This window comes from Pelophylax lessonae (assembly GCF_965119305.1).
Source record: "Pelophylax lessonae genome assembly, chromosome: 13".
Taxonomy (NCBI): domain Eukaryota; kingdom Metazoa; phylum Chordata; class Amphibia; order Anura; family Ranidae; genus Pelophylax; species Pelophylax lessonae.
This window is the reverse complement of record NC_138780.1, coordinates 14444326-14500464: the sequence shown is the minus strand read 5'-3', so window position 1 is coordinate 14500464 and position 56139 is coordinate 14444326. Positions and strand designations below refer to the sequence as shown.

General features: G+C 44.9%; 2 protein-coding genes and 1 pseudogene across 3 annotated transcripts; 2 read left to right on the top strand and 1 right to left on the bottom strand.

Moving 5' to 3' along the window:
- Positions 1-3227: 3227 nt before the first annotated feature.
- Positions 3228-10031, bottom strand: LOC309569797 (uncharacterized protein; the record flags this gene model as incomplete). Its single annotated transcript, XM_082275801.1, has 3 exons — positions 9963-10031; positions 6282-6602; positions 3228-3292 (listed from the first exon to the last, which is right to left on the bottom strand). Coding segments are annotated over exons 1-3 (435 nt in total), but the record flags the coding sequence as incomplete, so codon positions are not given.
- LOC309569581 (ferritin heavy chain, oocyte isoform-like) lies at positions 6842-7572 on the top strand (annotated as a pseudogene). The gene has a single exon. The product of its transcript is annotated as a ferritin heavy chain, oocyte isoform-like (transcript).
- Positions 10032-23994: 13963 nt separating the features above from the next.
- LOC309569294 (uncharacterized protein) lies at positions 23995-53335 on the top strand. Its single transcript, XM_082275076.1, has 7 exons — positions 23995-24082; positions 33193-33510; positions 40641-40721; positions 45350-45487; positions 47488-47553; positions 49512-49537; positions 53131-53335. The coding sequence occupies exons 1-7, from the start codon at positions 24034-24036 to the stop codon at positions 53194-53196; spliced, it is 744 nt and encodes a 247-aa protein (XP_082131202.1). The 5' UTR covers positions 23995-24033; the 3' UTR covers positions 53197-53335.
- The last annotated feature ends 2804 nt before the right edge of the window (positions 53336-56139 follow it).

The following is a 56139-nucleotide window of genomic DNA, read 5'->3' as shown; positions in this document are numbered from 1 at the left end:
TCCAGAAGTGGTTAAAGCATACACAGTCTAGTCTCAGTCTCCTAAGTGTGCATCTGGCCATCCCTGCTGCTGATTCTTGACAATTAGAGCCTTCAGCATGAAGCATTCCCTACATCTAATGGTATATTTACTGTAAGTTTAGGGGGACGATTTCGAATCCCTATAGTTTTCTGGCAAGAGCCAACGAGTCTGTGGCCGACCATGGGTGTCCGGATTTTCTTTCTGCTGGGTGTCCTTGCTTTCGCCATGAGGATACTTTTTAGTGACTACACTCTGGCCTGAGTTTACAGCAAAGAAAGATTCTAATTTTTTCTCCTGAAAAAGCAGAGCTTACACCTGAGAAACGCGTTGAGAAAGAACTTAATTCCAACGTCTCATTAGCCAGCTCATAATTTATACAGCACAAAACAATCACTTCCAGCGCTAAGAGGTCCTCCACTGTTGGAAAGGACTAAGTAACAAATCCAAATGCTTAGCAGATGCAGCCCTCCATGGATAGGGGAATCCAAAATGGAACTACAAAAGTAAAGCTACAAAGCTCCGAATTTATTATATAATGTGTCAACTGACTGGAGAAAAAAAATGTATAGTTTTATAGCTAGCTAATGGGTGTTGGATGGGAAATGACAATTATATGATATTCATACTTGTCCAAGGTCGATGGCTCTAAAAATACTTGAGCCAGTGGGTCAGTATAACAGCCAGAGAACTAGCATTTTCTGAAAGTAGAAATAACAGCCATATATTTCTCCCAAGACAGGCTCAAGTGAAGCATATCAGAAGAACATATCATATTACATGTCCAGTAGAACTCGGTAATACATTTTAGGATAAGAGCATTGCAAGCGGCCTGTCACAGGTTCCAGTGAGGACAAGGTCCAAATTGTCGTTGTCCCTGCATGCTCAGAATCTTCAGTGTGACCTACAGATAATAAAATGTAATATTTAAATATAAAGCAGAAAAAGAGGAAACATTAAAAATACAAAATTAGACACAAGGATTTTGTAGCGCCCCCTGGCGGCAGGTTGTTCAGTCATTTTTTGCGCTTACAGTAGAGTTTGTTGGAAATCTCTCCCATTGCTCTGCTTTAGTCTTTAGGCCTTATTGGAAAGTCACACTTACTTTGTTTCATGAGGCCCCCATATTCTGTGGCTGTAGGCCAGGTCTGTTGGGGGTCACACCAGACATTGGGCCCAAATGACACAAGAGTTGTTAGCTACAAGATATGTGGTCCAGACTAGGAAGTCGTCACCACTGCCAAGTTTGCTGACCATACTTCTCTTGCTAACCACCAATTTCCTAACCCAACCAGCTTCTTTGCTTACTCACCAGGTTATTGGCCACCCTACGAGCCACAGAACTTAAGAGTTTCAGTCCAACTCCTGCTTGAACTTCTCTTCACTAAACCAGTCCATTTTCAATATGGTTCGTTTCCTCATCACTGGTCAGGCCCACCAAAAGGGTACTACTTCTCCAATTTTCCTGGTGGGCCCACTAAGGAAAGGTATACACGGCACTCCCTTGAAAGTCACAGAAGGTCAAATTTTCTCTGCCAAGTTCTCCTACGAAGGCCCAGGTCCCGCGTCTCTTCTCTATTCTTTTTCTCCCTGACACCACCTCTCCTTGCTATTTTCAACACCTAACTGAAAGGGCAGTGGGGACCCCTAGAGGGACCTAAAAAGATTACACCCCAGATTTCAAATATGGGGCTTTTACATGGATCTGTATTTTGGTATTAGAACATTTTCAAAGTAGATCTTCACTCTCCAGGCAATCTTCACTGCTATCCAAATCTCCTCCCCTCTGGAAATAGTGTTTATTTTTAGTGCACTGTGCTCCCTTTGCCTCCTGAGATATGGACATCACATATCCCTGGAGGCATTGTCCTTAATTCAGTAAAGGAGTAGGAGGGCGGGCCTTGCAGCGTGAAATCAGTAGGCCCACCAGTGGAACCTGGAAAAGTCGGCGCATACTGATAACATCACGGAAGACATTACAGGGCGGGACCATGCAGTGGTAACACAGAAGAAGATCTTAGCAGAACAACACTGGATCCACTAGGTGGTCGCATATCTGAATTGTGCAGAAGACAACTCCTGGTAAGCAGGGTTTAAAAGAAAATGGGGAGGGTGAAGATCCGCTTTTAATAAAGGTGTCCTGCAGGAGAAGAGGTGTTATGTCCATCTCCTGGGGGACCTGCGTCTTCCTACTCCCCCTCCATTCCAATACTGAGGCTTCTTCTGTATTTGACTTTTCCAATGCTTTATTTAGTGCAGTTACTACAGACCACTGGGATCCAAGTGCAAAACAATTGAGTCCCATCGGTGTGGATATAGTATGGTGCAAAAGTGAAGATGGAGATAGAGTGCCCCCCCCCCCAACTTCCGGTGTTCACTCACCAAAAGGTCCGGTTTGACATGTTCATCTCCTAAACAGCAGATTTTGAACATGACATAGGCATCCCAAACGCACCACCGGGGCTTTTTTTTCTCTGAGAATAGGTGCGGGTACTCCTCCCTTCTGAGTCACCCCTGTCTCCGCCCCCTACCCACATCCAAGCACCATCCCTTTGTTTTACCCTCTAACCACCTCCCAGTACTTCCTTTTTTAGAGAATACCAAACCTGCAACAAAATACCCCCCATAACAATATCTCTACCATAGTAACAAAAGACCCCCTCAGTATCAACAGTAAGACCCTCCCTCAATAGTAGATCCCTCCCAGGAACATAAGACCCCCAGCAACATAAGACTGTCCTAGCAACAGTAGACCCCCCAGCAACAATAGTGACATTAGATCCCCCAGCAGCCAGCAACAATAGACCCTCCAGCACACCCCAGTACCCCATGCCATTACATACATTGAGTGCTGGAGGTGCCAGAACTGAAAATAAGCCCTGCACACCACAATCCATATTTAGTGGGGGGGGGGGGGGGGAGGAGGAGGAAAGAACCCTTTCTAAGTAAATAATATGAGGAACAGAGTGCTAAGTGTGGAAGCCCATAGTGACCAAAGTTCACTTTCACTTTGGGCGGGTTGGATTCCGGTTAATAGCTAGCGGTAAATCCCTTTGTTTCTGGTACTAGCCTAGTTCCAGTTTGACATACTGGATCTACATTTAGCCACCAAGACACTTTACATTTTCCAAAGCAATTATTATAGTATGGTGATACGTACATTTTTTTGGTTACCATATGACGGCATGTGTGGTGACTACCATCATTAGGAACATCGATGGTAAGATGTATTGGGAACTGTGTCTTGAAGATGCTCCATTAGATGGTTTCGATTCTGCAAGAACAAATATACTGTATATATATATCTACAGATTCTCAATGTTTAAGTCATGCAAATCTTGTCGACTTCCCGATGACGCGTTCTGGTGAAATGCATTGAGGTCTGACTAGTGGCAGAAATTCCGGGTTCTTTACTGACGTCACATCCGGCTCAGGTGGAACACACACTGGCTCGGAGAGACGAGGGGCGGCGAGGATCGTGTATCGATCAGGCTTGGGTGCCACTTCATGGTGTATCGACTTATATTTTTTAAATGTTAAATGTAAAATATTTTTTATCAACAACATTGCTCAGCCTCTGAAACGGCAAGATAAAAAGAAACATCTTTTCTTTTTATAGCTTTCTGTTTATTCATCTACAGATCAAAGGGTTGAACTTCAATCTGCAGATGAAGTAATTTTAAAGCGGTGTTCCAGCTGTGGAAAAAAAAACAAATCCTGTAGCTGCTGACTTTTAATATATAGACACTTACCTGTCCAGGGAGCCCACGATGTCCGCACCCCAGCCTATTTTCGGATCAACTGCCGGATGCTGCTGCCGCCATTCACTCTAAGGGAAACCGGCAAGGAAGCCTTTCGGCTTCACAGCCGGTTCCCTGCTGCACATTCTTATTGGCTCCGCGGCAGAGGAAGGAGAAAGGGGACGGAACTTTTGAGGGACGGCGCCACGGCGCTGTCTCCTGGAAGTGGGGAAGGGTCCCTGTCAAAAACAAGTACCCGTTCCCTTTTTAAATGTTCCTCTTTTTAACCCCTTATTAACCCTTAATTTACTCTAATCAGCCTTAATTAACTCCTTATTCTCCTTTTCCATTTATTTATAATTTTCCTGCTGATTTTTTTTTTTCACTTCTATTTTATAAACTATTAACTACTATTAATAGGTGGAACACAGGACCTCTGTATTGATTCCTGTGAGAACAACAGTCTGCTGTGTTTACGGACCGCTGTCTCTCTTTACGGGAACAATCGCGGCCGCCGTCCCCATGGATCGACTTTTTTCCCGCCGGAAAGTAGGCGCGCGCGCACCTCCAGCTGCACGGGCCTGCCCCCCAGGATCGTTCCCGCAGACCGCCGTACAGGTACGGGGATTCGCTGGCACCTGCCGCCATATAACTGCAGCCGCTGGTAGGCAAGTGGTTAAGAATGGGTGGTATAGAGTGTCACTTGAGTGACAACCCTGAGTCTGCTGGGGTTGCAGACATCACATCCAAGATGGCGGTGCTCATAGATAAATAACGTGCCTAAGATATGATGAATGATTATCTTATGTGAATATTTTTGTTGAAATTAATGTACTGGAGACAGGGTCATACCTAGGTGTGGCAGTAATGAGTGCATTACTGCAATGCTCAGTACTAAAGAATGCAAATGTTAGGACCTTTGTAGTACTATTCATTTGTGTTGCACCGCACCAGATGGTAACACATTCCCGTGGATTGTGGTGCATTACTAAAGAAGGGTCTGGTGCAGTTTCTAGTGCACTAGGGTGCAATGGAAGCCCATTCTAAATTAATGGGCTGTCTTAACACAATGGTTATTGGTGTGAACCAGGACCAAAAGTGGAACTCAACTTTTTTATTTTGGACAGAATGAGGAAAGGATGGAACCTCTGCTATCTGGGTCCCTATTGGGGGAAATTTCTTTCGCTTCCCTTCTTACCAGGATAAAAAAAAAAAAAGTCCCAAAAGTTGACAATGGTCACCAGACAAGGGTCTCCTATTTCAATGACAAGTGTTGTGCCAGGAAATGTTGGAAAATTCTTACCAACTGGCACTATAACAGTGAATATTACCTGATTGAGGTTCTAACCCAGGGGTAGGCAACCTTGGCTCTCCAGCTGTTGTAGAACTGCAAGTCCCATGAGGCACTAAAAGTCTCTGACAGCCACAGGCATGCCTCCCCAAGAAAGAGGCATGATGGGATTTGTAGTTTCAGCACAGCTGGAGAGCCAAGGTTGCCTACCTCTGTTCTAACCCATCCCTGTTCAAAAAACAGAATTGGGGAGATGTACTAAAACTGGTACACGCAGAATCTGGTGCAGCTGTGCATGGTAGTCAATCAGCTTCTAACTTAAGTTTGTTCAATTAAGCTTTGACAATAAAACCTGGAAGCTGATTGGTTTCTATTCGGAGCTAAACCAGATTTTGCACTCTCCAGTTTTGCTAAATAACCCCCAATATGTACATATTTTAACTGTTATGGAGATGTGATACTTGCACCCTGCTAAGACTCTGCCCTGCAGGGTCATGCAGAGACCTTTGGAGGGGCAGGTGCTCAAAGTATAAAAGGGTCACAAGAAACAGGGCTTTATATAGGGCAGGTGCGGGGGGGTTATCAGTGGCTGCGAACATGGTGCGAGGGGTGATCAGTGGCTTCGAGCATGGTTCGGGGGATGATCAGTGGCTGCGGGCATGGTGCAGGTGGTGGTCAGCGGCTGTGGACATAGTGCAGGTGGTGGCCTGGTCAGAGGCAATGGACATGATGCAGGGGGTGGTCAGAGGCTGCGGACATGTTGCAGGGAGTGGTAAGAGGCAGTGGACATGGTGCAGGTGGTGGTCTGGTCAGAGGCTGCTGACATGGTGCAGGGGGTGGTCAGAGGCTGCGGACATGGTGCAGGTGGTGGTCTGGTCAGAGGCTGCGGACATGGTGCGGGGGGGGGTTGTCAGAGGCTGTGGAGTGGTCCGGGGTCTGGTCTCACCTGCTGATGTGACAAACAAGGCGCTGTTGCTGCGCCGAGACATTATGTCACTGCGCCCGCTCTGCCGAAAATGTATTAGCTTTCCCGAGCCTGGCAGGCTTCGGGAATGGCGCATGCTCAGCTGTACTTTCGGCCCCCAGCCATACTGTTTATGGGCACAGCGGCAGAAGTATTACCTTGACAAAAGGGCACTTTGGGCATCAAGGGGCATAGAGGCAGGTGCTCAACTCCCCCCTGCCCCCCCCCCCCCCCCCCTGCACGTACCTGCTGCCCTGTAATAACTCACCAGTAACAGAGAGATTAAAATTCTGACCACCAGTGCTTCCATCCACTAGGCGTATGTTTGCTCGATACATGCCTTGGTCTTCCATCGTTAGGTTAATTATTGACAATGAGCCATCTTTTAATGCACTAAGTCTTCCTGTATATCGTGTATCTCGTATTAGAATAGCTTCATTCGGTTTAGTTGTAGCAAAGTGATTTCCACCAGCTGTGATCCAAGTTATGTCCCGTTTCTGTCCCTCTTCCTCCAATTGCAGAGTCACATTACGTCCTTTTGTAGCAGTGATAACAGTGATCCCAGCATTGGATACGTCAGAGAATATACCTAACAAACAGTTCAAAATATTCAGTTCAAAGTTCAAAATATACAAGACCTATTTACTGTATCTACAGCTGTTTATTGTACATTTAGATGAGCTATATAATGTAGTCCTTTTTTAACTCAGAGATTATGATACAGTATCTCACAAAAGTGAGTGCACCCCTCACATTTTTGTAAATATTTTATTATATCTTTTCACGTGACAACACTAAAGAAATGACACTTTGCTACAATGTAAAGTAGTGAGTGTAGACTGCTCGTTCACTATAGAGATTATTGGGTTGGCGCTTCAACAGTGATTGAACGGAACCCGCCATTGGTGACCATGAACTCCCAGGTTCGCCAGAATTTCCACCAGGACTGCGAGGCCGCCCTCAACCGGCAGGTCAACCCGGAGCTGTACGCCTCCTACGTGTACCTGTCTATGTCTTATTACTTTGATCGTGACGATGTGGCATTGAGGAACTTTGCAAAATATTTTCTGCACCAATCCCATGAAGAAGGTGAGCATGCGGAGAAACTTATGAAGATGCAGAACCAACGCGGAGGGAGGATATTTTTGCAGGATGTGAAGAAGCCAGACCGTGATGAGTGGGGCAGTGGTTTGGAGGCTCTTGAAAGTGCTCTGCAGCTGGAGAAAAATGTCAACCAGTCCCTTTTAGATCTGCACAAATTGGCTACAGATCGCAATGACCCTCATCTTTGTGACTTCTTGGAAACCCATTACTGTACTTGGATGAGCAAGTGAAATCCATAAAGGAGCTTGGTGATCATGTGACCAACCTGCGCAAGATGGGAGCCCCACAAAATGGCATGGCTGAATACCTCTTTGACAAACACACACTAGGGGAGTCCCATGACTGAGCTTTGTCCTGCTTCCTGCCCTCTTTATCTGTTATGTTTTATTTGTGAAATCTATATTCCCATTTCTCTGCTATATTTTTGACACTAATAAAATTGTACAAGGTGTAAAGTAGTGAGTGTACAGCTTGTATAACAGTGTAAATTTGCTGTCCCCTCAAAATAACTCAACACACAGCCATTAATGTCTAAACCGCTGGCAACAAAAGTGAGTACACCTCTAAGTGAAAATGTCCAAATTGGGCCCAGATAGCTATTTTCCCACCCTGGTGTCATGTGACTCTTTAGTGTTACAAGGTCTCAGGTGTGAATGGGGAACCGGTGTGTTAACTTTGGTGTTATCGCTCTCACTCTGTCATACTGGTCACTGGAAGTTTGACATGGCACCTCATGGCAAAGAACTCTCTGAAGATCTGAAAAAAAGAATTGTTGTTCTACATAAAGAAGGCCTAGGCCAGTGATGGCGAACCTTGGCACCCCAGATGCTATGGAACTTCATTTTCCATGATGCTCAACTACGCTGCAGAGTGCATGAGCATCATGGGAAATATAGTTCCAAAACATCTGGGGTGCCAAGGTTCTCCATCACTGGCCTAGGCTATAAGAAGATTGCCAAGACCCTGAAAATGAGCTGCAGCATGATGGCCAAGACCATACAGCGGTTTAACAGGACAGGTTCCACTCAGAACAGGCCTCGCCATGGTGGACCAAAGAAGTTGAGTGCACGTGCTCAGGTTGTCTTTAGTAAATAGAGGTATGAGTGCTGCCAGCATTTCTGCAGAGGTTGAAGGGGTGGGGGGTCAGCCTGTCAGTGCTCAGACCATACGCCGCACACTGCATCAAATTGGTCGTCCCAGAAGGAAGCCTCTTCTAAAGATGATGCACAAGAAAGCCCGCAAACAGTTTGCTGAACACAAGTGACAGATTCACTTTATTCAATGCATATACTGGACTTTGGGGTTCCTAGAAATTCCCTTTAAATGACCACCAATCTACATTTGATTAGTCAAGTACCACCTACTGATTTCCCAAGATTGTACAACTCTCTTATGTATTGATGACATCATCAAATGTTTCATAGTGATGTCATCATGATTATACGAGACACCACATTTCCTTGATTGGGAGAGGTATCGGAGTCTCCTGCTCAACCTCAGTCAGTTTTCGCATGCAGGGCTATTCACTTTGCTAGCAGCCAACGAGAGTTGATGTTTGACCTCTATCCAGTTAGGGGGCCCAGGATGGGTTCCCGTGTACCCCCTTGCAAATTCTCAAATATAAAAACACTAAGGTTGGCCATATAATATGGGCTATACAATATACTATACAGATTCTACAACCCACCAAAACTATGTAATATCAAGACAAACCTGTTTCCAGTCAGGCAGACCCTTGCACTACATCAGGGGTCTCCAAACTTTGTGAAGAAAGGACCAGTTTACTGTCCTTCAGACTTTAGTGGGGCCAGACTAAGCCCAGTGGGAGTAAACAAAGCCTGATCTTTGGTATTAGGGGGGAGATACAGTTGGTGTCAGTGGTAGTAATAGTGCCCCATTGTTGGTGTCACTGGAAATAATAGTGGCCCATTGTTGGTGTCAGTGAATTATTCTCAATTGTTGATGTCAGGAGCAGAAATATTGTTTTAAGGGCCAGATAAAGGCAAGTAAAGGGCCGCATCTGACCCAGGGCCACAGTTTGGACTCCATTGCACTACATAGAAAAGGAGATTGTACAGTCAGATTGCATAGTTCAGCCTTTCTCAACTTTTCCAACCCCAGAGAAACCCTTGGAAAGGTCCCAGAGAGTCCTTGCTAAAATAAGTTTATCAGGGGATCTGTGGGAAGAATGCCTTCTACGTTGGTGGTCAGGGGGAAGAATTGGTGGTCATTGAACATGAAACCAGATAGGCAGAGGCGTCACAAGGGGGGTGCGGGGGGGGGGGGGGGGGCGGACCGCACCAGGGTGTCCACCAGGGGGAGGGTGACATAGGACAGGGGTCTTCAAACTATGGCCCTCCAGTTGTTCAGGAACTACAATACCCATCATGTCTAGTCATGTCTGTGAATGTCAGAGTTTTACAATGCCTCATGGGATGTGTAGTTCCGCAGCAGCTGGAGGGCCATAGTTTGAGGATCCCTGAGATAGGAGGTCAATCAAGCACAGCTCAAGGGACCTGTAGCAACCTCTGGAGGAACAGATAGAAACAAAAAAGACATGGCACGCCAACAGCTTATCTTATGAAGAGAGATGTGAATGGCCTCAGCCTGTAATTCCTCGTAAGCCATGACCAACGTGTTTCGCCGGGGCTTGATTGTAGAGGTCTGGAGGAACTCTAGAGTTCCATGGAACCTTGGTTGAGATTTTATGGTATAGGGTACAGCCAGCTTAACATGGCTGCAACACAACCACTAGTACAAAGATGAAACGGCAAAGTCCTGCAATGCTCCCTACTAGTGTCAGCAACCAAAGGCATTATAGTAATGACCTTAGAAAAATACTTACTGATTTGGAAATAAGGAAGGAACATCAACCAGCAGCAAAAGCCTTTCATGTTTTTCTAAAAATATTTTCGCTTTCATGGGAAAAAAAAAAGAAGAAAAACAAAAGATTTGTAAGATGAGTAAGAAGTCACAGGCCAAACAGGACATGTAATCTCTATGTCACTTCTACAGTAAAGTCATTCATCACCAACCCATCTGTACTGTATGATGGATGCTGGAAGAGTAATATACCCCAGAAGGATTGCCGCGACCAACTGGACTGGGGGCCCACACAGCAGCAGTACCACTAATGGGCTTGCATCTACCACTGGGTTCTTGCGTGCATCTCTACCCCTACAAGCTTGGCCTGATAGCCTTTAACCACTTGCCGACCACTCACTGAGCTGGTACTGCGGCAAAGTGGCTCGTTCCCGTCCAGTGACGTAGTCCCCATGTATTTTGACCATATGCTGCCACTATAATATATAAAGTAGCCACTCAGGCCTGTATCTTTCAAGATAGCAGGAGTCCTACTATGGATGTGAATATGTATAGATACATGTCTCCCTATTGAAACCCACAGAATTATTTTTGCCAGTTTGGCCATATACTAAGTACTACATCATCACTGGTCCTGGACAATTTGGTTGTTTACCCCATTTTTATCTGCCTTGCCTGCCTTGATTTGAGTCGCATAGGAAATATCGGTCTGTCCTGGTCTCTCTGGCCCTGAGGAAGCCTCGTGCGAAACGCGTCGGCTTGCTGGGGACCCATAGACCGTGCTCCATCTGAGACCTTAACATCATCTCCTCATATTAAGTTATAGGCACTCCCTTTTGGGAAGTATTTCTACATTGCGATTCAATTAGGTTTGTTGATTTTATTTATGTTAGACATGGGTAACCATTCCTATGTATTGTACCAATTTTAAATATGTACAATAAAGTTTTATTTTAGACAATTTGTGTTATATATGATCCTCCTCCTCCCATTGGCCCGTAAAGCCCCATCTTCTCTATAAATTGGTTGTATACATTAGTCAGGGGTATGGGCCCCCCTAAACACGGTAATCTGTCGTTTCATTTAATTGGGGATGTTGGCACCTTCTTCAGGTTAAAGTCATCCCTTGGCTTTTTACATAGGGAGGGGGTATTGTGTACAGGGAGGGGGCAGTCTGTCATAGGAGGAAGTTGTGTATACAGGGGATAGTCTGTACAGGGAGGGGGCAATGTATACAGGGAAGGGGGCAGTCTGTACAGGGAGGGGGTAGTGTATACAGAGAGGGGTAGTGTTTACAGGTAGGGGGACAGTCTGTACAGGTAGAGGGATAGTCTATACAGGGAGGGGGCAGTCTGTACAGGGAGGGGGATAGTCCATACAGGGAGGGGGGCAGTCTGTACAGGGAGGGGGATAGTCCATACAGGGAAGGGGATAGTCCATACAGGGAGGGGGACCGTCAGTACAGGGAGGGGGACAATCCATACAGGGAGGGGGACCGTCTGCACAGGGTGAGGGCAGTCTGTACATGGAAGGGGGCAGTTTGTACAGGGAGGGGGACAATGTATGCAGGGAGGGGGGCAGTCTGTACAGTGAGGAAGCTATGTATACAGGGAGGGGGGGGGCAGCCTGTAAAGGGAGAGGGGAAGTCTGTACAGGGAGGGGGTAGTGTATACAGGGAGGGGGACAGCCTGTAAAGAGGAGGGGGGCAGTTTGTACAGGTAGGGGGTAGTGTAAACAGGGAGGGGGGCAGTATTGAGGTGAACAATGTATACAGGGAGGGGGCAGTCTGTACTGAGATGGAGTAGTGTATATAGGGGATAGTCTGTATGGGGAGGGGGGGGAGTGAATACAGGGAGGGGGAACAGCCTGTAAAGGGGAGGGGGTAATGTATACAAGGAGGGGGACAGCCTGTAAAGGGAGAGGGGCAGTCTGTACAAGGAGGGTGTAGTGTATACAGGGAGGGGGACAGCCTGTAAAGGGGAGGGGGTAATGTATACAGGGAGGGGGACAGCCTGTAAAGGGAGAGGGGCAGTCTGTACAGGGAGGGGGTAGTGTAAACAGGGAGGGGACCAGTATTGGGGGGGGGGGAATGTATACAGGGAGGGGGCAGTCTGTACTGGGATGGAGTAGTGTATACAGGGGATAGTCTGTACGGGGAGGGGGGAGTGAATACAGGGAGGGGGAAAGTCTGTACAGGGAGGAGGGCAATGTATACAGGGAGGGGGGCAGTTTGTACAGGGAGGGGCAGTTTGTACAGGGATGGGGTAGTCAGTACAGGGTGGGGGCAGTGTATACAGGGAGGGAGGCAGTTTGTACAGGGTGGGGGCAGTGTATACAGGGAAGGAGGCAGTTTGTACAGGGTGGGGGCACTGTATACAGGGAGGGGCAGTTTGCACAGGGAGGGGGGGGGCAGTTTACACAGGGAGAAGACGGTTTGTTCAGGGAGAGGGCTGTCTGTACATAGAGGGGGGCAGTCTGTACAGGGAGGGAGACAGTGTATACAGGAAGGGGGGGCAGTGTATACAGGGAGGGAGGCAGTGTATACAGGGAGGGAGACAGTGTATACAGGGAGGGGGGACAGTGTATACAGGGAGGGGGGGCAGTGTATACAGGGAGGGGGGCAGTGTATACAGGGAGGGAGACAGTGTATACAGGGAGGGGGGCAGTGTATACAGGGAGGGAGACAGTGTATACAGGGAGGGGGGCAGTGTATACAGGGAGGGGGCAGTGTATACAGGGAGGGAGACAGTGTATACAGGGAGGGAGACAGTGTATACAGGGAGGGGGCAGTGTATACAGGGAGGGAGACAGTGTATACAGGGAGGGGGGGGCAGTGTATACAGGGAGGGAGACAGTGTATACAGGGAGGGGGGGGCAGTGTATACAGGGAGGGAGGCAGTGTATAAAGGGAGGGGGGCAGTGTATACAGGGAGGGGGGGCAGTGTATGCAGGGAGGGGGGCAGTCTGTACAGGGAGGGGGGCAGTCTGTACAGGGAGGAGGGCTGTCTGTACATAGAGGGGGGCAGTCTGTACAGGGAGGGGGGCAGTCTGTACAGGGAGAGGGACAGTCTGTACAGGGAGGGGGCAGTCTGTACAGGGAGGGGGGGCTGTCTGTACAGGGAGGGGGGCAGTCTGTACAGGGAGAGGGACAGTCTGTACAGGGAGGGGGGCAGTCTGTACATAGAGGGGGGCAGTCTATACAGGGAGGGGGGCAGTCTGTACAGGGAGAGGGCAGTGTATACAGGGAGGGGGCAGTCTGTACAGGGAGGGGGGCAGTCTGTACAGACAATGTGTATCTATTTTAGACTCTCTACAGACACAGATACATGATCAGTATATGGAATGCGTGGGTTTCCCCTCCCTCCATGGATCTCTGATTTGAATGTATTTAATAAGAAGGTCTCATGTTCCCACCCCCCTCCTTTACCTCCTCCATTCCTCCTCTATGATATAAATATGGCCTCAAAGATCTCTATATAAAAGGGATCTGACCTTCCTTTGTTTCTTGGTTGACTTACATTTAGCTATTGGGCGGTCTTCTCTTATAGCGCCAATGCTGGAGACGGAAGACGGAAGAGGGGTGTTAACCCTTTTGGTCCCAGAGTCTTTCCTTATCCCCTCCTTTTTCCTCTCTCTATCCCATTGAATTCATGATTGTGGTGCATTTTTTTACAGAGGGGAGAGGAAATCCCCCCCAAAGTGGGGGAATCCCTGGTTGTCGCTATCCCCATTGAAAGATTTTCCCTCTCTTCCTGTTCTGGTGACAACTCAGAATTTGGGTTTTTCTTTTACTCTCTGTGATAATGGTCACCAGGATAAATAAAGAGGGTGGTTCTCCCTAACTGGGGCACAGATAGCAATAAAAACATGACAGGGGTACCCTCTCCACTTTAACCAAAACTAAATTAATAAAAAAAATCCCGTTAGTTCTACTTTAATGTTGGCTATGGGAGTGACAGGAAATACATAATACATGGCACTTCCTTTTTTTAAAAAAAAAAATGTAAGAGCGCTCCGTACCACAATAACATGACCTATCATCAGCAGTAAATGATGATCCAGCACTGACTGCGGCGGTCAGTCAGGAGTTGCTGACACTTCCTGCTACTAAATCTATGATGACTGGAGGCTAAACCAGAGCGGTTATACAGCGACACCTAAAACTGGAGGGGTTTAAGGAGAATTGTACTGTAAAAATAATTAGGCTGAGATATCTGAATAATTATTCTGTAAGATGGGAAAATACAAGATCACCAACCTGCTACAATAAAAGGAAATTGGTTTATGAAATAGCAGATAGATAGATAGATAGATAGATAGATAGATAGATAGATAGATAGATAGATAGATAGATAGATAGATAGATAGATAGATAGATAGATAGATAGATAGATAGATATGGAATAGATTGTTAGATCATTTTATAAATCTGATTTTTTTTTTTAGTAAATTTACAATTTTTTTTTTTAAATATTTAAAAGAAATAATAATTTGGCATCAGTGGGGGGAATAGTGCCCCATCATTGGTATCGGTTGGGGGAATAGTGTCCCATCATTGGTATCAGTGGTAGGAATAGTGTCCCATCATTGGTATCAGTGGTAGGAATAGTGCCCCATCATTGGTATCAGTGGGAGGAATAGTGTCCCATCATTGGTATCAGTGGGAGGAATAGTGTCCCATCATTGGTATCAGTGGGAGGAATAGTGCCCCATCATTGGAGTCAGTGGGAGGAATAGTGCCCCATCATTGGTGTCAGTGGGAGGAATAGTGCCCCATCATTGGTGTCAGTGGGAGGAATAGTGCCCCATCATTGGTGTCAGTGGGAGGAATAGTGCCCCATTATTGGTATCAGTGGGAGGAATAGTGCCCCATTATTGGTATTAGTGGGAGGAATATTGCGCCATTATTTGGTGTCATGGGAAGGAATAGTGTCCCAGCATTGGTATCAGTGGGAGGAATAGTATCCCATCATTGGTATCAGTGGGAGCAATAGTATACCATCATTGGTATCAGTGGGAGGAATAGTGCCCCATCATTGCTACCAGTGGGAGGAATAGTGCCCCATCATTGGTGTCAGTGGGAGAAATAGTGTCCCATCATTGGTGTCAGTGGTAGGAATAGTATCCCATCATTCAGCTTCGGGTGTGGCTGCAGGGAGGATCTCTTGCTGAGTGTCTGGAGCTGCTCCAGGTGATTTGTGTGAGAGGGGAGTGTGGTGAAATCCCTCCCAGCCCTGCTGGCTCCTTCCTGGGGAGGCCATGGAGGCCAGTGGGGCCTCTCCTGCTGGAAGCTCTCAGCCATCCCCTGGGCAGATGGAGGACATGCCTACTCCTGGAAAAGCCATGGCTGGGGATCTCTCTGCCCCTGGTGAGGATGAAGATGCCGAGTCCATTGGGGGGCGAGTGGTGGCTGGGATCAAGGTCCTGAATAGGGAGAGAGACCAGCTCTACAAACTCAGAGCGGAGTTGAAGCCCCTGCGAAAGCAGCGGGAACATTTGTATAGCCGCAACCGTGGATCTATGGATTCGGAAATCCAATTGGCTAAGGTTCGGGTTCAACACCAGGAAATCATTGTGGCCATGATGGAAGGCAGAGATGGGCCCTTCAAGGAGAAGTTTTGTAATGACTGGAGATTTGCAAGAATGGCAAAGATGCAGGTGGAGGAGGAGACCCCCAGTTCTGCCCCCCTGCCCCCCAAGGTGAGATAAGCAGCCCATTGCCTTCTCAGGGCTCAGTAGGCATGCTGAAAGGGATCCAGGCAGTGGAGTCTCCAATACGGGGGGATCAGCTGGTGTTTGGTGAGGAGAACTTACCTGATAATGTGCCTGATAAGGTAAAACCTATCAAGCCACAAGTGACTGATAAAACTATTTTTGTGCCATTTAGCACCTTGACTATTACTGATGGTTTGCCCAATGACACCCAGTCTGGTAATATCATATTCAGCAATACTTTGTCTGCTGATGTTTCCTCGCAGGAAAAATTTAATTTGAAAAGTGACATTTCAGCAGAGGAACTACAAGAGCCAGAGCAACCCATTAACCCCCCTTTTGCTGAGTCAAAGGCTGTTTGTCCAGTCACAGCTGCTGTCTCTATACTGCAGCATCAGGCCACCTGTGGTACTACAGCAGACACTGTGATAATGAACAATCCTTGTGGCATTTCTTCTATTTCAGGTGTTCTGAATAATCCTGCCAATATGTGTGTAATGGACAATCCTGCTGGCTCAGTACAAGCAATTAATAATAATAATAATAATAATAATAATGTACTGGCTAAAGTCACATCAGTGTGGGGCCTTGGCCCTGATAAGCCTTCTTTTGCTCAGGTGGTACGCTCTGCTCCTGGTAATATTATTAAGCCAGGGCTGCAGCCAATGAGGAACCCTGCTTCCAGGCAGAGATTTACACCACAAACTGCCACTTTGAGCACCCCTGGTTCCGGTCTTGGGTGTCTGGCTTCTGCTGGGGGTCCAAAACGTAATGTCGTTATTCTTAAATGGGAAGGTGGTGCAATCCCTCCAGCACGGCGTGTGGTGGTGGATATGATTTTGGAGATGGGCTTTGGGGCGAATGACCTTTATGCCCTAATACATGTAGCTGGGAGCCGGGAGTACACAATCAGCTTCACCAGGCCAGAGGGTCTTGACCTGTTCTGGGAACGATATGAGGCTTGGTGCAGGTCAAGACCCGAATGGGAAGGTCTGGCACCAGTTTCTGTTTCACAAAGATCCACTGTTAAAAAAATAACCATCATCCTCAATAACGAGAGTGTTCCTGCTCGGGACCTAGAGGTCTGGTTAAAGCGGAGTTCCACCCTGGTTATACTTTTTTTAATAAAAATACCCCCCGGACAGTCAGGGCTAGTGCATTCCACAATGGCTAGCATCTGATCTGTCCCGGGTTGCACTTACCTTTTAGGAGAAATACTTACCTTGAAATGTCTTGTCCAGCGCTGCCATCTCAGGTGTGGGCAGCTTGAAGCCAGCGCGATCCTCTTCTGCGTCCTCTTCCTTCTTCTTCGGTCCCACGATGCACTGCACTGGCCCCGCCGTCACTTCCCAGAAGCTGTTTAGAAGGGAATGATGCGCGCGCACCGGAACTGACGTCGGGGCGCAATGATTCCTGGGAGCGATGACATTCAGCTCCCAGGAATCATTGCAAAAGCCAGGAAGTGACGAATCGCCGTGGTCGCCGAGGGGAGGAAGAAGGAAGTAAGGTAAGTATATTTTCTCTACAAGGTAAGTAAAAAAAAAAAAAATTGCGATTATCCATTTGTTTTTCAGGTGACCCGGAGCGAGAAGATGGAGGTAAGTATAAATTTAGGGTGGAACTCCACTTTAAGGAACTATGGTGAGGTTTTGACAAGGCTAGAAAAAATCCTTGATGAACGTGACATCTGGACTGGGTGTTGGTCAGTAACGGTCAGGTTGGCCAGGGATGGGAATGTTGTCCGTCACCTGCCCTCCTCGGCTTTCATAGGGAGGGATAGGATGACTATTTTTTATCCTGGTCAGCCAAAGCTGTGTCACCGCTGTGGAGAAAAGGGGCATTTTAGCTCCTCCTGTTCAGCTTTAATATGCTCAGTATGTCGGGGACAGGGTCATGTGGCCAGGGACTGTACCCAGGCGATAAGGTGCAACCTGTGCCTGCGCCTTGGCCACCCCTACAGCCGATGTCCGGAGGCCTGGCACAATATGGAGAAGGAGGTAGTAGATGAACTGTTGAGGCTGGACAGGATGGAGGATGAGGCCCCTGGTGTACCATCCTCCTCTGCGGTGACTGACCCCCCTGGTCCTGTTCAGGATCCCTCCCCAGTTTCTGCGGCCAACCCTCCTGTGTCTGTAGGTATTCCTCTGTGTCCCCCCAGCCTACTGTACCCTCTCCTCTTGTGTCAGAACCTTCTAAGTCTGTGCCCCCCGAGTCAGTCTTGCCCCATGAGTCTTCCCCTCCTAGGTCTGACTTAAGGGAAGGTCCCCCCCCCCACCAGGAGTGGTGGGATGTGACAAAAAGGGTGCTGCTGCTTCTTCTGTAAAGAAGTCTTCTGCGAAGACTTTGAAAAAAAAAACAAGAGATGAAAACATCTTGGAGTCTGACCAGCAGTACCTGGAGGAGAGAAGGAGGGTTGTGAGGCGGAAGAGACAGGCGGTGAGGACGGAACAGGGACAGGAAGCCCCAGTGTCTGTCCCCAACCATTTTAGGGCTTCTGCATGGGATATTTCCTCATCTGGAGCTTCTTCTGAACAAAATTCAGACTCAGAAATGGAATTGGAAGAGGCCTCAAGAAAGAGAGAGGCTTTTGGTGATGAGCAGAAGAGGGGAGCTAAGAAGCAATCCACCCAATAACCCAAATGGCGGTTCCCCCTCCCTTAAAAGTGGTGACAATAAATGTCGCCAGTATTAAGTCAGTAAGAGCTCGTTCTATGGCCTTCTTTTTGTTCAGCCAATTAGATGCTGAAATTTTATTTTTGCAGGAGACTAGGCTCACCTCCTTGGCAGATATTCATATGGCCAAGAGAGAGTGGAGGTATGGTCCATCTTACTGGTCTTTTGCGGCCGAGCCTTACGGCGGGGTGGCGGTGTTGTTTAAAACCGGCATGGTAACTGTCCGGCGGGTTATTGAGGTGGAAATTGGGAGATGTATGGTCTTAGACGTTCTTGTGGGAGGGCAGGACCTGCGCCTAATTAATATTTATGGGCCACACACAAAGTGGGACAGGAAATGCCTTTTTACAAGGATCAAGCCATTTCTTTTTACATCCCGGCAAGTGGTTTTTGGAGGTGACTTTAATACTGTGACTAGGCCCAAGGACAGGAAGGACTTCAAAGACAGGCTGGGATATGATAGCGTTTTTTTTAAATAGTATGGTTAAGGATGCTGGTCTTGTGGATGTGCACATTAAGCACCTTCCGGATGACACAGGGTTCACCTTTCATCGAGGTAATAGTCAGAGTAGGATAGATAGGTTTTTTTTGAAGGAGGCCTCTGCTTTCTCACCCCCAGTGGTGCAGACAGTGGAGTTCTCTGATCACTATATGCTATCTGTGGTCTTGAATGCTTCAGACTTCCCTCAGAGGGGCAAAGGCATCTGGAGATTAAATTCGACTCTCCTTGAGGAAGAACATGTTAGACAATCCTTTTGAGGAATTCTTTCAGGCACAGGTGACCATCCTGGACTTTTGTAGCAGCAAGGCTGAGTGGTGGGAGCTGACCAAAAAGAGGATTGCTGGATTCTTCAGGGGCCTAGCCAATAAAAAACAGTTTAATAGATACATGACCTACCAACATTTGCGGAGGAAGCTGGATATTCTTGTCTCGAGAGGAGGAGATCCTGGGGCAATCTCTGAAGTGAAAATCCTAATCAGGAAGTGTCAATATGACCGGCATACCTCTTTGGTTCTGGAGCGGGACTATGGGAAATACCACTCGCCTGACCCTTATCAGAACTGCAAACAGGGTGTAGCTGTTAAGATGGTCGTTGGCCTTAAGGATACTACAGGTTCCTTGACAAAGTCCAGGTCAGGGATCCTGGAGGTCGTGAGGTCTTTTTATGCTGAGCTTCTTGGGAGGAAAGAGCTTGACCGAGACAAGACGGAAAGCTTTTTGGACTCTACTCCAGGTCTAAATGGTGGAGATGTCCCTTTGATGAATTTGACAGAAGAGATCACAGTTGAAGAGGTGACGAGGGCAATTGAACAGCTTGCCATTAAAAAGTCACCTGGACCGGATGGTCTGACGGCTGAGTTTTACAAAGCCTTTAAGTCTATTCTGGCCCCACATTTGGTAGAGGTTTTTAACAGTTGTCTTGCTGAGGGGATGCTTCCCCCTTCCATGAGACACTCAGCTGTGATTCTTCTTTCAAAAGGTAAAGATCCTTCGATGATTGAGAATTGGCGCCCCATCAGCCTTCTCAATGTCGATATAAAGGTGCTGGCGAAGATACTTTTCTGGCGCCTATCGGCAGTAGCAGAGTCTTTGCTTTCTCGCCATCAGCACTGTTCGATCCAGGGTAGGAGCACCTTCACAGCAGTTTTAGCTGTCCAGGAGGCCTTGGAGCAGTGCAGGTCTGCAGGTTGGGGGAAAGTATCTACTGGCATTGGATCAGGCAAAGGCTTTCGATCGTGTCAACTGTGGTTGCTCTTTAGTAAGTACGGTCTGCCAGGTGGTTTTGTCGATTGGTTAAAAGTCTTGTATAAGGGGGCAGAAAGCTTCCCTCTTGTTAATGGTTGGGTTGGACAGTCCTTTGAGGTTGGCTCTGGGGTGCGCCAGGGTTGTCCCCAGAGTCCCCTGCTCTATGTGTTTGCAATTGACCCCTTCATCAGGAGGCTAGAGAGCAGCATGTTGTGTGGGGTACCAGTGGGAATCCCGGGTGAGCCGCCTTTGAGGGTTGTTGCCCATGCGGATGATGTGTCAGTGATTGTCACTGGGACAGATGAAGCGGAGGAGGTGGTCTCTTTGACATCACGGTACTCTGAAGCATCAGGCTCCAAGATCAATCAGGAAAAGAGTAAAGTTTTCTGGATGGGAAAGGAAGGTGAGGGGTTTGATCTCCCGGACACCTTTCCAGTGCCCCAGGAAAAAGTTAAGATATTAGGCATTGAATTTGTACCTGGCGATTATGGCCTCAAAAACTGGGAAGGTAGGCTGAAAGTTGCCAATACTAAGGTGGTCAGCTGGAAGAGATGGAAGTTATCTCTGAGGGAAAGGGTTGATCTGATTAAGACTTACCTTATACCGATCTTCTTGTATGTCAGCCCTGTCTGCATCTTGCCAGTGTCTCTCTATGCTAGGATCTATAGTGTGTTCTTCCAGATGCTGTGGGGGAACAGACTCAAGAGGAATGTCACCTATCTATCCAGGAGGGAGGGTGGCTTAGGTATGGTCAAACCCGTTCTTTTCTTTTCACTGCTATTTCTCAAGTTTAACATTGGTAGTATGCTTGCAGTGGAATCTCCTGGATGGGCAGGCATGTTTAGATCTTGGTTTAGGCCTTTTCTGCGACTTTGGGAAGAAGGTGGCCAAGTGAAGAATCTCAGGGGTCATCGTGGTCAGCTTCCAGCCTATGTAGCTCCGTGTCTGAAGTTGCTGCGGCAGTGGCGACTGTCGGCTGAAGATCTCAGATCCGCTCCGAGGAAAGTCCTTATGAGCCGAGTCTTGAGCGAAGTCTTTCATGACCCACTGGCCTTAAGGGATTGCCCAGGCCCAATTTTGAGGGAAGGGTTAAGACTGATTAATTTGGCTAGAGTACCCCTTAAATTCAGGAATCTGGGCTGGTTGTGCTTCCACGGGAGGCTCTATGTTTGGGGCAATTTGAAATTCCGCAGTGGGATGGATCGTGGTTGTCCTCGGGAGGAATGTACAGGTGAGGAGGAGACTATGGACCATTTTCTGCTTCATTGCCCTTTAAACATAGAGGTATACAAACAGGTGGGGCGGGCCCTCTGTGTTCCTTTCCTCTCCAGGCTGGGTTATGCTGAGTGGGTGTACGGAGCATTTAATACTGGTGGGGGCTTTTGTTTTGATACACTTTTTTTAGTTAGCTTAGTAGTCCGTTATTACACTTGGAATGCACGGTGTCAGGTCACCCTTCGGCGTAAAATCCTTCCTGTTCAGGTGGTGGTGTGTGACATTCTGCATGAGGTGGGGAAGATTTGGGAGCTTGAAAGAGACAAGTGGGGTCAGAGGGCTTGGCTGAAGGCGTGGAGGGGTTTCAGGCCTCCCTGACTGCCAGGAGTCTCTTTCCCAGGTGTGGCTTTCTGTCTCTTATCACCCTAGATTTTTTCTTAATGCTCAGTTTTTGATAAATGGCTGCATACATAGGTGATGGGTTGTGCCTCTTAGGCCCTCTCTGCTGCTTTATGTAAATAGTTTTCTAAAAATGTTGGAAGTGGATTATGTATATATTGTATATATTCTGCACATGGATGTGTATTCCTTTGTTTTCTGCTGGAATATTGTACTATAGTTCTGTTTTTTACTTTTGTATAAAATTAGTTGCTTGATTCTTTTCAATAAAAGATCAATAGTGACCCATCATTGGTATTAGTGGGAGGAATAGTGCCCCATCATTGGTATCAGTGGGAGGAATAGTGTCCCATCATTGGTGTCAGTGGGAGGAATTGTGCCCCATCATTGGTGTCAGTGGGAGGAATAGTGCCCCATCATTGGTATCAGTGGGAGGAATAGTGCCCCATCATTGGTATCAGTGGGAGGAATAGTGCCCCATCGTTGGTGTCAGTGGGAAGAATTATGCCACATCATTGGTGTCAGTGCCTGAGCATCTGGCACCTGGGCGGTACCAGACGTGATGTTGCCATGCCCCCTTCAAGCCGGCTTTTCTGTTTCCATGAGTGCGGGGATGCCGCCGTTCCCATCCCTACAGCTTTTAAACTATATGGATATGCTCGATTGTTTTCCTATCATGTGAGTTCATCCTCTTTGATAAACTTTACTTTCGTTTTAAGAGTATTACGCTATGTACCATGTTATTCCTTCTACATGGCCCCTATGTATCTTCACATGAATACATCTACACTATGATATTTGGAGGATTGACACCTGGCGGTCCTGATTAACCCTTAAATAAGCGCTTTCCAGGCTTCTCCATTAGCTTGGGTGGCCACTGTGTTCTGGTAAGCTGCCATCTGGAGTCATTTATCTTACGGGTGATCCCCTCTTGCTTGCTTTGAAAGGAATACGGACCATAATTGCATGCTAGGACTTGTGGTTCCTCTTCATCTCTCCCTAGATTAACAATGCTGCTGTCCAAGGGTGACCCCCAATGGAGGTTGCTCCTCTATCTGGATTGGAGACACCCTTTGATGGGAAGTGTGTTACTGGCTGGATCACCAGGTGAAAATAAGAAAAGAAAACAAATTCAGCCACCAAGTTTAAGCATTGTTAAGCTGCAATATATTACATTTTTGATTTTTTTGGGGTTTGTTATAGCTTTAACCACTTGCCGACTGCCTAACGACGATTTCTACGTCGCTAACCTGTGAGGCTCTAGGGAGCGAGCACGCGCCGCCGGAGGCGCGCTCCCGCTCGGTCACGGACCCCCCCCCGCACGTGTGCCAGGCGGACCCGATGTCCGCCAGGCACTCGCGATCGCCCGTTACACCGGGTGAAAGGCAGGCGGCTGATGTAAACAAAGCCACCTGTCATTCTCCCCTGTGTAAGAATGGAGATCATACGGTCCTGCTATGTAGGACCGTTGATCTCTGTTCTTACACCTCAAGCCACATCCAATCACAGTTAGAATCACGCCCCTAGGGACACACTTAACCCCTCCCTCTCAAAAATAAGTTAACTCCTTCACTGCCAGTGTAATTTTTACAGTAACAGTGCATATGTATAGCACTGATTTACTGCAGTAATGTCACTGGTACCCCCAAAAGTGTCAAAAATGTCATTCAAGGGTCCGATCTGTCCGCCGCAATGTCGCAGTCCCGCAAAAAAAATCGCAGATCGCCGCCATTACTCGTTAAAAAAAAAAAACAACAAAAATACAAAAATCTTTCCCTTAGTTAGCAAACGCAATAACTTTTACGCAAACCAATCAAAATGCGCTTTTTGCGATTTTTTTTTTACCAAACATAGGTAGCAGAAAACAAATTGGCCTAAAATGTTAAAAAATTTTGATTTTTACATTTTTTTGGGGGGGAATTTCATATAAAAAAATGTGAAAAATATTATTTTTGCAAAATTTACGCTCTTTTTTTTGTTTATAGCGCATGATCAAAAAATCGTACAGGTGATCAAATACCACCAAAAGAAAGCTCTGTTTGTGGGAAATAAAGGACGTCAAATTCGTTTAGGTACAGCGTCGCACGACCGCGCAATTGTCAGTTAAAGTCACGCAGTGCCGAATCGCAAAATAGGCCCTGGTCAGGAAGGGGTAAAATCTTCCGGGGATTAAGTGGTTAACCTAATTTTATGAACAACCGGTACTCTGCTAAATGTCAGTGGTCAAAGGTACAGGAAGGAGGAGGTGAAGCAGATGAGCAGTACAGTAAATATCTGTGTCAAATCTTCACATTAGAGTGTTTTGGTGAGGAAATAACATCGGGTCTCATCTATAAGGTGAGAGATCATGGGTGTCATTCTGTGGGGTGGCCTGATGTTCCTATGTGTGTGCAAAGGTAAGTTACGTCTTTTCTCCATCTTTGTATTGTGTAATCTTCTACAATGGTATGTTATATCTTACAATGACCCGTAAAAGGTAAGAATTATGTAAGCTGATTAAGAAGTGAGTCGGTTCTGAAATGTTTCTATTTGTCTGGTGTTTTATATTTAAAAGGGACACTTTGATATCCATTTATGATACCAGTGTACTTATTAAACCATTATATTACATTATTACTAAGCTATTATGTTGCAATTTTTTTATTTGTATTTTTTTGCTGGTTATTGCTGTTGCCGGTTGCACCGTTTGAACAATGCTGTCCATGCTGTGAGTAAAGGCCCCTACACACGTACCGATCGTCGGCCGAACGATCGGCTGTCTTTTGTCCCCGGGCTGTCGTGTCCGCTGAAAAGTGCAAAAGACTGCACATGAATTTTGTCCGCTGACTGCAGAAGTGATGTCATGTGATGGTTAACTTTCCCTGTGTTTTTTCTTTTCTGAGCATGCCCAGTCTTGCAAATCTGCTGTCTGTCGGCCGAATTCTGTACTGACTGGCGAACAATCGGCCGTTCTGGTGTCGGCATACAAAAATTTTAATGCTTGCACGACAGATTCTGTTCGGCCGAAAGTGCGCTGTCGGCTGTCGGAAGCATCATACTAACAAGCCGAAAATCGGCCGATCGGTCGTCGGCCGAATCTTTACGGCTGACAATCTGCACGTGTGTACGGGCCTTTACTCACACATTATTGACCGTTTAATTAGTCCTGGGTTGATTATGACAACTCATATGTTGGACCACACCTCAGTATACAGATCTGTTGTGTCCGGTGATGCAGATATGGCTTTCCAGGGCTTAAAGTGGTTAAAAAAAAATGATATTCCATTATGCATTCTTAACTCAAAAAGGTTAGTCCTAATGCTTTCAGTCTCCCCCAAATCTCCAAATTCCTTCTTTTTTGGTGTTGTGGTCCCACTGTATGTAGGAAGGTAGTCACCCTTTCTTGCTCCCGCTGCATGTAGGAACGTAGCCACCTTGGTCTTGGTTCCACTTTGTGTGAGAACATAGCCACCCTGTTTTGCTTCCACTGTATGTAGGATGGAAGCCACCATGTCTTTGTACCACTGTATGTAGGAACGTAGCCACCCTGTCTTGGTCCCACTGTATATAGGCATGTAGACACCCTGCCTTGATCCAACTGTATGTAGGAAAATAGCCACCCAGTCTTGGTCCCACTGTATGTAGGAGGGCAGACACCCTATTGTATGGTCCCTACTGTATGTCAAAATGTAGCCAGTCTGTCTTGGTCCCACTGTTTGTAGGAACATAACCACCCTGTCTTGGTCCCACTGTATGTAGTAAGGTAGCCACCCTGTCTTGGTCCCTCTGTATGTATGAACATAGCCACTCTGTCTTGGTCCCACTGTATGTATGAACATAGCCACTCTGTCTTGGTCCCACTGTATGTAGAAGGGTAGACACCCTATCTAGGTCCTACTGTATGTCAAAATGTAGCCACTCTGTCTTGGTCCCACTGTTTGTAGGAACATAACCAACCTGTCTTGGTACCACTGTATGTAGGAACGTAGCCACCCTGTCTTGGTCCCACTGTATACAGGCACGTAGACACTCTGCCTTGATCCAACTGTATGTAGGAAAATAGCCACCCAGTCTTGGTCCCACTGTATGTAGGAGGGCAGACACCCTATCTAGGTCCTACTGTATGTCAAAATGTAGCCAGTCTGTCCTGGTCCCACTGTTTGTAGGAACATAACCACCCTGTCTTGGTCCCACTGTATGTAGTAAGGTAGCCACCCTGTCTATGTCCCACTGTATGTATCACCATAGCCACTCTGTCTTGGTCCCACTGTATGTATGAACATAGCCACTCTGTCTTGGTCCCACTGTATGTATGAACATAGCCACTCTGTCTTGGTCCCACTGTATGTAGAAGGGTAGACACCCTATCTAGGTCCTACTGTATGTCAAAATGTAGCCACTCTGTCTTGGTCCCACTGTTTGTAGGAACATAACCAACCTGTCTTGGTACCACTGTATGTATGAACATAGCCACTCTGTCTTGGTCCCACTGTATGTAGAAGGGTAGACACCCTATCTAGGTCCTACTGTATGTCAAAATGTAGCCAGTCTGTCTTGGTCCCACTGTTTGTAGGAACATAACCAACCTGTCTTGGTACCACTGTATGTAGGAACGTAGACACCCTGCCTTGATCCAACTGTGTGTAGGAAAATAGCCACCCTGTCTTGGTCCCACTGTATGTAGGACCAAGGGATGAACGAATGTTTCGGCCCAAGCATGAGTTCGGGCCGAACATTGGCTGTTCACCCGTTCATTGAACACCTGCATTATCGGGCGTTTGACGGTTTGTTTGGCCCGCCAAACGACCACAATGCACTGCGCCGATGCTTTGGAAGCCCTGATTGGCTGAAGAAATGAAAGCTTTGCCCAATCAGGGCACATAGCACTGTCAGAGCCATGATTGGATGCTGTCATGATGACTCGTATCTAATCATGGCTCATTGCTCTTAGTCACACGCCATGCTATAAAAGTATTCTTATAATAGCGGCCATTTGCTTTGTGATATCGAGTGAGATAGAACAGGGCTATTCCGATTCTATTGTCAGTGTAGAATATCAGTTTAGTGTGAATCTAGCGATAGTTCAGTCAGTGTGAAAGTAGTGAACACTAATTTTTACATTAGTGTCAGTTTATTTTGTAAGGGCAGGTTTACTATAGTATAGTTTAGTGTATTATGGCACGTTTAACGCAGTATATTTCTGTGCGTTACTGCTTGTTTAATGCAGTATATTTCACTGCGTTAGTGCCCCTTTAACGTAGTATTTTTCTGTGCATTACTGCACGTTTAACGCAGTACATTTCTGTGTTACTGCACGTTTAACGCAGTGTATTTTAGTGTGTTACATGCCCTTTAAAGCGGTACAATTGAGTGCGTTCGTGCACGTTTAATGCAGTACATTTCTGTGCATTACTGCACGTTTAATACAGTATTTTTTTGTGCGTTACTGCGCATTTAACGCAGTTGTTATTTCCTATTTTTATGCTTTAATTTTAAGCATCAGTAAATCACTGCTCGTTTGAAAATTATGTTTTTTACAGACTTTTTTTTATTGATACATGTCCCCCAGGGCAGTTCCTGGACCCCCATAACCATTGTATGCCCAATTACTTGCATATAAGCCTTCAAAATGGGCACTTTTGATTTTACCAGTTCGGGTCCCATAAACTTCAATGGGGTTAGTTATTCGGTTTTCGAACGTATGCGATGTTCGAAAGTTCTGGTGCGAACCAAACAGGGGGTTGTTCGGCCCATCCCTAGTAGGAGCGTAGACACCCTATATTGGTCACACTGTATGTAGGAACGTAGCCACCCTGCCTTGCTCCCATTGCATGTAGAAATGTAGCCAACCTGTCATCGTCTTACTGTATGTAGGAACATAGCCACTGTGTCTTGGTCCCACTATATGTAAGAATAAAGCCGCCATGCCCTGGTTCCACTGTATGTAGAAATGCAGCCACCCTGTCTTAGTCCCACTGTATGTAGAAACGTAGCCAACCTGTCAGCGTCTTACTGTATGTAGGAACATAGCCACTGTGTCTTGGTTCCATTATATGTAGGGATGAAGCCGCCCTGCCCTGGTTCCACTTTATGTAGAAATGCAGCCACCCTGTCTTAGTCCCACTGTATGTAGGAGTATAGCCATCCTGTCTTGGTCCTACTGTATGTAGGAAACTGACCACACTATCCACCTACATAGCCACCCTGCCTTTGTTCCACTGTATGTAGAAAGGCAGCCTCCCCGTCTTGGTCCCACTGTATTTAGGAATATAGCCATCCTGTCTTGGTTCCACTGTATGTAGGAAACTGACCACACTATCCACCTACATAGCCACCCTGCCTTGGTTCCACTGTATGTAGAAATGTAGCCTCCCCGTCTTGGTCCCACTGTTTGTAAGAAACTGACCACACTATCCACCTACATAGCCACCCTACCTTGGTTCCACTGTATGTAGAAATGTAGCCTCCCCGTCTTGGTTCCACTGTATTTAGGAATATAGCCATCCTATCTTGGTTCCACTGTATGTAGGAAACTGACCACACTATCCACCTACATAGCCACCCTGCCTTGGTTCCACTGTATGTAGAAATGTAGCCTCCCCGTCTTGGTCCCACTGTATGTAGGAAACTGACCACACTATCCATCTACATAGCCACCCTGCCTTGGTTCCACTGTATGTAGAAATGTAGCCTCCCCGTCTTGGTCCCACTGTATGTAGGAAACTAACCACACCATCTATGCTCTTTCTTGAAATAGACCATGAACTATGGTATTTGTTGTGTGCATTGAGCAGTGCACATGACTACAACTAATGCGCTCTACTCGTTCCAAACACATGGAAGCAAGGGGGAAAAGGATAGTTTTCCGGAGCTTATAGAGAACGTTACAAGGAGGAAGAAAACATAGAGACAATTTACTGGAAAATATATTATGGGGTCATTTAGTAATGGACGTAAACAGATTTTTTTTTGGAGAACAGGGATATTTTTTTGTGTAACTTTAAAAGTATCTATATGGTCAAAACTTGTTTTGGGTGGAGTGCTTAACCTTCTGCCAGGTTTATTTGGCTGTCTAGGCCCCTGTTTGAAAGATTCATCCCTTCTATTTGTCTTGGTGACTTAAGCGTCGAAATTCGGCCGGGAATTTTCGTCAGACGACCTATCTGCCGATTTTCGGCTTGTTAGTATGGTGCCCTCGACAACCGACTCCTACTTTTCGGCTGACAAAATTCTGGTGTGCAGGCTATAAAATTTTTGTCCTCCGTCAAAACACGTCCAATTTTCGTGCAGTCAGTACAGATTTCGACAGGGAAAAATCTTATGAGCAAGACTGGGCATGCACAGAGATGAACCTGAATCCGAACCCTGCTAAAGTCAATGGGAGCCAAATGTTGAAATTACAAAATTTTCTAGACTAGGCTTATAGGCAAGATATGGTTAAGCAAATGACATGGAGGCATTGGCACTGTCCTGAGGGATATAAGCGCAGGATCAATCACAGGCACTTGTGTGGAAAGAGTGCAGACTATGCCTGTCCTTTCTGCCGCCTCCTCCATTGATTCCATGAATGAAAAGCGCTCTATGAATGGAAGAAGGGTGGCTGAATGAAAGGTCCACCTCCTCCATTCATAAGTCACTTTTCACTCATGAATGGAGGAGGTGTGGCAGATATAGCAGGAACAGTTGGTACTCATGATGAGTGCCTTTGACAGGTCTAATATGTTCCTCCTTGCAGACACTGTAACTCACAGTGGGCTTCAGCAACAGAGTGCTGCTTATCTAGAAAGCAGTGGGTGGCACTAGGTATGGTCAGGCCCTCATTGACCCGTGACAATGCCAATACCCATGCCCCAGCAACATTCTCTGTTTTATGAGTGAGGTTGGATGTAAAATGTTGAGGTTGAATAGTTATATTAGAGTTTTATTGTTTGGATACTTTCCTTGTTAGGAAATAGTGGACATCTACAGTAAGTACACTGGTTCTCCGTGTTAGTAGCCTCACTATTGGCTTTGTCTGCAGACACTAAGACCAAATGAGGAAGTCCTGCTGAGTTATTGAGAAACAAATAGTGTAAAAATAAACATTTTGGTAAAAAAAAGTTTCCTGTCTGTTCTTGCAGGCTGTCCATTATTGACCGTCCTTTCTCAACTTCTCCTTTTTAGAGGGTCAATACAAACAAAACCGGCTATTTACATACGTACAAGTTTGCCTAACCAATTCCATTTGGTTTCTATCAAATTTGGCAGGCCCTTGTAGGTGTTGGTTATTTGAAACATAATTGCACAATCAAATTGTTACATGTGTGGCTATCTTTAGCGAGACAAACTATAGGGCCAAATATATGAGATCATCTGATCATTGCAGTTGAATGAGCTTGTTGGACATTCCAATCCATAACCATGAGCATAAGTATCAGCCTCTGCTCTTCTGGGAAGGATTTATGTAGCATTTTAGAGTATGTTTGGGGGTATTTGTGTCCATTCAGCCAAAAGAATATTTGTGAGGTCAGGTACTGATGTTGGGTGACAAGGTGAGAAGACCTTGGTCACAGTTAAAGTTCCAATTCATCCCAAAAGTGTTCAGTAAGGTTGAGGTCAGGGCCGTATGTAGGCCACTCAAGTTCCTTCACACCAAACTGCTCGAACCATGTTATTATGGAGCTGGCCACCATTTGTTTAGCCAGGTTGGATGAGAAGACCTGGCTCACCATCAGCATTTCAACTTATACCAAATGTGTTCAATAGAGTATATATCAGGGCTCTGTGCAGCACACTCAAGTTCCTCCACACCAAACTGGCCAAACCATGTTATTATGGAGCTGGCCACTTGCGAGTTCAGGAACTGATTTTGGATGAGAAGACCTGGCTCACCATCAGCGTTCCAACTTATTCCAACGGTGTTCAGTAAGGTTGAAATCAGGGCTCTATGTAGGCCTCTCAAGTTCCTTCACACCAATCTGGTCAAACCATGTCTTAATGGAGTTGGTCACAGTGACGGTACTCACCGTCACTATGAGTGAAAGACAGATAAGTAATGGTTTGGATTGCTTCAATATTTGTCAGCAAAATCTTCATATAGAAATATGAAGATTTATTCCCATTTGCCATGAAATCTGTAATTCCTAAATGCTGTGTATATTACATATCTTTCAATGTCAGACAGGTTTTCCTTTTGTTTGTGTATTGGGAGGGAATGTGGATTGCCCTGTCTCATTGTTAAGTGTTAAGGACCTCACATTGTTCTGTCTGTCTGACTTAAGAGAAACGTATTATGGGATGTATATAGGTATATGGATTGGATGCTAAGGGGGAGGGGGGATTTTCCCACATTGTATATTGTTGTGTACACTGTATGAGAGTGTAAAACTCTGTTCCTATTGGATTGTGAATATCACATCCAGTCTTCAACAAGGTCCACCTAGGCGGTAACCTTGTGGGTGAAAACTGTATATAAGTCTGTTTCTTGTTTAATAAAGTTGTTCTAGAGTTACTTCACCCTCAATCTAGAGTCCTGTCTCTTATTGGGGGAATATGCTACAAGGGATTGCTATGGTCTTCCATACTCCCTTAGAAAATCACTAAGCTCTTGTAAGAGCTTGTGTAAGAGCTTGTTCTGCTGCCCTCTCTGGGGAAAGAGAGGTTCACCCACGGGAACCTGGAGCCTTGTCGTAGGTCCAGGGTGGGTAGGAGACGGCAAGACCCTAACCAAGCTGTGGTGGTTCGTGGGGTCTGAAGTGGTTACGGTGTCTGGTGGAGTGCTTGGAGCCCTCAGGAAGCACTAGGAGCATCTGTCAACGGAGGTACCCAGTCAGGGGTGGCCTGTTCCGTTACAGTCACCATTTGTAAGTTCAGGTACTGATGTTGGACAAAAAGACCTGGTTTACAATCAACATTCTGACATATTCATAAGTTGTTTGGTAGGGTTGAGGTCAGGGCACTGTGCAGGACACAAAAGCTCCTCCAAACCAAACTGGTCACACCATGTCTTAATGAAGCTGGCTTTGTGCAAAGGGGCACAGTCATGGTGGAACAGAAAAGGACCTTCACCAAACTGTTACCACAAGGATGGAAGAGAACAATTGTCTAAATTTTTTTTGTAGGACGTATCATTTACAGAACCCATCACTGGAAACACCTGAACTCAAACCTTTGGAGGGGTGTCCACAAACCTTTGTCCATATAGTAGGTAGGATGTTCAGATGATCACAAAACATTTCACCATATAGCGTATTTTGGTTAAGTCTGGTGGGCCAAATAACCAGCAGACTTTTTGTATTTCAAAATTATCCGGGGGAAATCCCTCTTATTCATTTTCTTACATTATTTATGTTAGCATTTGCATGTTAATTTTTTTTAAACCCGAAAACCTGTTTTGTCTGTCCAATCCACCCAAGCTTTTACATGTACCCAAATATCCACCATAAACCAGACAGGTTTAGCATAGATTAGTCCTATAAACCAGAATTTAATCCCGAAAACCTGTTTAGTCTGTCCTATCCACCTAAACTTTTACATGTACCCAAATATCCACCATAAACCAGACAAGTTTAGAATAGATCAGTCCTATAAACCAGAATTTAATCCCAAAAACCTGTTTAGTTTGTCCAATCCACCCAAGCTTTTACGTGTACCCAAATATCCACCATAAACCAGACAAGTTTAGAATAGATCAGTTCTATAAAACAGAATTTAATCCCAAAAACCTGTTTAGTCTGTCCAATCCACCCAAGCTTCTACATGTTCCCAAATATCCACCATAAACCAGACAAGTTTAGCATAGATCAGTCCTACAAACCAGAATTTAATCCGAAAAACCCCTTTTAGTCTGTCCAATCCACCCAAGCTTTTACATGTACCCAAATATCCACCACAAACCAGACAGGTTTAGCATAGATTAGTCCTATAAACCAGAATTTAATCCCGAAAACCTGTTTAGTCTGTCCAATCCACCCAAGCCTTTACATGTACCCAAATATCCACCATAAACCAGACAAGTTTAGAATAGATCAGTCCCATAAACCAGAATTGAATCCCGAACACCTGTTTAGTCTGTCCAATCCACCCAAGCTTTTACATGTACCCAAATATTCACCATGAACCAGACAGGTTTAGAATAGATCAGCCCTATAAACCAGAATTGAATCCCGAAAACCTGTTTAGTCTGTCCAGTACCCAAATACCTACCATAAACTAGACAGGTTTAGCATAGATTAGTCCTATAAACCAGAATTTATTGCAAAGTCTGCAGAACTTGACATGGCCATAGGGTCAAATAAGATAATGTGTCATGCTGGATTTTCCAGCATCTGGCAGGGCATATTCAAGATATGAGATAAAACTTATTGCACCTTGACCCCTGCCAGAAGGGAATCAGACTGTGCCACCATACCACCTACAATTGACCCTTTACTGCGGAGTTGCGGTTTGATTGTATTGAGTAAAATGTTAACCAGTCCTATTTATGGTAAAGATATGTAGATATTAAAACCTTTCTTTACTTCTATAGTCATGTGTGGTTCCATTTCAGGAGTGCAAAATACACTATGTGGAAATATAACACATGTATCCGGTGTAGAGGGAGAAGAAGTTGTCCTAGCTGTGCATTACACCAATATCACAGACATCTCCTGGACAATTACTAGTACCTTTAACCAATTTGCTACAACAATCCCAGGTAAACCCATTGATATTCGGGATGATAAGTATAAAGGACGACTGAACGCCACAGCAAACGGATCATTAATTATAGATAAATTGACCAGAGAAGACCAAAGGAGATATACAGCAAGTATACTAAGACCTGGACTGGGGACGTGCAATCAGTTCTATAATCTCACAGTATACGGTAAGTATTTATAACGGGAACTATTTATTGGGAGGAGACAACACATACGAATACCTATATGTTACTTTATATTGAAATAGAAATTGAACGATCAAAGAAAAAAAGGCAGTTTCCACCAATGGCACTATATATGTTGCAGGTCATATTCTTCTTCAGGCAGAAAAGGTAATGCTTATCAGCAAAGCACTCTTTAGGTTGTGATATAACATGACTTTTCAGACCATTGAATGTCTGGGAAGCACTTCCCTTGGAGGGGGGTATAAGATTACTGGGTCACCCTGAGATCCCCAAAGTCCTTGCAATTATCTGGATGTCGGTGGGATCTGGCAGAAGAGATCCCCTGTAAGTGTAAGCCTACTCCTTCCCTCCCCGTCAGGTATCTCCCCCTATCACTGCTCCTAATCTCTCCCTAACCTGTGAGACTCTGTCTCTAACCTACGGCCACACTGCGGGCTGACCAAATGATGTAGAATCTGCTATTTAGGCACTTCTGTGTCAAGATGGCCGCCCAAATCTCATGGGATCTCAACATCCAATAATCCTCCCCAAGATGGCCACCTGGAGCCCATAATAGGGAACCAGTTAGTCCTCAATGATCTTTCGCCAGCCTGGAAAAAAGGCACAGTGCCACCTTCAGGTTGGCAGATATGCTGCAGCCCAACACCTGCCTAAGTTGCACTGAAGCTATTTTGTCAGAGGATACGCACGACTTTGCAACATTGGTGCATGCCATATCTCTCGCCTTTAAAAGATGAGCTTACGTTGAGTAAATAGACACCACATAAGTCAAGCCTTAAAATTGTCCCTTGGAAATTCTTTAATAGTCCAATGCTCTCACTCTGGGATGTGCTCTGATACCTAATGCACGTCAAGCATTTTTATATGTGCACTTTCATGTTCATATGTGTGTATGTGAGGCTTTTAGTTTTTTTTAACCTTAAACTTTTTTTATAACTTAACCTTATTGCTAGAACAAGAGGATTGACAATCCCCCATAGGCGTGCACAAGGGGTGTGCCTGGGCACACCCTAATCACCCCATGGGGCGAAGATTCCCCCTGCTGCTTAGGCCTGCTCCATGTCCCCCTCCACCCCCCCCTCAGCGCTGCCAGCTTCTTTCCTCTCCAATCAGCTGCTGCTGGGGGTACATAGGTGGATGTCTCAGGATGGAGAGCAGCCCCTTCCTTTTCTGAATGAACACAGGGAGTAATTGGTATCTATAATGTGTGTTTGAGCCAGTGCTGTATTTTGGCCCAGGCCTAGGGTGGCAATTTGCAAGGGGGCAGCAAAAAAGCAGCTTCCGCCTCCATCTGAGACTCTATTGGCCACTGGTTGCTAGAGCTGCCTGGCGTCTAGCAACCAGTGGCGTCATGGCCGTGACTGCCTGTCCCTTCCCATAACTCAAAGTGGAGGAGGATTTAACTTCCTCCTTCTCCGTGCCCAAGAGCTCCCCCTGCCCCCTCTCCCTCTCTCTCCCTTCTCCCTCTCTCTGCCTTCTTCCTCTCTCTCCCTTCTTCCTCTCTCTCCCACCCCCTCTCTCCCCCACTCCCCTCTCTCTCCCACCACCCCCCTCTCTCTCTCTCCCACCCCCTCTCTCTCTCTCTCTCTCTCTCCCACCCCTCTCTCTCTCTCTCCTACTCTCCCTCTCTTTCTCTCATCCCCTCACTCTCTCTCATCCCCCCTCTCTCTCATCCCCCCTCTCTCTCTCCCACCACCCTCTCTCCCTCCCACCACCCTCTCTCTCTTCCTCTCCCACCACCCTCTTTCTCTCTTCCTCTTGCACCAAGCGCTCTCTCTCTCTCTCTCCCATCACCCCCCCTCTCTCTCTCCCACCACCCTTTCTCTCTCTCTCCCACCACCTTCCCTCTCTCTCACTTTCTCCCACCCTCTTTCTCTCTCATCTCCCCCTCACCCTCCCTTACCCACCCCCCTCTCTCTCTCTTCCACCCCCTCTAACCCCCCCCCCCCCTCGTGAGATCTCAGGGGCCCTTGCTGGGACTTGGAGTCCTTCAGTTTTGGAGGGAGTCGCATCCGTTAAACAGGAAGGGGTGGGGCAAATTTACAAAGGAGGAGAAGGGGTGCCCAATTTTAGTCTTGCCTAAGGCAGCACAAAACCAAAACACACCACTGCTGGTTTGAGCTTTGGGGTGCACACATCAATGCCAAAGGCATCACACACCTATATAATCCTCCTGTGTGAGCATAGTGCAGGTGACATGGTCTCCCTAAGGAAAGATCAGGGGACATTAGAGGGACATTAAACCCCTAATGCCACCTTTGTACTCTGTTGAAGCTTAAAGAGGAAGTAAAGCCTAAATAATAATTTGTACCTATAGGTAAGCCTATAATAAGGCTTACCTATAGGTACTGTATATATCTCCTAAACGTGCACTGCTTAGGAGATATTTACATTGCATGCAGCCGATGACATCATCGGCGCATGCGCTCTGAAAGTACGGCCACCCCTGCTGTTCCTTCAGATACCTGTGGCTGCATGGGAGTGACATCATCACGGCTCTGGCCTGTCACACAGCCCGAGTCCGCGGATACGAAAGGAAGACCGGGAGAAAATGAACGCTGCCTCCTGCGACTTCATCGCATCGCTGGAGGGCTTCGTTTTTAGGTAAGTTTCACATGCGATGCGTACTAGCACAATATGCCTTTACCTTGCAGGTCCTAAAAAAAAAAAGTAACCAACGGTTTACAACCGCCTTAACAAGCACAGACTGCACTTTAACAGCATAGTCCCTGGCCAGAGTCAATGACATTGACATCTCTGAACCAAAAAGTGCTCAGAGCTGAACTCTTCCAGGTTCATACTACCTAGGGAAGATCGGCAAGCAGATTCCCACTGATCAACCACTGCTCTCCAATTTTCTAAACCTACACGAACCCTTCTGCAAGACTAAAAATCGAAGCTTCTATAGCTGCCAGGAGTTTGTTTACATGCCACCACTTCCGGCTGGCCACTCTCTTTACAAAATCTCTATTGACCCTGCTATAGATATACCAATAACTATGTAGAAGGGCTACCCTAAGCAATCCATCCAATGTATATCCAATCAGATTGCCCCTCATAACAAATTTGTTGAGAAATCTATAGGAGATTGTACAACTAGATTCTGGAGATGAGCACGAAAACATGACTCCAGTAGAGTTGAGGTTCTGGATTCCATCTCTACCAGGAAACATAGCTGCACGAAGCACAGTATGTTCTCCTTAAGTTTCTATGGAAGTCCAACCAAAATAAGTTCAAGAAAGGTAAACTAAAGCACAAAGTCACTGCTATTATTATTTTTTTTGTAAATTCTTTATTTGTAGTAGGTAAACAAGGCACACATTACAGTCAGAAGCGAATACAGAAATCAGACCAATGTGACAGGTGAAACAGGCATCCAACAAATTCCATAAGAACCAAAAAGGTATTCAGGGAAATAACACACTTATGGTCTTGTGAGCAGAAAACAGTCCATGAGAAACCAAGTCCCTAATGAGAGACAACTAACGTATTCCAATGAGAACTTATATGGTCTGGGAACTCAGAGAGAGAAAACGGTCATACGGCATGGCTCTGGGATAATTCTCGTTCCCACCGGCATCTCTCAAATGGCGGGTATACGGGAGCAGAGGAGTATGTCCCAAGTAAAAAGTGGCTACCTAATTTTCCCTAAGATTTGTTGACTGTTAGCATGCACAGTGAGGAAAAAAAGTGGTATCCATGCCCGCTAGGCAGGCATATTTGAGAGAAAAGGTAACTAAGTGAAGGATAGGCCAGAGGGCAGGAAAAGTTGGAAAGGGAACAGAGGAGAGGGAGAGAAGGAGAGAAAGAGAATGAGTACAGGGGGTGGAGATGGCCACCAAGTCTCTGTATTCAGCGGAGAACTTAAACTCGTGCTGTCACTGCTAATTTAACATAACGAATTTTGATTCTTTTTAGAAAAACCGATAGAAAGCACTCCCACCAAAGACACAGGTAAGGAGACCCCACACACACATATACATTTACAGCTGTAGTTTTTTATATTTTATTTTTTTACAGAAATATTCAATGACTTTCTTTTTGTTTTCTGGAAACCTCGGTGAAAAAAATATGTACGGATTAGTATCAGAACAGTAAGACCTAGTTCTAGGATGGTATAGTAAGATATGGCTTCCTTTTGGGGTGGTTTGACCATGGCCTTGATAAAAATCAGGAGCATTGGGTAGGCACATTCTTTCCCATGTGCGGTTGCTTTCAAATCAGTGCACCTTTGTCATAGAAGAGGGAGTTTTTACAGGTATGAGTGAGTGCACTAAATCCACTGTCTATCAAATACTGTGTAGGAACTAGAGACATAGAGAGCAAAAAGGACTTGAGGAACCGTGGCAGAGCCAGCTTTACACCCTCTAACTCTTAAAGGTAATTACAACCTACTAACCTATGGGCTCATCGAAAATGTTCCAATGGTTCCCAGTGGCCAGTGGAAAATACATTTATGATTAGCAAATTTTTTTTATTGCTATTCCTGAGGAAGCAATGTTACTCCATGAAATGTGTTAGGGGAAAAATTCTCAAATGACACCAGATAGACTATGTGAATATATGAGATAACAAGAAATATTGGATCTTTTGACATGCAACAAAATTCAAAGATTTATAATATTTATGTGTATAAGGAGCAGTGCTAGAACATCTTGTTATTAAGCAGGAAATAATTAGTATGTTGGTCTTAAGATGTTTGTATATGAATAGATTTTATTTGCAATAAAGAAAATCAAGCTTTTTGATTTTTAGATATTTTGTTGGCTTTGGGGACCCAGTAACATTCCAAATAGGGAAAATAAATTAATAAATGAATACCAAGATGGTTATTGGCCAGCTTGCTGTGTGAGGTATCAGACATCTCCCTAGATACAGAGATCTGAGTGTCCACTTTTGGTTTTGGTGAAATCAGGAGAATCCCAACAGTCCCAATGCTTCTGTACTGTAAGTTCTTGTGGAACCAACAGATTCTCGGCATTCCCAGTGCTTTGGTTCCTTTAAAAGTTCAGTTGGGCGTCCCAGTATGGTGAACTTGGGGATGGGGTGTTAGTTACATAGTTACATAGTTACATAGTAGGTGAGGTTGAATAAAGACAATAGTCCATCCAACCTGTGTAGGTGTGTGTGGCCGTAATCATCTCTCATACCCCCGAATGTTCTGATCCTTGAGATGTACGTCCAAGAGTCTTTTGAAAGCTACCATACTTCCCGCAGAAACCACCTCTTGTGGTAGAGAATTCCACAATCTTGTAGCCCTAAAAGTAAAGAACCCCCTGCGTTGCCTGAGGTTAAAACGCTTCTCCTCTAATCGCATTGTATGCCCTTGAGTCGTAATGCAATCCTTTCGACTGAATATCTTTTTTTCTATGCTGAGATCACCATTGAGGTATTTATAAATTGCTATCATGTCCCCTCTCAGGCGTCTCTTCTCCAGGGAGAATAAATCAAGCGATTGCAAACACGCTTCATAATTAACCACTTAAGCCCCGGAAGATTTTACCCCCTTCCTGACCAGGGCCTATTTTGCGATTCGGCACTGCGTGACTTTAACAGACAATTGCGCGGTCGTGCGACGCTGTACCCAAATGAAATTGATGTCCTTTTTTTCCCACAAGCAGAGCTTTTTTTTGGTGGTATTTGATCACCTGTGCGATTTTTTGATCATGAGCTATAAACAAAAAAAGAGCGACAATTTTGCAAAAATAACAATAATTTTCACATTTTTTTATATGAAATTCCCCCCCCAAAAAATGTAAAAATCAAAATTTTTTAACATTTTAGGCCAATTTGTTTTCCGCTACATATGTTTGGTAAAAAAAAATCGCAAAAAGCATATTTTGATTGGTTTGCGTTTACTAACTAAGGAAAAGATTTTTGTCATTTTTGTTGTTTTTTTTTTAAAGAGTAATGGCGGCGATTTTTTTTGCGGGACTGCGACCATGCGGCAAACAGATTGGACCCTTGACTGACATTTTTGACACTTTTGGGGGTTAAGTGTGTCCCTAGGGGCGTGCTTATTACTGTGATTGGATGTAGCTGTGTGTGTAACAGCACAGATCAACGGTCCTACATAGCAGGACCGAGTGATCTGTGCTTTTACACAGGGAAGAATGACAGGCGGCTATGTTTACATTAGCCGCCTGCCTTTCTCCCTCTCCACCCGACGATCGCAACATTGGGTCCACCTGTCACACGCGCCGGCTTCTTCGGGTACGAGCGGGGGCGGGAGCGCGCCTCCGGCGGTGCGCGCTCACCCCCTATTCGCTCCCAGGCTAGTGACGTATCGGTACGTCACTTTGCCTGGGAGGGGCTGACCGCCGCCGTTTATAGTCGGGCGGCGGTCGGCAAGTGGTTAAGGTCCTCCAATCCCCTAATTAGTTTAGTTGCCCTTCTCTGGACTCTCTCCAGCTCCAACACATCCCTCCTGAGGACTGGCGACCAGAACTGGACAGAATACTCCGGATGCGGTCGGACCAGAGTTTTGGTTGGGGCTCAATATGTCTCTCTTTGACTCAAATTTTTTACTTCAAATTTTCCTTTTCTACAGTCCCACCACTCCACTCCAACACTTTTAAAGAGGCCCAAATCGAAAGCCACTCACTACTGATCCCAAATTTAAGAACTAAGGGCTTTCAACCATCGTCAGATCCAAGGTTACCACCAACCACAAACCCCAATATTTAATTTTGGGCACTTTGGTTGGAGCGAGCATTGCAGTGCTGGTTGCACCACCGCCCTGCATTTTCATGGAGATGTGCTCTTAGACTCCGTTCACATTAGGTCGCTCCGACTTAGGGTGCGACCTGTGAAGTTGCGTGCAGCGCGACTTCGGCGCGACTTGCACGGACTTCACATAATGGAAGTCAATGCAAGTCGCCTCCAGGTCGCCCCGAAGTAGTACAGGACCCTTTTTCTAAGTCGGAGCGACTTGTGTCGCTCCTATTAGAACGGCTCCTGTACTACACAGTGGGAGCGGGAGGACCGCGACTTGTCAGGCTGACCAAGTCGTTTGACAAATCGGATCAATGTGAATGGACTCTTACTGTAAAACCTGACTATGTGTATCTGTGTCATTTATGTATCTGTTTACATATGTATAACTTTTTTAGGTGGCATACTGAATACTACCGGTACTACCACTGCAATGAGTGACACAACCAGCCACCAAAACTTCACTTCGCAGCCCCCAAGTGGGTAAATCCATAATGTTATCTATCTATCTATCTATCTATCTATCTATCTATCTATCTATCTATCTATCTATCTATCTATCTATCTATCTATCTATCTATCTATCTATCTATCTATCTATCTATCTATCGGCTATTTTAAAAACTAATTTCCTTTTATTATAGCAGGTTGGTGATCTTGTATTTTCCCATCTTACAGAACGATTATTCAGAGATATCAGCCTAATTATTTTTTACAGTACAATTCTCCTTGAATCCCTCCAGTAGTTTTAGGTGTCCCTTTATAACCGCTCTGGTTTCGCATCCAGTCATCTCAGATCTAGTAGCAGGAAGTGTCATAAGCTCCTGACTGACCACAGTCAGTGCTGGATCATCATTTACTGCTGTTGATAGGTCATGTTATTGTCTATCTATCTACAGTATGTCTCTGTTGTTCTAAAAAAACAAATGAATAAATACAAAGTTATATAATAAAGTTGGACAGAAAGGAATATGGTGGCTCTTGGTAGTTGCTATAAATTTTTACCTTAGTTTTCTTTATTTTTTGTTTTTTTTTTGGTTAGTTGGCAGCTGATAAGAGATCACATGAGCTTCTGGGACATAGTTGAATTAAGACCAAACAAGGACCTAGGCTGGTTGATAATCCCCACTTTAAGACACCTTTACCTATGCCTATCCAGGTCACATACAGTGCACTGCGAAAGTATTCGGCCCCCTTGAACTTTTCGACCTTTTGCCACATTTCAGGCTTCAAACATAAAGATATAAAACTGTAATTTTTTGTTAAGAATCAACAACAAGTGGGACACAATCATGAAGTGGAACAAAATTTATTGGATATTTCAAACTTTGTTAACAAATAAAAAACTGAAAAATTGAGCATGCAAAATTATTCAGCCCCTTTACTTTCAGTGCAGCAACCTCTCTCCAGAAGTTCAGTGAGGATCTCTGAATGATCCAATGTTGACCCAAATGACTAATGATGATAAATAGAATCCACCTGTGTGTAATCAAGTCTCCATATAAATGCACCTGCATTGTGATAGTCTCAGAGGTCCGTTTAAAGCGCAGAGAGCATCATGAAGAACAAGGAACACACCAGGCAGGTCCGAGATACTGTTGTGGAGAAGTTTAAAACCGGATTTGGATACAAAAAGATTTCCCAAGCTTTAAACATCCCAAGGAGCACTGTGCAAGCGATAATATTGAAATGGAAGGAGTATCAGACCACTGCAAATCTACGAAGACCTGGCCGTCCCTCTAAACTTTCAGCTCATACAAGGAGAAGACTGATCAGAGATGCAGCCAAGAGGCCCATGATCCCTCTGGATGAACTGCAGAGATCTACAGCTGAGGTGGGAGACTCTGTCAATAGGACAACAATCAGTCGTATACTGCACAAATCTGGCCTTTATAGAAGAGTCGCAAGAAGAAAGCCATTTCTTAAAGATATCCATAAAAAGTGTCGTTTAAAGTTTACACAAGCCACCTGGGAGACACACCAAACATGTGGAAGAAGGTGCTCTGGTCAGATGAAACCAAAATCGAACTTTTTGGCAACAATGCAAAACTTTATGTTTAGCGTAAAAGCAACACAGCTCATCACCCTGAACACACCATCCCCACTGTCAAACATGGTGGTGGCAGCATCATGGTTTGGGCCTGCTTTTCTTCAGCAGGGACAGGGAAGATGGTTAAAATTGATGGACAGATGGATGGAGCCAAATACAGGACCATTCTGGAAGAAAACCTGATGGAGTCTGCAAAAGACCTGAGACTGGGACCGAGATTTGTCTTCCAACAAGACAATGATCCAAAACATAAAGCAAAATCTACAATGGAATGGTTCACAAATAAACATATCCAGGTGTTAGAATGGCCAAGTCAAAGTCCAGAGCTGAATCCAATCGAGAATCTGTGGAAAGAACTGAAAACTGCTGTTCACAAACGCTCTCCATCCAACCTCACTGAGCTCGAGCTGTTTTGCAAGGGGGAATGGGCAAAAATGTCAGTCTCTCCAAGTGCAAAACTGATAGAGACATACCCCAAGCGACTTACAGCTGTAATCGCAACAAAAGGTGGCGCTACAAAGTATTAACTTAAGGGGGCTGAATAATTTTTCACGCCCAATTTTTCAGTTTTTTATTTGTTAAAAAAGTTTGAAATATCCAATAAATTTCGTTCCACTTCATGATTGTGTCCCACTTGTTGTTGATTTGTCAGAATATTTATACTGCTCTGAATATAACAGTGTCTATTTATGTCAATAAGCAAAGATCTGTAAGGTAGGAGAATCTCAACTTATTTCCACAAATCAATATGTAGCGTATTCTTTTTAATTGATTAATTTATTTTTAAAAGCATATACCAATCTTAGTGAAAACAGTCTACAGTATGGAATATATAAGAATATTTATTCACAAGACATGTATTCACAATAAATGATCAAACTGGGAATGACACAAAAAGATAACTCTACATAAAATACAAGCTTAAAACGATTAATGCAATGTGAAATGTAGCTCAATGATGAAAGTAAAAATAAAGCAAGATTACCTTTTCTCAGGTATAGCATAAACCAAAAGTAAGTATTCTATATAATCAGACCACAATTGTCTGCGAATTGCACGGCGATAGTCACTGCACTGCAGATGGAGCGAGAATAAGCTATGCAAAACGGAAGACTAAAATCGCAAATAATGCGCTGAATCTGATATTAATAAAAATGTATAAAAACAAAAATCAGCTTTTTAGAGAAAAATCTACTATGGTTTATACAGCTGGGATTGTAATCTTATTACCCTTAAATATGCAATATAAAACATATAAGGAAGGAAATAAACAATATTGAGTAAAATCAAATAAACAGCAAGGTATATTTACCACACTTAAGATGGCTGCTAGCTTCAAATGGTCGTTACCAGAGTCCTTAAGATGGCTGCCTTCCCAAGATGGTGGCCAGTTAGGGAGGAGTTTCGTTTGGCATCCCTCAAAGTTTCAGATAAATGATGGAGCAGGATGGAGTATGTTTAGATGAGTATATAGATGGATATGAGTAGCGTGTGTGTTGTAGGTGTAATGTGTGTTGTCAGTGATGTAATGTGTCTCTCACATCTGGGTTCTCCTTTTTATATGGTATTGAACAAAGGACTATTAAAATTACCATAAGTTAAACCCAGAGGGAGGAACATTATCCCCATTGGTTGGGACATTTTATCCATTAACTGATGAGGTCATAGTCACGCCTCTTTAATTAACCCAATACTTTGGATAATAAAATTAAAGGATGATTTCTTTATATTTAAGAGTAATCATAAAAGCAACATATAAACTTGTCCATACTCTCAGTACATACATAAATGTCCATTTAATACCTCCATCACATACCTTAGCAGGAATTGGATCTGGTAAAGCCATTTATAAAGATTATACTTTTAATACAATATATATATTTTTATATTGGAAAATACTGAGTTACCCCGAGACTGCATTTAGTAGCATCTCCAAAGGGGGCAGTATTGTACTGTTCATTAGATTCAGTATATAGAAACAATAAGACCACTATTATTATCTGATGACCTTTTTGACCTATGGCTAGTGAAAGTCCATTAATTATTTGAATTCTGTCAAACACTTCAGACATTTAGGCTAGGATTGGAAAATCTATATGGCCACAAAAACGTAAACACAAACTTACATAAAACGAGGTAATTAGTATTTAGCTTTGTCTAAGTAAGATTACTATGTGTAAAAATATAAACCCAAAATGTGATATAACATTTCTAAATATATATGTATACATATACGTATAATTATTACTCATATTTTTTTACACATGATATAATGTATCTTTAAAACTTATATAGTTTAAATATCTGATAGGGTACACTGGGCTATTGTCCATTGTTAAAATTCAGATAAGAATATATGCGAGACTAACCACCAGTAACTGATAGTGTCTGGCTAAAATGACCCTTATCTGATGAGATGTCCATGTACCACTTATTTACGATTTAAAAGACAGAGATCTTCTATTGAAATTCTAGACTCTCTTGTAAGAGACATTTTGCAAAAGAACATATTTGAACTTTCATTCACCTCCAAAACAAGATGGAAGCTGTGCTGTTCACAATCTCTATAGTCTACGTGGCTTTTTAAATCCATTTTTTTTCTTTTATTTTTTCTTTTAATTCCCCCAATAATCCTGACATATCCTTCACAAAAAATTACAGTTTTATATCTTTATGTTTGAAGCTTGAAATGTGGCAAAAGGTCGAAAAGTTCAAGGGGGCCGAATACTTTCGCAATGCACTGTATTTCAGTAATATAAGAAATGGTCATCACTAAAGTTTTTCAGTGTTGATCAATTTACCTGGCCCTCAGCCAGCCACTTGGCCCTAGTCACACACTTAGGTCACCTTGTAGTTAATCCAGCCATCAGTGGTAGCAGTTGAGGAGACATCTCACAATCCATACTTTTCCTTGCCTCTTTGAATGCACCCAATACTACCAAATGGAAAAGAGTAGTGTAGGGACATATAGATGTCGTATAATTGCATTTTTATGGCAATAGTATGTATTTGTTTCATTGTCAGGATTGCAGCTGATAGTACCCTATCTTCCTACAGGTAGAGGCCCCTTAATACTTGCTGTGGTCATTCCTGTATCCCTTGTGTTGGTCATGCTGTTGAGTGCCTTTTTCATCAATAGTCGTCAAATACCGTCTTCATCACGAATTTTTGAAAACCAGAATGAAAGAAGTACAGGTCAGTCATTTGAACAGTCTTTGAACATTAGCAAAAAACAGGTACTACCACGGTGGTTAAAAATAAACTTCTCTACTTCCCTTATGGCCTACATCAGTATAATTTTGATATTAAAAAAGACCTTAAAGTATATTTAAAGTAGTGATTGACCGATATTGTTTTTTTTAGTGCCGATACCGATATTTTGGTCATCGGATAATAATGCGGCTTTGATCGGATCTTCTCTTCGGCGGCCATGCAGGTAGGATGTCCAAGTCTCCCGGTGGGACGAGCCGTGGAAGGTGGCGGGAGGGGGGGGACGTCCCCTCCGGCTCCTTGTAATGACAGCCGAGCGGCTTCTCAGCCTCATCGACCGTCGGCTATGGACGCCGGGAACCGGGGTAATGCCTCTAGCTGCAGGCATCACTCCGGTACAAGCACTTTCCCGAAATATCGGCAATATCGGTAACCTCTGGGACCGATTCCAATATATTGGGGAAAGTGCATATCGGCCCCCGATATATCGGCATTGCCGATAATCAGTCGATCCCTAATTTAAAGCCAAAGATTTTGGCTTTGGTTTTGGATAGGTGTCCCTTTGGAGAGATTCACCCTCTCTTTTTGTCTTGGTGATCATTGTTGCCAGGGCAGAAAGTGATGGAATATCCAAAATGTTATAGTTTCACCAAGAAAAGGATGAAAGACAACAAGCTTTGTTTCTTATTTAGGTTTGAGTACATGTATACTTTTGCCCTAATAAATACTTGATGGGCTGTGTGACGGTACTCACTGTCACTGGAAGTGAAAAACAGATACTTAATGGTTTGGATTGCTTCAAGTGGGACATTAATATTTGTCAGCAATATCTTCATATAGAAATATGAAGATTTAATCCCACTTTACACTGGGAGCATTGTCCTATTGTTTGTGTATTGAGATGGAATGTGGATTGGGCCTGTCCCATTGTTAAACATTAATGACCTCACATTGTTCTGTCCAGATGGCCAGCTAATTAGTTCAGGTTAATTCTGTTTCTGTATACAATTTCATCTGCATATGATAATGTAATCATTCAACCCCTGACCTGTGTGTAGTAATTTGATGAGGAGGGGGATGTGCTCATGTGTGTACAAATTGAGTGTGTGTCTGTTCAATAAACCGTCTGTTTTTACCCCTTCATGAAGTCTCGACTCATGTTTGGGGGAATCTGCTACAAGGGATTGCTATGCTCTTCATACTCCCTTGGATAATCATTAAGCTCTTGTAAGAGCTTGTTCCTGCTTCACTCTCTGGGGGAAAGAGAGGTTCACCCACGGGAACCTGGAGCCTTGTCGTAGGTCCAGGGTGGGTAGGGGACAGCGAGACCCCAACCACGCTGCGATGGTTCGTGGGGTCTGAGGTGGTTATTGTGTCTGGTAGAGGGCTTGGAGCCCTCTGGAAGCACAAGGAGCATCGTCAACGGAGGTACCCAGTCGGGGTGCCGGATGATCCGTTACAGGCTGCACTCAGATGGTGCTTGTGTTTCCTCCCCCAGTTATCCATAAGCCCCTTCTTGCTTGCCCACGGAGAAGCCGTCTTAAAGAGCCAGCACACGAACATCTTCTCCAATAAACCTTGAATGATTAAATTTTTAACAATTTTTATTCTTTGATGGATTATATTTGAACCTTTATTGACCTTGTTATTAACCAGTCCATTCCCATTTCACCACCTATGAGGATAAGCCCCTCTCTTCATTGCACCAGTATGGCCATTTTATGAGATATATTTTAAGCTTCAGCAAGGTAAGTCTTCTAGCTGGAACATGTAGAGATACAAGAGTCCATATGAGCCAAAAAGAGTTCAACTTCAAAAAGAGCTACAACTCTTCCATTCCTGCCCATGTGACTTTGCAGAATTTGACTTGTTGATTCTTTCTGTTGACTGTTGATCTTCTTTAACCGTTTTAGATATATCTAAGGACAAATAACTGTGAGTAGAATACCCAAGCAACACAAATAATGTATTTTATATTCCTGTAGAGGACAACGCTTGTACTGTGTGGAAAGAAAACAACGTATACCACTTTTTGGACATCACACAGAAAGGTCAGTTGCAATATCTGTAAGAATGTGTGTACAAATAAAACTGATTATAACATAAATAATTATATTTGTAAGTGGATTCATAACATAACTTAGTGTTGCTGCGGCCTGTAACAGGTTGGTCTATTGTTGGCCTGTGTGGGGTTGATGTAGTGTTGGCCTGTGTGTGGTTGGTGTAGTGTTGGCTTGATTGAGGTTGGTCCATTGTTGGTCTGTACGAGGTTGGTGTAGTGTTCGCCTGTATGAGTTTGGTGTAGGGTTGGCTTGTATGAGGTTGATGTAGTTTTGGCCTGCTTGAGGCCGGTCCACTGTTGCCCTGTATGGGTTTGATCTATAGTTGGTCTCTATGGGGTTGCTGCAAGGCTGGCTAGTATTGGGTTGGTGTAGAATTGGGCTGTTTTGAGTTGGTGCAGTGTTGGTTCATGTGGGTTTTGTCCATTGTTGGCCTGTATGGGTTTTTTCTATTATTGGTCTCTACGGGGTTGCTGCAAGGCTGGTTAGTATTGGGTTGGTGTAGAATTGGCCTATTTTGAATTTAAATTATAGGATGCACACCAAAGACTCTCATCTCCAGACAAGGTTTATTGCAACGAAAGGACACTGTTCATTCCTACCCATACCCAGGCATGGCTTTGGGTAGAAGTGGGCATTGTGCTGGGGGCATTGCTTTGGGTTGGAGTGGGCATTGTGCTAGGGGCATGACTTTGGGTGGGAGTGGGCATTGTGCTAGGGGCATAGCTTTAGGTGGGCATAGGCATTGCGCTAGGGGGTGTCTTTGGCTGGGGGCATGGCTTTGGGGTTAGTAGACATTGTGCTAGGGGCATGAATTTGGGTGGGAGTGAGCATTGTGCTGGGGCATGGCTTTATGTGAGAGTGGGCATTGTGCTGGGGGCATGGCTTTGGGTGGGAGTGGGCATTGTGCTAGGGGCATGGCTTTGGGTGGGAGAAGGCATTGTGCTGGGGACATGGCTTTGGGTAGGAGTGGGCATTGTGCTAGAGGCATGACTTTGGTTGGGAATTGGTGCAGTGTTGGCTCATGTGGGTTTTGTCCATTGTAGGCCTGTATGAGGTTGATTCATTGTTGGCTTTAAGGGGTTGGTGCATTGATCTATATGGGTTTGATGCAGTTTAGCTTACATAGGATTGGTCTATTGTTGGCCTGTATGAGGTTGATTCATCGTTGGCCTGTAAGGGGTTGGTGCATTGATCTATATGGGTTTGATGCAGTTTAGTTTCCAAAGGATTGGTCTATTAATGGCCTGTATGGGTTTGTTTATTGTTGGCTTCCATGGGGTTGGAAACTGTTGGCCTGTGTGGGGTTTGTGCAGGGTTAGCCTGTATAGGGTATGTGTAGTATTGGACTGTATAGGGTTGGTGTAGTGTTGGCCTGTATGGGGTTTACATAGTTATGGCTTGTATTAGGTTGGTGTAGAATTTGCCTTTTTATTGGAGTTGCTATATTGTTGGTTCATATAGGGTTAGTCCATTGTTGGCCAGTATGGGGTTGATTCATTGTGGACCTGCAAATGGGTGGTCCATTGGCCTGTATAGGGTTGGTGCAGTTTAGTCACCAAAGGAATGGTCTATTAGTCTATTTCTGCCATGTGCGAAATGTATCCATTGTAGTCCTGTTTGGAGTTGGTGAAGTGTTGGCCTTTACCGGTTGTCTATTGTTGGCTTGTATGAAGTTGTCCATTGTTGGCCTCTGAAAAGATGTTCATTTTTGGTCTGTATGGGGTTAGTGCAGTATTGGCTGGCATTAAGTTGGTTCATTGTTAGTCTGCATGAGGTTGGTACAGAGCTGGCCTGTATGGAGATGTTCCTTTGTTGGCCTGTGTGGAACTGGTGCAGGGCTGTACAATTTTGTATTTTTAAACGGTAAATCACTAAAACCATGTTGCAATGCATTGTATATCAATTTATATAACATAATATTTTTATTTTATATTTTTTTTCTGCAGATTCCTCAGGGCACTCCACTGAGCAGGTGAATATATGGTAACAGAAATGCCTTACTCTATAACAGTAGTGCAATTAGCAGAAGATAGAACATCCATAGTTATCCTCCTAAATTACTTAATTCACTATATTGACTAGTCAGAAATGTCCAGCGTATAAGATAAATAAGATATTAAAGCTAAGTTTTAGAGAGATGCAAGAAATATAGCATAAGTCCTTGAATCTAAGCTCTCCAAGAGGGAGCACTACGTCCAATTCTGATAGTAGAAGAGAACAGAATGAGCACTTACAATATTTTGGTGGAGTTATCCTTCATTCTCTTTATTTTCTGTCTTGGAGTCACATCAGCAATTGAGGAGAACTCCAATCATTGACAGCTGTCACTGGAACAGGTGTCCCCAATGGAAGGGATGAGTGAATTACCCTGAGTTTGATTCAGGTTTTTTTTTTTAAAATCGAACGATAGGATGCACACCAAAGACTCTCAACTCTAGCCAAGGTTTATTGCAGTGAAAGCACACTGTTCATTCCTACCCATAACCATGCATGGCTTAGAGCGAATATTGTGCTAGGGGCATGACTTTGGGTGGGAGTGGGCATTGAGCTGGGGGTATGGCTTTAGGTGGGAGTGGGCATTGTGCTAGGAGCATTGCTTTAGGTGGGCATGGGAATTGTGCTAAGGGGTGTCTTTGGCTGGGGGTAGGCATAGTGCTGGGGGCATGGCTTTGTTTGGGGTTAGTAGGCATTGTGCTAGGGACATGACTTTGCATGGGAGTGGGCATTGTACTGGGGGCATGGCTTTATGTGGGATTGGGCATTGTGCTAGAGGCATGGCTTTTGGTGGAAGTGGACATTGTGCTAGAGGCATGGCTTTGGTTGGCAGTGGCCATTGTGCTAGGGGTATTACTTTGGTTGTAAGTGAGCATTGTGCAAGGGGCATGGCTTTGGGTGGGAGTGGGCATTGTGCTAGGGGAATAGCTTTGGTTGGCAGTGGGCATTGTGCTAGGGGTATGACTTTGGTTGGGAGTGTGCATTGTGCAAGGGGCATGGCTTTGGGTGGGAGTGGGCATTGTGCTAGGGGCATGGTTTTGGGTGGGAGTGTGTATTGTGCTAGGGGCATGGCTTTGGATGGGAATGGGTATTGTGCTAGGGGCTTGGCTTTGGGTGGGAGTGGGCATTGTGCTGGGGGCATGTCTTTGGGTGGGAATGGGTATTGTGCTAGGGGCTTGGCTTTGGGTGGGAGTGGGCATTGTGCTGGGGCCATGGCTTTGGGTGGGAGTGGGCATTGTGCTGGCGGCATAGCTTTGGGTGGGAGTGGGCATTATGCCAGGAGCATGACTTTGGGTGAGAGTGGGCATTGTGCTGGGGGCATAGCTTTGGGTGGGAATGGACATTGTGCTAGGGGCATGGCTTTGGGTGGAAGTGGGCATTGTGCTAGGGGAGTTGCTTTGGATCAGAGTGGGCATTAACTAGAGCATTGGCTCTGGGTGGGAGTAAGCGGTGTGCTGTCATTGCAGGAAACCTTGACTGGAGTTAAACGTCTTTGGTGTGCAGCCCATTATTTGGATGGTGGACTACAGTGGAGCAAAAGCAGACTCCAGGGCCTTGGTACCCAGCTGATTGTATGGAATTGTGGAGGATACAGGCTGAGTTGTGAGTTGTGAAAGGGTTTGGGTTTCCCAGCTTGAAAACCACCAAAAGCAGCAAACTCCAATTTAATCTTTGAGGGCAAATCTTGATTTAGCCCATTTTCAAGACTAATATGCAAGCTATTGTCAAAAACGGTACAAAGCAATACTGCACAACGAGGAGAGGGTCCTTTTAAAGAGACTTCAAAGGTGTCAGATGAAAACACCAGTCCTTTAAATTGTTTGAAAATTGCCTTTAGGCTGTTTGTGGTGTCATGGAACAAAGCAATTTTAATTTTCAGTGCAAGCGTTGTCACATTTTTTGAATGTATAATTGATTGATTGAAGTGTTACGTTTAGGTTTTAATTAGGTTAATTAGTATTAGGTTTGAATACAAAATAAGGCTCTTTTGGATAGTTTTGTTCTGCGACACCTTATTTTTTACGTAATAATAAACATGAATAGGAAGTAATATCCACAAAGATATAAGAAAGTTTAATCATAAAAAAAATAGAGCTAAAGCCCTCAACTTCATGCAAATTAACCAGTGGCAAAAATAGTTTTAAAAGTATAGTTGGTGAGCATTTTTTTCACAAATTTTAATATAATGTCAAACAGAGTGTACTACAACACTTCAAAACCACAACCTCAGGTCAGGTGGGTTCAGATCTTACTTCGAACCCACCTAAGGGAGCCTCCCAGGTACCTGTCTTCTAACCATGTCCTGTGGCATTTCTGCATTCTCTGACTATGTCCTGTAGCATGTCCATATTGTGTGACCATGTCTTTTAGCATGCCCATAGTCTCTGAATATGTCTAACTATGTACTGTGGCATTTCTGCAGTCTCTGTCCATGTCCTGTGGAATTTCTGCAGTCTCTAACCATATCGCGTAGCATGTCTGCAGTCTCTGACCATCTGCTGTAGTATATCTACAGTCTCTGATCATCTCCTGTAGCATGTCTGCAGCCTCTGACCATTTCCTGTAATATATCTGCAGTATCTGACCATCTCCTGTAGTATGTCTGCAGTCTCTGACCATCTCATGTAGTATGTCTGCAATCTCTGACCATCTCCTGTAACATGTCTGCAGTCTCTGGAGTATGTCTGCAGTCTCTGACCATTTCCTGTATTATGTATGCAGTCTCTGACCTTCTCCTGTAGTATATCTCCAGTAGGTCTGCAGTCTCTGACCATCTCCTGTAGTAGGTCTGCAGTCTCTGATCATCTTCTCTAGTATGTCTGCAGTCTCTAAAATCTCCTGTAGTAGGTCTGCAGTCTCTGACCATCTCCTGTATTAGGTCTGCAGTCTCTGACCATCCCCTGTAGCATGCCTTCAGTCTCTGAATATCTCTTGTATTAGGTCTGCAGTCTCTGACCATCTCCTGTAGTAGGTCTGCAGTCTCTGATCATCTTCTCTAGTATGTCTGCAGTCTCTAAAATCTCCTGTAGTATGTCTGCAGTCTCTGACCATCTCCTGTAGTACGTCTGCAGTCTCTGACCATCTCCTGTATTAGGTCTGCAGTCTCTGACCATCTTCTGTTGTATGTCTGCAGTCTCTGACCATTTCCTGTAGCATGTCTGCAGTCTCTGACAATCTCCTGTATTAGGTCTGCAGTCTCTGACCATCTCCTGTAGCATGCCTGCAGTCTCTGACCATCTCAGTACATCTGCAGTCTCTGACCATCCAATGTAGCATGCCTGCAGTCTCTGACCATCTCCTGTAGTATGTCTGCAGTTTTTGACCATCTCTTGTGTCATATCTGCAGTCTCTGACCATCTCTTGTGTCATGCCTGTGGCCTTTGACCATATCCTGTTATGTGTCTGTTGTTTCTGAATAATATGTGGCCCTATGGGGAAGTCAGGGGCCACAGTTAAGGCCCCATAGATCATTAAAGTTGACCACCACTGCTCTAAGATAAGAAAGAATAAACTGGCTTTGGATACACATGTAAATGCCATCTGCTTATATATGTATTTATTTTGTTATAGAATACCCAGTCCATTTCCTTATACAGTGTGGTGTCCGTGGCAAATAGAAGTCCATCGTCTCAATAAAGAAGGACATCCTTGTATCAGTTTACTGTCAGCTTGGAAGACAAAATGCTACTGGGATATCACAGCAGTTGCTTGTAGTGGCCAGCAGGTGGTGCTGGTTAACAGAAAAAAAGACCAAGACACATTTGGAGTCTATTTATAAAACTATATACTGTACATATATATTTAGATGAATTCCTGTGTCATCTGCGCCATCTAGTGCCCAAAAAGCAGTATAGCAATCTGAAGTACCTTAATAAAAAAAAAAAAAAATCTGTATTGTAGCCACTGGATGTTGCTGATGATATTGAAATAATCTATTTGGAAAAATTACATGCAATTTTCGTTCAGATGGCATGAATGTTTCTGAGAATGGTGTAACAAATATTTTAGGGTCTATATATTAGAGATCGACCGATTATCGGCAACACCGATATATCTAGGGCCAATATGCACTTTCCCCGATATATCGGCATCGGCCTTTTGATTTACCGATATTGCTGATATTTTAGTGATGTCATTCCGTACACAGTGTTCTGCCTTCTAACACCCAGGCACCACAGAGACCACAGAGACTGTTCCTGCAAGCCAGCCACCCGACACAGTGTTCCTGCAAGCCAGCCACCCATAAGAGGGGGACACCAATCCAGCCAGCCACCACAGTGTTCCTGCAAGCCAGCCACCCATAACAGGGTGACACCAAGCAAGCCAATCAGGCACCACAGAGACTGTTCCTGCAAGCCAGCCACCCACCCACCACAGTGTTCCTACAAGCCAGCCACCCACCACAGTGTTCCTGCAAGCCAGCCATAAGAGGGTGACACCAATCCACCCACCCACCACAGTGTTCCTGCAAGCCAGCCACCCATAACAGGGTGACACCAAGCCAGCCACCCACCACAGTGTTCCTGCAAGCCAGCCACCCATAACAGGGTGACACCAAGCCAGCCACCCACCACAGTGTTTCTGCAAGCCAGCCACCCATAACAGGGTGACACCAAGCCAGTCACCCACCACGGTGTTCCTGCAAGCCAGCCACCTATAACAGGGTGACACCAAGCCAGCCACCCACCCACCCACCACAGTTTTCCTGCAAGCCAGCCACCATAAGAGGGTGACACCAAGCCATTCAACCAGCCACCACAGACTGTTCCTGAAAGCCAGCCACCAATTACAAGGTCACACCAGTCACCAAGCCAGCCACCCATCCATAACAGGGTGACACCACCAAGCCAGCCAACCAGCCACCACACCACAGACTGTTCCTGAAAGCCAGCCACCAATAACAAGGTGACACCAGTCACCAAGCCAGCCAGCCACCCATAACAGGGTGACACCAAGCCAGCCATCACAGTGTTCCTGCAAGCCATTCACCCACAACAGAGTGACACCAAGCCAGCCAGCCAGTGCCACCACAGTGTTCCTGCAAGCCAGGCACCCAGAACAGGGTGACACCAAGCCAGCCAGCCAGTGCCACCACAGTGTTCCTGCAAGCCAGCCACCCAGAACAGGATGATGCCAGCCAGCCACCACAGTGTTCTGGCAAGCAAGCCACCTACAACAGGGTGACACCAAGCCAGCCACACTGCCAGGTGTCAGCCACCAACCCACAACAGGGTGCCAGCATCAGCAGCAACTTCAGCAAGCCATTGCTTTAATCTATTTTGTGTCTTTCAAGCCTAAATGGAGATGGATGAGGAGAGAAAGAGTAAACGTGTGGTCTGGGACTATTTCTCGTCTCAACCATCTCCAGGAAAAGCAGCAGTGTGCAACACATGTACAAGCAACATAAGCATGGGATCAGTAACTGCAAAAAAACAAAAATACCTCAAATCTTTGGGCCCATCTAAGAGTTCATCATATTGAACTGTATCATGCAGCACAGAAAAAAACAAAATGAATATCAATGTGATTTTGAAATACCTCCTCCACTATCCCAGGCAACAATAACAGATATGATTGTGAAAAAAAAAACAGATGTCACTGTCTAGATTCAGATGGAAGATCCCAACTGCTGGACAGAGTAATCATAGAGATGATTGTCACTGATAACCAGCCATTTACAATGGTGTCTGACTCAGGATTTCAGCGGTTTAAGTCCATACTTGAGCCAAGCTACACACTGAAGTGAGAAGTATTATCGAACCAAAATGCTGGCAAAGCTACACCAAAAGGTAGTTGACAAAGTAAAGGCTATGCTGCAACCAGAGAATGCTGGCAACTCACTCTCATTCACGATGGACTGCTGGTCACAAACAGAGTCCGAGTTACTACTCATTCTTGCATGCCACTTCATTGACAGTGGATGGACAAAAAGGCAATTGGTGTTGAATACAAAAGTGATGCAAGGATCCCACACAGCTGATAGAGAAATGTTTCTAGGCATGCTTGAAGAATGGGAAAACAACAAAGACCGAGTGATGCTTGCGCAACTTAGAGACAGTGGAGCAAACATGCCTAAAGGAGTGAGGCTTGCTGATACGTCAGACCTCTGTGTCATCATGGCACACAACACCCTCCAACTTTCAAATGTTGATCTGTCAAGTCAAAGAGTTTTGCTTGATATATGTTTTGAGAAGCATGAAGAGATTAAACATGTTGTGCTTGCAAGTCTTTTGAATCCTCAATACAAGAACCATGCTTTCTCTTCTGATGATGTATTGGCTAAGGCGAAACAATGGCTGACAGAAGACATGGAGGTGCAGGAGGTTCCTGCCGAAAAGACAAGTCCAGAACACTACTTTTATGAAGAGCAGCATGCTGAAAAAACAGACAAATGTCCAAAAATACATCAACGAACAGAAGAGAATCTGCTTCATCGTAGTCTAATTGATCAGGACATTTTCTGTGTTTTATTGGGGACTCATGCGGAGGATTCAATTTCTTCTGAATCTGCAACGATGAGCCTGGATGATGAACTTCATCTCTATTTGAAAGAAGCAGTAATTGACAGAAGAAGTTATC

Bases quoted from the DNA above. Each gene is read 5' to 3' on its own strand.
- LOC309569294 (XM_082275076.1), top strand. From the start codon at position 24,034: ATGGGTGTCATTCTGTGGGGTGGCCTGATGTTCCTATGTGTGTGCAAA. The intron at 33,511-40,640 runs GTAAGTATTTAT...TAACTTTTTTAG, and splicing joins CTATAATCTCACAGTATACG to GTGGCATACTGAATACTACC. The intron at 49,538-53,130 runs GTGAATATATGG...ATTTTGTTATAG, and splicing joins CAGGGCACTCCACTGAGCAG to AATACCCAGTCCATTTCCTT.